Genomic DNA, 72,089 nt, shown 5'->3' on the forward strand with positions numbered 1-72,089 from the left:
TCCAGGGTCCTAGGAAGCTCTTTAGCCATCGTTTGCCCAGCAGCCATCTCACCCTGCAGCTCCCAGCTGGCAGCCCCCTCCCCACTGGAGCCCAGCAGGTGGGAGCCTGGTCAGTACCTGGAGGGGAGACTGCTGCTGGGAGAGGTGTTAGTGGGGCCAGCAGGGGACGCTCACCCTGCGGTCTGTGTGGGTCCTGATGCCCCAGTATAGTGATGGGGACACTAGACTGTAAACAGGCGCTGTCCTTCGGATGAGACGTCAAACCGAGGTCCTGACTCTCTGTGCTCATTAACAATCCCGGGGTGTTTCTGGAGAAGAGTAGGGGTGTTACCCCAGTGTCCTGGCCTGATTCCCCCCCTGGTCTTGACCCATCATGGCCTCCTTATCACCCCCCTCTCTGAACTGGCTCCATCCCTCTGCTCTCCTCCCCACTGAGAGCTGCTGTGTGCTGAGCGGACTGGAGCATCATCCAGGTGGGGGCTGCACACTGGGGGGGCTGGAGGGGATCCCCCTGACCTGGGAAGAGCTCTGAGTGGAGAGTCTAGACTTATTAATTATTATTATTATTATTCGTGCTGCACTGGGCTTCAGTCCTGGCAGTGAGAGTCAGTACAGATACTTATGACTGTATAATAATACACGATAGAAATGGAAAACAGGGTAGCGCTGTAGTCTCTTCGAAACGTTTTGAACTGCCAGAAGAAGTTTTCACAACCCGGACTCGTGAAGGTACAGGTCTTCTCCCATCGTCCGGAGCAAGGTGTATCGTGTCCTGGTGATTTCTCCCGTTTCGAATGGAGTTTAATGTCGCGTTTCTACTTTATGAGAGAGAGGCACTGAACATCCTGTGATGGACTGTTGTCCTGTCCAGGGTGTGTGTCCGTCCTGTGATGGACTGGTGGATCACAATATTAATTCTCCTCCTTGATTCCCTCCTTCATCGCCAGAGTGAAAGCGGGACACGGCAGAAAAAGCTCAGCCCTGCGGGTGGTGGTCCTCTCGGCCACATGGGGGCGCTGTGGCTCCACGGGGGGGGGTTATGTTCAAGTCCCGCTGGGAATCGCACCGACGCGGCGGAGTTCGTGAACGTCCCAGACACCAAGAAAACGAGAGAGAGATAAAAGGTCGTTTTCGGGGTTCAAGAAGCAACCCCGAGATTCAGCGAGTTTCCCCGCTGAGCTTACTCTGCCGAAAACATGCAGGTTTTATTTTTGTCCCGTGCCCCCCCTCACACAGGCCGTTTCTGTAGCATGAAGTTGTGTTTTTTTGCACAGTGGTTGGTGAGGGGCGAAATTTTATTTCTTTTTTTCCCACGGTCTGAAACAGAAACAGCCGGGTGGTGTTGTAGAGAGGTCAACGTGCCTAGTTTTCCTCATCTGCGAAGCCCGTTTTTTTTTGGGGGGGTCGTGAGGTCCCACGCAGCGCTCGGAAAAGAAAATGGCGTTTCTTTTCCCCGCAGGACGGGGGGGGGACCCGTGTTTTTTGGACGTGGCGTGGCCCGAAATTTCCGCCCTTGGGCGCTAGAGGGGGGTGGAGGTTGGTCTTTCTTTGATTTGGGGGTCTGGGGGGGGGGGGTGCTAATTTCACTGAACCAAACCCCACGGAAACCCGTGTCGGACGTGGGGGTGCTGAATGCGCCCTCGACGTGATTTTGTCTTTAAATTCAAGTGCAGCTTTTGTAACCCTTGGGCCGGAAACAGCTGGACCCGTTTCCCCTGCCTGTCCGAGGTGGCGACTACCGGGGTCGTACAGGGACACCCGGCTGGCCGCTGAGAGTTGGAAAAATAAAATGTCCACCTAAAAAAAAAAACAACCGCGAAAAATTTCGGCCATTTTTGTTTCGCGGCCGAGCCGTGACCGCGTTGGGGGCGACGTCACGATGGCGTCACAATGAGCCGCCTGACGTCACAGAGCGGCGGATTCTAGCGGGGGGCGGCGCCGGAGCCCCGTGAGCTCAGAGGAGTGAAGAGAGAGGAGGAGGAAAGGACTATATAGCGCTTTCTAAACACGTGTTTCTTCCAAAAAAGATTCGCGGGTTACTTCGACTTCAATCAAATAATAGTTTCAGCTTCAGATTCACTCTGAAGTATCCCCGTGAAATCGGTAAGTCAGTTAAAAATGCCGCTGTCGAGAAATAACAAAATAAGTTGAGAAATAAGTTGGTTTTTTTTCCCGTTACTCCACTCTTATGGGTGTGATCGTGCTGTAAAAAGATATTGAGAGGAGGTGCACCTCTACACAGAGAGTGGTGGGGGTGGGGAACAAGCTGCCCAGCCCTGTGGTTGAAGCCGATACCCTGGCTTCTCTCCAGACACAGCTGGGTGAGCTCCTCCAGTCAGGACAGGAGGGTCTACTGTACACAGAGGGGGGCGGGGGTGGGGAACAAAGCTGATACCCTGGCTTCTCTCCAGACGCAGCTGGGTGAGCTCCTCCAGTCAGGACAGGAGGCTCTTCTGTACACAGAGGGGGGCGGGGGTGGGGAACAAGCCGCCCAGCTGTGTGGCTCCGCCCCCTCCCCTCCCCTCTGTGACTCTGCTTGTCTCGGCAGGACGATGGACCAACAGAGATGCCGCACGGCCGTGCGCGGTCGCAGCAGGACCCGGGCCCGGCGAGGCGTCGTAAGTCCACCCCTCCCGCCCGCCGTCCAGCGTCCAGCATCCAGCCCTCCTCCGACTGGCCTCTCCGCCCCCAGCAGCGCTCGCTGTATTATAATAATAATAATAATAATAAACTTCACTGATAGAGCACCTTTCACACACATAGCAGTGCAAAGCGCTTGACAGACCAGGTCTCACGGTAACACCTCCAGACGAGGAGAGACACTTCCAGTGGTGATCTTGACTGAGGACACGCCTCGGCTCAAGAGACAGGGTCGCGGGTCCGAGGAAAACCAAGCTGCAGGTCCATTATGGCCTTCTGAGAGCACAGATTGCCTCTGAACGTCCCACACTCTTCCTGGACACACTGTAGAGACTCACCTGTCCAGACTCTTACTGGACACACTGTACACACTCACCTGTCCAGACTCTCACTGGACACACTGTAGAGACTCACCTGTCCAGACTCTTACTGGACACACTGTACACACTCACCTGTCCAGACTCTCACTGGACACACTGTAGAGACTCACCTGTCCAGACTCTTACTGGACACACTGTACACACTCACCTGTCCAGACTCTCACTGGACACACTGTAGAGACTCACCTGTCCAGACTCTTACTGGACACACTGTACACACTCACCTGTCCAGACTCTTACTGGACACACTGGTCAGACTCACCTGTCCAGACTCTCACTGGACACACTGTACACACTCACCTGTCCAGACTCTCACTGGACACACTGTAGAGACTCACCTGTCCAGACTCTTACTGGACACACTGTACACACTCACCTGTCCAGACTCATACTGGACACACTGGTCAGACTCACCTGTCCAGACTCTCACTGGACACACTGTACACACTCACCTGTCCAGACTCTCACTGGACACACTGTACACACTCACCTGTCCACACTCTCACTGGACACACTGTAGAGAGGGCCCAAGGCCCCTAGTCTCGACTCGATTGGGCTGGGCTATGTGGTCAGAGCTGTCTCGGAGATGGGCTGTTTGGCGTCTTCACAGGTCACACCGGTCAGGCCGATTCCGGACTGGCAGCGGGAGAGGTCCCGGCCCAAGTCCCGGTGCTTTTCCGTAAGTCTGACCCGGTCGCCTTCCGCGAGACTGGACCGGCCGCCCTGTGGTGGGCCCGGTGCCCCACATCTACCCTACAGCTCCCCCCACTGACCCCTAAACTCCCAATACCCTACAGCTCCCCAGACTGACCCCTAAACTCCCGATACCCTACAGCTCCCCACACTGACCCCTAAACTCCCGATACCCTACAGCTCCCCACACTGACCCCTAAACTCCCGATACCCTACAGCTCCCCAGACTGACCCCTAAACTCCCGATACCCTACAGCTCCCCACACTGACCCCTAAACTCCCGATACCCTACAGCTCCCCACACTGACCCCTAAACTCCCGATACCCTACAGCTCCCCCCACTGACCCCTAAACTCCCGATACCCTACAGCTCCCCACACTGACCCCTAAACTCCCGATACCCTACAGCTCCCCACTCTGACCCCCACAGTCCTGATGGCCGAGAGGTCTCTGCTTGCTGTAGTGATTGAGTGAGCTCTGTGGACCTGACCTCTGTCTTGTGTCCTCGTTTCCAGCGTCTCCTAGTGGTCCGGCATTTCACCAGAGCTGAAGGTGAGATCTGGGGAGGAGACAGGGCACCCCCTAACACCCCTGAGCTGGGTTACAGGGTAAGACAGCTTCTTACTGTTGGACACACCTGTCCACACTCTTACTGGACACACTGGACACACTCGCCTGTCCAGACTCTTACTGGACACACTGGACACACTCACCTGTCCAGACTCTTACTGGACACACTGTCCACTCTCACCTGTCCACACTCTCACTGGACACACTGTAGAGACTCACCTGTCCAGACTCTCACTGGACACACTGTACACACTCACCTGTCCGGACTCTTACTGGACACACTGGTCAGACTCACCTGTCCAAACTCTCAGTGGACACAATGTACACACTCACCTGTCCAGACTCTTACTGGACACACTGGACATACTCACCTGTCCAGGCGTAGTCTCTGCTCCTCATCCCCCCTGTGTTGTGTTTCCCCCTCTCCCCGCTGGACAGAATCCTGTGGTGTCTTCGTGCTTCCCCGAGCTCGTCCAGAAGCTGGAGAGGGCGGCCAAGCTGCAGCTGGAGCTCCCGGGGTCGCAGGCTCGTCCCGCTCGGGCTCGCCCGGCTCGTTCCGCTCGGTGTCCCCCCCCTCCTCACCCGAGAGCCCCCTCCGCTCCCCGCCCCTGGCCCCCCCCTCCGGCCCCCTCAGGCCCCTGACCGCCCCACCCCGCCGCCCCCCCTTCCTCCCCGCCATGCCCCTCGAGCCCCCCCTGCTGCCCGGGGCGGTGCCCCTGCCCCTGCCCCCGCCCGTCCTGCCCCCCATCGCCCGCCCGGCCCCGCCAGGCCCCGCCTGGGGCTCCCCGGTGCGGAGGGCAAGGAGAGAGGCTGAGATGTCTGACGAGGCAAGTGGGGCAGAGTCTGTCCGTCTGTCCGTCCATCTGTCTGTCCGTCCATCTGTCCTTCTGTCCGTCTATCCTTCAGTCTATCTGTCCTTCTGTCCATCTGTCTTTCTGTCCTTTTCTGTCTTTCTGTCCATCAGTCCATATGTCCTTTTCTCTGTCTCTGTCATCTGTCCATCTGAGCTTCTCTCTTTCTGTCTTTCTGTCCTTCTGTCTGAGTCTCTGTGTCTGTCCCTCTCTCCCTGTCTCTCTCCCTCTCTCTTTCTATGTCTCCCTGCTCTCTGTCTGTCCTGCGTTGTCCCAGCTGGGCCTGTCTCCCTGTGTCTCTCCATGTGTCTCCCTGCTCTCTGTCTGTCCTGCGTTGTCCGAGCTGGGTCTCTCTCCCTGTGTCTCTCTGTGTCTCCCTGCTCTCTGTCTGTCCTGCGTTGTCCCAGCTTGGCCTGTCTCCCTGTGTCTCTCCGTGTGTCTCCCTGCTCTCTGTCTGTCCTGCATTGTCCCAGCTGGGTCTCTCTCCCTGTGTCTCTTCGTGTGTCTCCCTGTCTGTCCCTCTGTCTGTCCTGCGTTGTCCCAGCTGGGCCTGTCTCCCCGGCTCTCTGCCTTCAGCTCTGTTCGCCGATTTCTCGCCAGCCCATCTCTCTCTCAGCCTGTCTCTTGACTTGCAGGAGGAAGAGGAGGTGGAGACAGCTCCTCCGGCAGGAGAGAGGAAGGAGGTCAGTGCTGGTCCCACCCTGCCTCCTGTCCTGTCTGTGGTGGAGTTTCGCCGTCTTGTCTGTCCCTGGGTCTCAGTGTCTCTCTCTCTTTCAGCCCTGTCTGTCAGTGTCTCTCTCAGCCTGCTGTCTGTCTGTCCCTGCCTCTCTGTCTCTCTCTCTTTCAGCCCTGTCTGTCAGTCTGTCTGTCCCTCGATCTCAGTGGCTCTCTCTCGGCCTGCTGTCTGTCTGTCCCTGCCTCTCTGTCTCTCTCTCTTTCAGCCCTGTCTGTCAGTGTCTCTCTCCTCCTCCTCTCTGTCCTGTGGTGTCCAGGCAGTGTGTCTCTCTCCTCCTCCTCTCTGTCCTGTGGTGTCCAGTGGGTCAGTATTAGTGGGCTACACCCAGGTTCACTCACTGCGAGTGTGATCTCAGCAGAGTCTCTGTGCTCTTGGGACACTTGACTCACCTGTCTCTCTCTTTCTCTCCCTGTGCTGTCCCTCTCCTGCCCCCTCTCTCCCTCCACGGACTCCAGCTGGAGGAGGTCCAATCACCACCTCCTGTGAGACAGAAGAAAAAGAAGGTGGGTAATGCTCTGATCCTCTCTTTACTCCTGTCCAGTGTCCAGTCAGTGTCCAGTCAGGGTGTCTGTATGAACCCCTCTCTCTCTCAGTGCAGTGTTCATGTCCTGGAGTGTCCAGTCAGTGTGTCTGTATGAACCCCTCTCTCTCAGCGCAGTGTTCATGTGCTGGAGTGTCCAGTCAGTCAGGGTGTCTGTGTGAACCCCTCTTTCTCTCAGTGCAGTGTTCATGTACTGGAGTGTCCAGTCAGTGTGTCTGTATGAACCCCTCTCTCTCTCAGTGCAGTGTTCATGTACTGGAGTGTCCAGTCAGTCAGGGTGTCTGTGTGAACCCCTCTCTCTCTCAGTGCAGTGTTCATGTACTGGAGTGTCCAGTCAGTGTGTCTGTATGAACCCGTCTCTCTCTCAGTGCAGTGTTCATGTCCTGGAGTGTCTAGTCAGTGTGTTTGTATGAACCCTCTCTCTCTCAGTGCAGTGTTCATGTCCTGGAGTGTCCAGTCCGACTCTTAACGTGACTCTCCTGTCTCTGCTTCAGAAGCTGCGTGTCGGTGGAGACAGATGATCAGGATGAGCCGATGGAGGCGGCGGAGACCGTGGGTCAGGAGAGGAAGAGCGAGGGAGAGGAGGAGCAGGCTGCCGGGAAGGACAAGAAGAAGAAGAGGAGGTGCAGGTGAGCAGACAGGGGGGCGCCGCCCGGTCGTGTCTGTGATTCAAGGAGGAGTCTCCTCTTGCAGTTTGATGTCATGGTGACGTCTGTGTCTGTGTCCCTCACACCTGCAATAACAATATTCTTTCCAGGTTCCTTTCCTGGTTCTGTGCCAGCTAAGATCTGGACTGGACTGGACTAGACTGGACTGGACTGGAGCCAAGGGACACCAGACTGGACTGGACCGAAGCCGAGGGACCCCAGTCTGTGCTGGACCGAAGCCGCGAGACCCCAGACTGTGCTTGACCGAAGCTGAGGGACCCCAGACTGTGCTGGACTGAAGCTGAGGGACCCCAGACTGGGCTGCACTGGAGCTGAGGGACACCAGACTGGACTGGACTGGAGCTGAGGGGCCCCAGTTTGTGCTGGACCGAAGCTGAGGGGCCCCAGACTGTGCTGGACCGAAGCTGAGGGACCCCAGACTGGACTGGACCGGAGCTGAGGGACACCAGACTAGACTGCACTGGAGCTGAGGGGCCCCAGACTGTGTTGGACCGAAGCTGAGGGACCCCAGACTGGACTGGACCAAAGCTGAGGGACCCCAGTCTGGACCGAAGCTGAGGGACCCCAGTCTGTGCTGGACCGAAGCTGAGGGACCCCAGACTGTGATGGACCGAAGCTGAGGGACCCCAGTCTTGACTGCACTGGAGCTGAGGGGCCTCAGACTGGACTGGACTAGAGCTGAGGGGCCCCAGACTGGACTGGACTGGAGCTGAGAGACACCAGACTGGATTGGACTGCAGCTGAGGGACACCAGACTGGTCTGGACTTTTGTAAAGCATCAATAAAGCATCAATTTTTTAAAAAAAATCTGTTTAGCTTTTGGTTTTTTCCCTCCCCCCCCCCCCCCCGGGTTGCTGCTGGGAGAGGTGTGAGTGGGGCCAGCAGGGGGCGCGCTCACCCTGTGGTCTGTGTGGGTCCTGATGCCCCAGTATAGTGAAGGGGGACACTGGACTGTAAACAGGCGCTGTCCTTCGGATGAGACGTCAAACCGAGGTCCTGACTCTCTGTGCTCATTAACAATCCCGGGGTGTCTCTGGAGAAGAGTAGGGGTGTTACCCCAGTGTCCTGGCCTGATTCCCCCCCTGGTCTTGACCCATCATGGCCTCCTAATCACCCCCCCTCTCTGAACTGGCTCCATCCCTCTGCTCTCCTCCCCACTGAGAGCTGCTGTGTGCTGAGCGGACTGGAGCATCATCCAGGTGGGGGCTGCACACTGGGGGGGCTGGAGGGGATCACCCTGACCTGGGAAGAGCTCTGAGGGGAGGGTCCATACTTATTAATTATTATTATTATTCGTGCTGCACTGGGCTTCAGTCCTGGTAGTGAGAGGGGGACTCTGTGATCAGGACAGATACTTATGACTGTATAATAATACACGATACAAATGGAAAACAGGGTAGCGCTGTAGTCCCTTCGAAACGTTTTGAACTGCCAGAAGAAGTTTTCACAACCCGGACTCGAGAAGGTACAGGTCTTCTCCCATCGTCCGGAGCAAGGTGAGAGGCCACCCCCTCGGGGAACAGTATCCCAGATGCACCCCCCGCCACCACCCAAAACGACACACACTTCTGTGACGATTGGGAGACCCCGGTTCGACCAGCCCCTGCGGTGGAGGAAACGACCCGCTGGAGAGAACACGCAGACTCTACACAGAAGGGTCACCTCGGCATTTATTCCAACAGCAAAACAACACCAGAGAGAAACGGTCTCCGAAAGAGAAGCGCACACCGGGAAAAACACGACGGGGTCATTACAAATGGGAATAGGAGTTCTTTTTTTCTTTTCCGGACGTCAGTTGTATCGTGTCCTGGTGATTTCTCCCGTTTCGAACGGAGTTTAATGTCGCGTTTCTACTTTATTAGAGAGAGGCACTGAACTTTGGGGAACGTGACATCCACCCAGTATTACTAGTAGGTTGATAAATATAAATGTTCTTTTTCCCCCCGTATGATACCTCACGAAATATAATGATGGCCAACTCCTTAAGTCGAAATTTAAACCCTTCTCACGCTACAAGACAGTCCGTCAACATTGCCGCGGCCCGAAGCGCGACCTTCGGTATGACGTTGGCGGAAAAGGGGGTAGGGTAAGTACGTCACAGCCGGGGGAAGCCCCTATCACGTGAGAGGGGTGCGGCGGGCGACGAGCCCCCGGGGGCGAACAGAAGTTGATTTGCGTGGGGTGTGGAAACACTACACGACCGGGCAAGCGAGCCGTTTTTTTTTTTGTTTTGTTTTTTCCAGAACATCAGAACAACCGCAGAGATGACCATCGATCCACCTCCAGACGTTTTGTTTTTTGTCCTCTTTGGCCCCCAAAATAAAAAAAAAACTGGGATCCATCGTGGCGTTGCCAAATTAAAACGTCAACCACTTTTCGGGCTTTCGTGCTGTCCATGATGAAACAGTCATGGTTGTGTAAGCATACGTTACGTCACAGACCGGCGGCGCTCGGACGTGAGGAGTGTCGTTACGTTTTTGAAACGGGCACGTCAGACAAGATCTCTGACAAGATCTCCGAAAAACCCAAACCTGTAAGATTCAATTTCAATTCAGTTTTTTATATAGCGCCTTTCACAACAAGAATGCCCCAAGGCCCCGAACAAAGGAGTTGTTCCACACCCCCGCCGCCCTCTGTGTACAGTAGAGCCCCCTGTACTGACTGGAGGAGCTCACCCAGCTGTGTCTGGAGAGAAGCCGGGGTATCGGCTTCAACCACAGGGCTGGGCGGCTTGTTCCCCACCCCCACCCCCTTCTGTGTACAGAAGAGCCTCCTGTCCTGACTCCAGTGAGTGAGTGAGTGTGTGTGTGTCCTGTGATGGACTGGTGTCCTGTCCAGGGTGTGTGAGTGTGTGTGTCTGTGTGTCCTGTGATGGACAGATGGTACCAAGCCTGGACACCCATGAGACACTGGCTTCCTCAGAAGACTCTCACGGAGGGCACACTGTCCCTAACCCAGGTCCAGAAGAAACTACAGTGATCTATAATTCCTGCACCTCGGAAGGGTTTATGACGTCTATGTCCGGCGCCCGCGCCCGTGGACCGGCGGTTTGGCGTCGCGCTCCGCAGCTCGAGCTTCGGTGCGAGGCAGGGCGGGAGGGAGTCGATGTGGCCTCGGCGCCATCTTTGCTGGTGAGTCAATTGTGAACGTTGCGGTACAATAAACCATCAATAAACCTTTTCCCACCCCGTCCAGTATTTCTGTCGCGGCCCACGTCCCTTACAATCGACAAACTATAAAAAAAACAGTAGCCCTTCGCAACATTACACGCCATTTTTTTTATTTTAAACGTCCGCTAGATACGCAGGTGGCTCGATACCTGTCTTATCCTCACCGGCGTCTTTATACCGGCAAGTGAATTTTATTTGGGGTCCCTCAGAATTGTGACAGAAATGTCAGTGAACCACAATAAAAAATGAAACTTTTTTTTAAAGGCGGTGAATGGATTTTCTGAGTAACCGTGTACCGACTAACGTAAGGAAAAAAAAGTTGTCTTTCCCTACGAAGACGTTTTGGTACAGGACTTTCTTTAAATATCGGTTGTGCATAGCGTTTTACAAAAAGTTGATGATGATCTTGGAGATAATTGCAAAGGAAAATTGAGATAACTACCAAAACATTACGTGTGAAACGACAGGACAGAACTTTGAACCCACAAAGAAACAAAGGTATGAAATATTGCCTCGTCATGGGGGGTTGATAATTGTAGTAAGTGTTCCTAATTTTCGTAAAGAAATGTATATTATGGGAGTCACACGTGAGATTTAGTGTATATACGTTTCATATTGTGCATATATACGGGGTTAAAAAGTGGAATGAGTATGATTATAAACTCGTGTGTCCTATAATCAGATAATTTTTGAACAAGCTTTGATTAGACAGGTGAAAAACAACATCAGATCCTTTTTTTTAATATATTCTCACGTCTGAATATCAGCTTCTCCCCTCTGGCCAACATTTCAGGGCTCCCAGGTGTAGATCCCAAATTGAAACAAATATTAATTTGTTACCCAGTTAGACAGTTAATAGAAGTGAGTGACCAGGGTAAATAAAGGTGGGTCAGTGTAAACTGTTTATTCTGGACCAGACTTCGTCATGTGTGATATGTCATGACTTCTTATATTAAGTTTTATCTTTATATTTAGTTCTACATGTGTAATAGATGCGATGTGTGTCCATAAAAAGGTTTCTCCAGGGGAAAATCAAGTTGGTTTTAAAACCGTGTTTCCTTTTTAGGGTACGTTTGCATTCCAAGTGTGGGGTTTTTGCCTTTTTATCATATTTTGGATGTGAATCCGTGGTATTTTTGCTGAGACAAGTTGCCTTTCTTATACGCGGAGGGATCTGCTCGTGAGATGTCCGCTTGGTCCATTTCTGAGCTCAGTATAAGGTGTAGAAAGCATGACTGTCATCATAACCCGCCTCTCACCCAGGTGTGGAATAATGTTGTGACTATTGCTTCAGCAATAACATGCTGATTGCATGTTTCTAGATGGGTATAACAGAGATCTCAACTACTGAGGGGCCTTATTAATAAAGTCTCCACAGCCGAAGCGCTGTGTCTCTTTTCAGCTGGCGATAAACCTTTCCTCGATCCTTTGCGGACTTGTAAAACTGTTCCTGATCAGAATAAAAAACGCTCACGCTAATACACAAGCACCCGTGTCTCGCCAAAGCTGACAAATAAACAGACGGACAAGCCGCACTGCACGTGTGAACAGGGGAATGAGCGAGCGAGCGGGGATAGGGCGCCTCCTGCGCTTAAAAGCTTACAGCACCTGGTATTCCCAGGCGGTTTCCCATCCAAGTACTAACCAGGCCCATCCCTGTTTAGCTTCCGAGATCAGACGAGATCAGGCGTGCTCAAGGGGGTGTGGCCGTAAACGAGAGCAAGGCTCGCTGGCACCCTTCTTATTGAGAGGACAGCTCCGTCACCTCTTTTACGACGCTGCTTTTTTTCCCTTGCGTTTTTCTCTTCTTCCCACGTTTTTTCTCTTCACTGCCTTCGTCCCCGCTCTATTTCACTTCAGCCTTTCACTCTTGCTTCCTTCCAATGAGGACGGAGCTGCGGGAGAAAGGGCGCTATAGAGGATCGCTGTGGAGAGCTGCTGCTGTGCTTTGACATCTGAGCTCTGTGGAAAACGATCTCAATACAATTCTGAAAAACGCGACTCTCCGAACGCCAGCCGAACAAGTCTCCACAGCCGAAGCGCTGTGTCTCTTTTCAGCTGGTGATAAACCTTTCCTCGATCCTTTGCGGACTTGTAAAACTGTTCCTGATCAGAATAAAAAACGCTCCCGCTAATACACAAGCACCCGTGTCTCGCCAAAGCTGACAAATAAACAGACGGACAAGCCGCACTGCACGTGTGAACAGGGGAATGAGCGAGCGAGCGGGGATAGGACGCCTCCTGCGCTTAAGAGCTTACAGCACCTGGTATTCCCAGGCGGTCTCCCATCCAAGTACTAACCAGGCCCATCCCTGTTTAGCTTCCGAGATCAGACGAGATCAGGCGTGCTCAAGGGGGTGTGGCCGTAAGCAAGAGCAAGGTTCGCTGGCACCCTTCTTATTGAGAGGACAGCTCCGTCACCTCTTTTATGATGCCGCCTTTTTATCCCTTGCGTTTTTCTCTTCTTCCCACGTTCTCTCTCTTCACTGCCTTCGTCCCTGCTCTATTTCACTTCAGCCTTTCACTCTTGCATCCTTCCAATGAGGACGGAGCTGCGGGAGAAAGGGCGCTATAGAGGATCGCTGTGGAGAGCTGCTGCTGTGCTTTGACATCTGAGCTCTGTGGAAAACGATCTCAATACAATTCTGAAAAACGCGACTCCCCGAATGCCAGCCGAACAAGTCTTGAAGTGGAAATCTAATAAGTAAATTGATTCTTAAAATGTAGAGAGCTTTGCAAAGAAATATATTGGGGGTTTTAGATAATATATTTAAAGGATGTAATTGCTGTGCTACAGTACGTGCAGAATTTTAGAAAACAGTGCGTCAACAAAGTACACTGTTTAGGTTACTTTAGAAGACAATGTACCAAAACAATATATGCTGTCTGGGTCGTTAGAATTAGCTGAAAGTAACTGATAAGCTTTGAATAACATATCTAGTGCTTCTTCTTTCGCTTTTTGATGTAATCTGTTTTCTTTTAGGGAAAGTGGAAGTTTTAGAAGGGACAAAGCGCTGAGCTTTTTTTACAGCGCAACGTCTTATGAAAACCCTGTACTGCTTGTAACAAATTGAGTCTCTGGTTGCTCCCAATATTGAAATAAAGACCTTACTCAGGTGAGAACTCTCTCTTGTGGCTTCCTTGATAGTTATATTTCCATGACACCGGTTTTAATGTCTGTAGATTGTATCTTATTTTTATTTTTTGTTTTGTTTCATGTTCATATTATGTGTTTTCACCCAGTTGACTCCAGTTAATAACAGTTCACCCAGTTAATAGCCACTTTTTATGCGCGAAAAACGGGTGATCTTTCTATCTCGTGATCAGCTTAGTATCTTTCTGTAACTTTTTTTCTTCTTAATTAAACGTTTAAAATACATGAATTTCATAAAGACAACACACGTTTCAAACAGAAAAAAATCATATTCTGTTCTCTTCCTGGTATGTATAACAGATCAGCAGGTCTTATTTTCCCAATTGCTTTTTTCCACTGTATTTATCATATTGGCAAGCCAATGTCCTCTCTTAGCTTGGTAATGTTACTTGTGGATGTGCTGCTGCGTTGCGTAGAAGCACATGTATCCATAGAAAGTGTATTATACTACTATTTGAGCTACAGTACATAAAAATAATTATATCGTTATTAATTTCTTTAGGTACGTGATTCCATATTATATTCCCTATTAATCAAATTCTAAAAGTATGCTTTTGTTTACTCCGATAACGAGCACATTCACAGAAAATGTTAATATCTTATGACTTCTCACAAAGTATATAAACTTAAGATGGTCAGAAGGAGCATGTAAAAACGTTTCCGAAACGTGGTAAAATCTTACTACATGTAAGACTTTGATGCTTAAAATGTTTAGGAAGAAAGTGGAATACTGGTGTGTATTTTTTCTTTAAACTACCAATACCAGCCATATACAGTTTACACTATATGTTTATGTTCCTAAATTAATATAGTTTATGGTGGTGTATCGTGGTTGTAGAGGTTTGATGGGTTTACTGAGACAATTATTAATTGTAGCAGTAATCACGAGGTTGTTCGTTGTGGCTTTTAGAAAATCAATTGTCAGAACAACTAACAACGCACACACACGGGTTCAATACACGAGATACATTTATTCATATAAATTGTGCACCAAACATATACTAGTCTGCCTGGATACGAGCGGCAGACCTTACTGTGAGGGTTATCAATATACAAGGTATATAATCTCAAAGAGATGCCAACACAAGGAGATACACAACAGAGAATATATGTCAATATATATCGTTCGGTTACCAAATCGCTAATCAGTGTTATTACCCACTGTTACTCTAAACTCGGAAGTAAATACATTACTCATGAATTAAATTGATAACAACTTGTGTTGAGGTACAATTGAATTCTCGAGACACAATGTAGAACATGGGGTTTACTTATCCACTGTGTATGGATTTGGAATCTCCCGGCACGAACACCAAACCAGCTGACAGGCTCTGTTGCAGCCTCTGTTCCAGCGGTTGTCCAATGGGCATTGTCCCGGCGTCCTCTGGCTTCCGGCCAACCAGTTGAGGTACAGCTCGGAGTAGGACGGGCGGTGTCAGAGCAAGAGGCTCCTTCTCGCTGCCTTTCCGCTGTGTTGCAGAGCCCCGAGAGGGAACCTGGAGTGCACACTTTGTGGGGGGCGGGGAACCGCGTTCGCGCTCTGCCCCCGGTCTCTTGCGCGAGTACTAAATCTCACGGCGCCAGCCAGCGGCCAGGAGACAAATACAATATCACGGGACAGGGGGGCCTCGTCATTGATTGTTACATATGAGACGGGGATTAGGAGGAGACCCCGACTGATTGGTAAAGGGGAACACTAACACCAGAGAGACACCCCCGGCGTCTCTTTTTGAGAGACGCCCTCGGATTTCTTAATGGCCAAGGAGGGTCAGGACCTCGGTTTTATGCCTCCCCCGAAGGACGGCGCCTGTTTGTACAGCAGAGTGTCGCCATCAGGATGCTGGGGCATAAGAAAGCCACACAGACCGCAGGGTGAGCGCTCCCTACTGGTCCCAGTCACACCTCTTGCAGGAGCAGCAGCAACCTGAGCTTTTCCGGGGGGAATCTCCCATCCGGGTGCCGGCTAGGCTCACACCTGCTGGGCTGCCGTGGGTGAGCCCAGTCGAGAGTCGCAGGGTTAGATCTAGTCACCGGGGAGAAACGATACAAGCGAAGGATTACTCGGCTCCCAGCACTTGAAAAGACCGACAAATGACTCATTCCCGCCGGAGCTGAATGTACCTGAATTCCCCCGCCCCGCTGTGTTTGCTGTATTGTCTTTGAAGCCGGCCCCCGAGACGAGACGGGCTGTTCCTGTGCCCCAATTAACACTTTACAGGTGCCATTCCCCGGCATTGTGGCCATTGTCGGTGGTCACACGCGATAAGATAAGGTGGAGGAGAGTGGGGCATGCCCAGCGCCAGACATTCAAGGAGGTCTGCAGATGTGTAGGAAACGGCGCGCTCGTTTTCTCATTTTGCCCACTCTTTTGAGTGTTAGTGTGGCGTGTGAGTGTGCGAAAGAGTGGGCCCAGCAGGAGGCGGTGGTGTGCGGGGCGAGGAGCAGGCCTAGGCTGCGCGCTTTGTGCTGTGGGTGCGGGCCGCTTGCAGGGGCTTGTACAGCTCATACTTACCTGGCAGGGGGGATACCTTGATCAGCCTGTAGGTGGAGTAGTTGGATTGTTTCTTGTTTTGTGGAAGCAGTGTTTGTTTTTCAGTTTTCGAAATGGCAACCTTTGGATCCCGCAAGAATGCTGTGCGTTTTGAGCTTTTGGATGACCTCTTCATGGACCGTATGCAGTTCAGCAGAAAAGTGATGCAGAAGGAACTTGGCTTTGAACCTCGGCACTTGGATTTCATCTTCGCTCTCCCAGGTCAGAAAGCATTTGAGGTTGTTTTTGCTACCTATTCTCTGTTTGAACAATGTGTGGATGTGTTTGAGGCAAAAAGAGGGAAAGTTCCTGCCCTTGAGAAGATCAACTTGCAGCCTCTGACACAGAGAGAGAGGAAAACGGTGCATGTTATTATGTTCTCGGAACTGGCAAAGACGGAGGACATTCACACCTGGCTTAACCAGTACTGCACCGTCCACCATGGAACTGAGGTTAGAGATGTTGACGGTATAAAAACAGGAGCAAGGAAATTCGAGGTTCGCTTGCTACCGGACAATGTAAATGGAGGCTTAAGGCACCTGCCCTCTACAATCCAGCTGGGCGCCTGCAATGGCTATGTTTTTTATGTGGGACAACCAAAGGTGTGTCGGCGCTGTGGTGCTGTGGGACACCTGGCATCATCCTGCACTGTGAAATGCTGCAAGACCTGTGGCAAACAGGAACATTTAGCCTCTGACTGTTCAATGCTGCCAAAGTGCAATTTATGTGGCTCGGAAGGACACGTTTTTAAGAACTGCCCTCACGCCTACGCCAATAAACTCAAAATGAGAAAGGATGAGGCAGTGCTTGTTTCAGCCAAACCGGCCCGAAAAGCCAAAGCAAACAACAAGTCAAACAAAGAACCCTTGTTGGACAAAGACTCTCAGCCTCCAGCCAGGATCAGTCCTGCTGTGGCTCCGGGGCCGGTGGAAGAGAAATCCACTATGCCCCCACAACCGCAGACTGCACCAGACAAGCACGAGGGTTTGAAAACCCCCGAGAACAGCGAGGACCCCTCCCCCACTCCTGCTCCTCAGAACGAGGGCCAGTGTGGGACCCCCCGGTGGAGCGGGTCCAGCGAGGATACCCAGGATTCAGCGGAGCTGCTTTTCTCAGACTCTGCAAGGGCTACAGATGTCCTCCTCTCCTCCATCCAGTCCATCACAGAGGATCTGCAGCAGCTGGTGGGTGAGGGGAAAGAGGAGACTGGTGCATCGGCTGCACCCCTTTCCCCTCAGTGCTCCCAGGAGCTGGACTTGAGGAAAAGAAAAAATGACTCTGTTTTCTCCCTGAGCGAGGAGGAAGGAGAGCATGGCGATGGGGACAGCTGGAACCCCTCCACCCCTCCCTCTACCCCCTTCCTTGAAATGGACTCCGTGAACGCTTTTACTGCTGCCACCCTGATGAAGGCTCATTCAGAGGATGGCTGGCAGGAAATTGGTAAGAAGAAAAAGAAAAAGAACAAGGTAACAGGTGAGACAGAAGAGAAATGTGTTTTGTAAAGACTGGTTCCACTTTCTTATGTAATATGGTTCTAAACATAATTTCTCTTAACACCAGAGGTATCAATGACAGAGTTAAATGCCAGTCTGTCTTTGATTACCTCCAGCAGAGAGAGGGAGATGTGTTGATGTTGCAGGAGTGTGCTTTAGCCTATCAAGAGAGGTATAAAAGCTTTGAAGATAGGTGGGATAAAGGGCCTTCTGTTTGGTCAGGGGACAATAACAACAGAGCCTCTGGTGTGGCCATTCTTTTCAAAGGATGGGCATTCAAATTGAAAAGTATTCAGAGGGTCATAGATGGCAGGTTGCTGTGTGTGGATGTGGAATGGGGGACCGTTAACCTGCGGCTAATCAATGTGTATTGCCCTACTGACGTGGGAGGAAGGGTGGAGCTACTCAAGGCACTCTCCCCCCTATTGTTATGTAGCACAGACGTGATAGTGGGAGGGGATTTTAATTGTATCTTAGAGCACACAGACAGGCAGTCTAGCTCTCCGATAAAATTGGATTCCAGCTCACTGGCCCTGCAAAACTTAGTTCAAGACTTTAAACTCTCAAACACATATAGATGTATATATCCCACAACAGCAGGATATACATGGTCAGGGAGGAATAGCAGCTCCAGAATTGACTATTGCTTTGTCTCAGAGAGAGTGAAAGTTGTTGGGGTCACTCTTCAGCCTGTCTTCTTCTCAGATCATCAGGCTTTAGGGTGCAGAGTGGAACTCCAGGGCGGGACTGTCTTTGGCCCAGGCCTCTGGAAACTCAACACAAAGCTGCTAGAGAACGAGGGGGTAGTATCCCGCTACAAGGAGAAACTATCACAGTGGCTGTCCTTGCAGTGTCTGTACGGGTCAGTAGGTGAGTGGTGGGAGGAGGTGAAGGTGAGGACAAAGGCCTTTTTCATGGCTGAGGGAAGGAAGGCTGCTGCCAGACGGAGAGGAGTGCTAGCCAGGAAACAGAGGCAGCTGCAGCGTCTCTACACAATGCTGCACAGTGGCTTTGATGTGCTTGAGGATATCACCCTTTTAAAAAAGGACATCCGGAGCATAGCCGAAGAAAGCAGTCGAGGAGTGCTGTTAAGAAGCAGAGTGCAGTTCTTGGAAGAAAATGACAAGTGTACTCGCTTCTTTTTCAGGAAAGTGGTAGGCTCCAAGTCTGTCATGGAAAGTGTAGTTGATGAGGAGGCTGAGTGCTATCCTCTCCTGCATCGAGGCCTTCTTGTCACGGACGTCCAAAGGGACTAACCGTGGGGAGCAGGAGGGCAGAAAAAGACCCATATGCGTAGCGGCGAGACGGGAAAAAGGCCCGGGCTCATTAGTGCAAAGAGTTCAGGAATGCCGTATAGATACCTGTGCCCTCAGGGAGCGGACGTGGGGCGCCCTGGTGCTAGGCGGGTCTCAGGACATCCGAACGTCAGTGCTGAGCGAGGACAGAGTGCAAGACCCGGAAATATATAGCCCAAGGGAAAGAGAGGGACAGGAAGGACAGCAGACCAGAAACTAGGGACAGGACAGAGAAGGACCGCCCTCTGGCTGCAGAGGGCGTGACACTTCTACTCAAGACTGTACAGCTCTACAGAGGTAAAGGATGAAGAAATTCATTTTTTTACCTCAAAGCTAGAAAACGTTTTGAGTGAAGAAGATAGGGAAGTACTTGAGGGGGATTTGACAGTAGAAGAGCTGAGAGGCTATGGAGAGCTTACAGAAGGGGAAAACTCCGGGTGCTGATAGGCTCCCTAAAGGGGCGTCTGCTTTTACTACTTGCACGAATGAAGGCAAAAAAAAGCCAATTGATGTGAACGAACGGCGCTTTACAGAGGAGTACTGCCTGACTGGATGGTTGATGAACGACAGAGGCCACTCCAAGCTCTTCTCGGTTTTCTTCAATGACTTACTAAGGATCTTCTTCACATTCGCCCATGCAGGCGAAGCCAGTTACACCAAAGCAAACGCAGGAAAGTGCAATTCAAGCAGAGACCAGGAGGGACTTGTTTACACCGAGAGTGGTCGGAGAATGGAACAATGCGCCCAGCCCTGTTGCTGGAGCCAATTCTTGATGAGATCTTGGGCTCACTAAGAAGCCCCCGCTGGATGCTAATCTTTCTGTTGTTCTTGCAGGTCCTGCGCTGCTTTTGAGCAGACAGAGCTCGTCCTGGTCTGTCGGCACAGCCCAATTGCAAATGATCGGCTCCACGTACAGAAGGAACGTGCGTTTGGTACAAGAGTGCATGAAGGCACCGGAAACACATTGGGAACAAATGACCGGTCGCTCAAGCCTCTGTGAAGTACAGGAGCGTACAAAACGAGGCTGTTTCCACCCGGTCTCAAACCGGGAACATTTCGCGGGTTAGGCGAACGTGATAGCCGCTACACTACGGAAACCTGCAGGGACCGCTGCTGGTGTCTCGCTTGCGTTTCGGGCTAAGAAAGGGAAGCGTCACTTTAGGCAGGGGGCGCTGGAGAGAGGAACAAAGGGCGCGATGAAACAAAATGCCGAAACCCGGGATCTTTAGAACTTCAGTCTAACGCTCTCCCAGCTGAGCTATTTCGGCAGTGCAGAGAGCACACAGCCACCTGCTCCAGCCTTCCTGTGTTGCGGCATGAGCGCACCAAGAGGAGCGGGAGAGTGTTGCAGGAACGTCACTCAGAACGAAAGCCACCCAGCTGCGCCCTCTGAGCTCTGTCCAGCGCATCTTCCTCGCATGGACTCCTGCCTGCGACGGGCAGGAAACAATTAGCAAGAACAGAACGACACCCCATGGGTGTCTCATGACCACACCTTAGGTTGTGACACGTACAGGTGTGAGGGGTTGCCGGGCTACTTTGAAGCAGAGCTTGGGCGGAGGGGGGGCGGGAAAGCAGACAAAGAGGTGACACCTCAAGGTCTGCACGATCACAGCTCTCCCCCGCCCCAGGCTTCCGCTCGATAAGCTACTGGACAAACCCGCCCCTCCTCACACAGACCGTGGAAAAGCCCCCGAGTGGGAGGGCTCTCTCTTCCTCCCAGGAGCTCTTGGACACAACGCACAGACAGGGCGCGGGGAGCCGCCGCCTGCAAACACGGCTCCAGGCAGGACTCCACTCCGCAGGAGCCGCAGAGCAGAGGAGATGGGGGCAGCTTAGCTCCTGTGCAGAGACCTAAGCTGTTGTTGCTGCGGACGCTGTCTTTTCTGCACTCGGGGTAGGAGTGAATGTTGAGTTGCCCTGGGTTCGATTCCCAGACGGGGAGTAGCTTTTCTTTCACCTCCTTAGAGAAAGGACTGCCTTTCACTTCTCTGTTTTCTTTATACAGCGTCGTGCACCTTTTCATTGCTCTCGCTTTCAGACCCTACGCAACGGCACACGACTCGACATCAGGAAGCACATTGAAGTAAAAGCAGGAAGCGCTGCGACATGCACTGTGCAGATCCCGCCACACTAAGAGGTGAGTGGGTCTGTTCGATGCACAAAGAACGCTTTGATAAGCGTCAAAGGCAAGTCATTCCGAGTTGATCGTTTGTGTTTTCCGTTCAGACACGAAATGCTGAAATGATCTCTCGGCTCCTCGGTTGTCATTTCTTCTCCGTAAAGGAATCACAGCACGCGTCGGCTTCCAGCACGGTTGGTCGGGACACGATGCCGGGGGTCGGAGAGAGTGATGTCTTCCTCGTTAGTATAGGACGTGTCACCTTTCCCCACCTGTCACGCGGGAGACCGGGGTACATCAGGACGCGCATTCAAGTGAAAGCAGGACTGCGACATGCACTGTGCAGATCCCGCCACACTAAGAGGTGAGTGGGTCTGTTCGATCACAGCGCTAGGCGAATCCCCAATCCCCTTTTGTGCGTGGCGACAAAAGAAGTCTGTTTCTGCCCGGTTTCGAACAGGGACCATTCGCGTGTGAGGCAAACGTGATAACCAAAACACTACGGAAACAGTGGTAAGATGTGCCCAGCGGCCCAGTGCTGAGCTTCGCCAATGCGATTCAGCTGCTTCCAGTGCCTTTATTGGAGTGCGCTGATGGACCGTGCTCTCTCTCCAGAGACCAGCACGCCTGTCATGGACGGAGCAGGAAAGGCGGCGCCACATTCTACAGCCCTCTCCACGCAATCGACGAAATCGGGCTACTGAAGTGGAGAAAATCGCCTCTCCAGAAAGTGCAAATATCATCTTGGAGACTATAAATCCTATTGCCGAAGGTCAGCCCTGTCTACCAGAGTAACCCTCCCACCTCCTGCAGCGATGATCAGCTCGTCTCACACGCGAGAAGTTTCGGCTGGAAACAAGCGCCCCCTCTTCTCGCACGTTTTAATGCGTCTCCTTCGTACACGGTGCTGATCTTTTGGATAGCAGGAGGCAAAACTGACACGTTCCCATACCGGGAGTCGAACCCGGGCCGCCTGGGTGAAAACCAGGAATCCTGACCGCTAGACTATATGGGAGCACGCAAGCCTGCTGTTCCGGGCATCATGCAAGCAAACTACATAAATATGAGAACACACGCAAGAGAGTTGTCGCTCAGAGTGTCGAAGGGTAGATGTATACTGGGGCTCAGTTGAAATACAACGTCAGGACTTTCCCGAATTCTGTCACACGAAGAGAGCACAGCCTTTTCCGCCCTGTCTTGTGTGTATCAGTAACTCGACGTGATCGTATAGTGGTCAGTACTTTGCGTTGTGGCCGCAACAACCCCGGTTTGAATCCGGGTCATGGCAGACTAGGGGCGTCTGCTTTTACTACTTGCACGAATGAAGGCAAAAAAAAGCCAATTGATGTGAACGAACGGCGCTTTACAGAGGAGTACTGCCTGACTGGATCGTTGATGAACGACAGAGGCCACTCCGACCTCTTCTCTTTTTTCTTCAATGACTTACTAAGGATCTTCTTCACATTCGCCCATGCAGGGGAAGCCAGTTACACCAAAGCAAACACAGGAAAGTGCAATTCAAGCAGAGACCAGGAGGGACTTGTTTACACCGAGAGTGGTCGGAGAATGGAACAATGCGCCCAGCCCTGTTGCTGGAGCCGATTCTTGATGAGATCTTGGGCTCACTAAGAAGCCCCCGCTGGATGCTAATATTTCTGTTGTTCTTGCAGGTCCTGCGCTGCTTTTGAGCCGACAGAGCTCGTCCTGGTCTGTCGGCACAGCCCAATTGCAAATGATCGGCTCCAGTTACAGAAGAAACGTGCGTTTGGTACTGTTGTAACAGAAGGAATAAGGTTCTTGATCCCAAGATGAAGTAAAACAGATGAGTTTATTGCATGCAAGGAACAATATAGCCGAAGTCTTGTTTCCCGCAAGAAACAACAAAACCGAAGTATTGTTCGATGTGCCGATACAAACTTTTAGGTTATATAGTCCTTGCTTGCTGCTTCAGACGTCATTCGATGTTATGGTAAGGGGGGGGGGTCATGATATTTGGCCAGTTAAGAGGCCCTTGTTCGCATCTGGAATCCTTATCAGTTAACCCCCTTTCCTGCCATAAACCCCTGTTGCTTAGAAGTCTAATTTTCAGGCAGAACTGACTTAAGTTAACCCTTTTTACATCTTATCTCTTACTTCATTCCCCCCTTATAAAATATGGCATACGTCAGGACTGCCTATTTTTACACATACAATGTCAGGGCAGATCTTTCCTTTTTAGATGTACAGGCATGCATTACCATGACATTGTGCGTTCCACGGTTACAACAAGATGTTATTGATGTTTTTGTACAAGTGATAGTTACAATTATACATATAAAACAACCCTAATCCTACAAATACATAAAGTCCTACTCCAGGACCCAAACACAGACCTCAGCCATGTGGAGATCTATCGTCAGGATCTTGGAACAGCAATATTGACCCAACTCCGATTATAATTTTTTGGCTGACAGATATGCCAACACCCGGAATGTATTGATACCATATCCCCAGTAATGCTCCTCAGGCCTAACAAGCACACTGTTGGTCTTAGGAAGCATCAGACACAGAAACGGTAACAACATCCTTCTTTCTGTTCACTCAGTCTCTGGTGCCGTGGGTCGGTGCAAGTGCGATGCGCGGATCCAGCGATCTCATCCTGTCATTCAGATGGCACAATCAGTAGTTGGTGGCACTTGATATGGTCCCTCCCAGCAGGATTGCAACGTCTGGCAGGGTATCTCTTCTTCACCTACACCCACTCGCCAGGTATACGGTCGTGTCTCCCCTCTACTGGAGGTCCCCAAGCGTCCGGCATCTGTTCACGAGCCCTGTGCACCGCTTCAGTTAACAAACCTACAATACTTTAATAGAGAGTTAGTTAATTCATCAGTGCGTTAGCCAAACTTGGCCTCCAGGGAGTTTCTTTGGGTGCCCGTGATGATCTCAAATGGGCTCAGTCTCACAGTTCTGTTTGCTCCAGCCCGCAAACCGCACAGGACTGCAGGTAGACCATCTACCCACGGTGTTCCTTCAGTTGATATTTCCTTAGTTGGTCTTTCAGACTGTGGGTGATGGGAGCAATGTGACTTCTAACTTACCCCTAGTGAGGCAATTACAGCCTGGCACACCTTCCCAGTGTAGTATGCCCCTAGATCAGTATCCAAGGGGCAGGGCAGTCCGTACCACGGGATCATCTTTGTCATACACTTGGGTATGTGCCAGCCCACATCCCATCATTATACAACCCCACATTCTTTACACATTTGTTCTAACCACTATTAAACATCTATTAAAGCCCTCAACCTGAATTCTCCCCTTTCCCCAGTAGAGGTTTCACAGGGGTCTCAGACTCCCGCTCTCCCTGTGGCGCTCGTCTGGCATCTGCATCTGCATGGTTGTTACCTTGAGTTACTGGAATTCTTTATTTATTGTGTTATTTACACCTTACTCAAGCTGCTTCTGTCAGCAGCTGTAAAACTACAAATCAGTTCAGAAACAAGCCCAGTATTCTTAACTGGAGTCCCTGCCGTTGTGAGAGAATCCTATTTCTCCATAGCCATTCAGAATTGTGGCCTACATGCAACAAATACATACAGATGCAGCCATTCAAAGTGAGTGGTACAGACACGTACCAGAGGTAATTGGCTGCGGTGTCGCGCATCATGACGCAAGATGACGCGGGGTACCGCGGTACGTGATTGGATGACCGACAGGGGCACTTGTGGTCCGTTGGTCTGTCGTAGAAAGATTTACAGTACAGTAAACGTCTTTACTGTGCCCGTTGTAGATATTGAATTTTACCACTGAAGGGAAATCTTAGTAGCTGAGCATAAAAAGAACAGGAGCATACTGTAACGCGTGTGAAGACCATAAACGATATTAATTTTGGAACATAAACATACAGTACTGTATATGACTGGTCTTGGTACTTTAAAGTAAAAAATACACACCAGTATTCCATTTCTCCCTAAACATTTTAAGCATCGAAGTCTTTAACTAAAGAGATACCGGAGTCAACAAGCATACTTTTAGAATTTGATTAATAGGGAATATAATATGGAATCGCGTATCTAAAGAATTTAATAACGGTATGATTATATTCGTGTACTGCGACAGGGCTGTGTAGGGCTGTTTTGCCTCCCTGTTCATGCGACTTCCCCTGTAGCCTACTGGTCTACGTGCCTGACCAACAACTCACAGATTGGGTGTTCAAATCCAGCTGGTGCTGGACTTTTCTTTTAAAAAACATTTCTTCGAAAAAATAGAATAGCGATATTATGGACAATCAATTGACTTTTATATTTCAAAATATCACAACATGATTGATTTTAAGTCATTTTTGATAACAATGAATAGTCACCTTCTTCCCTTCTGACAACGGTCCCTGCTTCTGCTTCCTGCTTCTATTGTGTGTGTGTGTGCAATAGAATACATTTTTATAGAGAAATGGAGGCTGGACAGTATGCGTTACAATATAAACATTTATATTGATTTAAATCGTGTTCTGATTTAAATCGTAAACGCGTGTTTAATTATATGTGTTTTTTAATCATAATCAGGCTAATGCAACATAAATTGATACAGTATCTTTGTCTTCTAAGTATCTTAATAAACTTTCAGCATAAAAGTGGCATCTCAAAGCAATACAGTAGATCGAAAAACAGTTAAAAGGGACCAAAGTAAATACCAGACAAACACAAACGCGTTTTTAATAAAATGCTTTTATTCATTCAGCAGAGAGTGAGAGGGACATCCAGCAGAGAGAGACACACACACCGGTTTCCATTGACAAAATTGTTTTTTTTTTCAATTCTTCTTGTCTAACAGGAATGTTTTGTTTGTGGACAGACTGTTAAACTAGAGGAATCGGAGATTCTCAACCCTCTCAACATTATCGACAGACAATGTACAGTGTGTACTATTCTTGTGTTACGGTACATTAATATAAATCTTTATTGATTTCTTTAGATACGCGATTCCATATTATATTCCCTTTTAATCAAATTCTAAAAGTATGCTTGTTGACTCCGGTATCACATTAGTTAAAGACTTCGATGCTTAAAATGTTTAGGGAGAAATGGAATACTGGTGTGTATTTTTTCTTTAAAGTACCAAGACCAGCCATATACTCTATATTTATGTTCCAAAATTAATATCGTTTATGGCCTTCACACGTGTTACAGTATGCTCCTATTCTTTTTATGCTCAGCTACTAAGATTTCCCTTCAGTGGTAAAATTCAATATCTACAACGGGCACAGTAAAGGCGTTTACTGTAAGTCTTTCTACAACAGACCAACGGACCACGAGTGCCCCTGTCGGTCAACCAATCACGTACCGCGGTACCCCGCGTCATCCTGCGTCACGATGCGCGACGCTGTAGCCAATTACCTCTGGTACGTGTCTGTACCGCGCACTTTGAATGGCTGCATCTGTACATCCCTCTTAAATCCCAGAAACACAGAAACTCTGGGGTGTTTCTGTGAGTCAGTACTGGGTTTCTCTGTTCGAGGTTACAAGCAGAAACAATAAAAGCGCTGAAAGCAGGAAGTTATTTCTGCTCGTAGGCATAAACGTGTAAAAATACATTTTCTGATTCCTAAAACCTCATAAAATCCATGTAAGTCTCCCTTTTGTTCCCAATGCATATAACTGAATATAAACCAGTCAAGTTCAGGTACTTTTCTGATGTACAGTATATGAATACACTAGTTCTGGCGCAGCTGTTACAACAAAGATACTTACGAACTTTTTTTTCATACGAGCTCTTGCCGTTTTTAAATTGAATATTTTTTTCATTTCGGTAAATCACACCAAACACCAGCAACACTCATCGTAAGCATCTGACCAATCACATTCCTGAATGTTAAACCCATTAAGTACTTATTTTTAACTTGTTTTAATTATTTTTTAAAAACAATTACACTCCTGTTTTAAGTATTCTTGCCATTTTTAGCATATTGTAAGTGGATTTTTTGCAAACATTTTATTTTTTAAATCATATGAAACACAATCAACCCATTGTAACTTCACATTGATAATTCCTGAGCTTTATAACTGTGTATTATTTCTTTTTACCTTGTTTTAATATTTCTTTTATTATTTTTGCATTTTACAGAGCTTTTTAATATATTGTGAGCATTTTAGTGTCATTTTAAAATAGGACTATCAATGCTCCTGACTTTTAAACCTGTATTTATTCTGACATTATTCTCTCCACCTGCAGATGAGGGAGGTATTTGATTTTAAATTTGTTGATTTGGGGGGAAAATATACATTCATTTCCTTGTATGTATCACCAGTGGTAAGCTTGGCATTTTTGGATGAATTGCAATCTGTACTGCAAGGCCTTCAGACTGTTATAGAAATGACTGTAGATTTAAATGACACATTTGATAAATCAGACAGGAACAGCATAACATCTAAAATGGCAGAACCCTCTAAAGTACTGAAAAATTTCCGGCACATTCATAATAAATACAATTTATTTAATTTAAAGCATAAAATTTGCTTTAAAAAGAAAACCACAATTTGTACGATATCATATTTCAATATCGACGTTCAGATGAAGAATTTGAGGATTTGAATATCAATGGAGAGTACATTGATTTTGGGACAATGTTTGCATCTGAATAATCCTTCCTCCTGGAAAGAAGGAAAAAAAAAGTTTTGAGTCTCAGTCTTCAGGATCCCCCCCAAAAAACGTGCAAATTTGTTTCCGATGTATTTTGGATAAAGATATAACTCTCATAGAAGATACATTTTATCAGTTGAATGCAGTCGATACTTTCAACTTTTTATATGATGATAGGACCTACATTTAGGGCTCAGTACTGATAACACTGCTGCTATTGATGGAGTAGAAATAACTGATGTACTGGCAGTTTTTTTTTCTGAGGCAAGAAGTCCTAGAACACCTCCTAAAAATGTTAAGATTCAGAGCAAGAAATATTTTTCCACCTCACCTAATGCTATTGCATTAACGAGGCTGAAGTTGGCTTCTTATTCGCCAGCTGCTGCTTTGCGTTTTTCGTTCCATCTTAAATGCTGCTGCTGTGATGTTATGTCGTCTTTCGCCTGTAGATGGCTCTCTACAGTCATTTTTAAAAATACTTATCCGGATGTATTACTGGACATTTCCTCGGTAAAGGGGAATATGTAAGTAGAGACTGTCCAAATTGCATTTTTGTATGAAACACATTTCAGAAACACAACTCACAATAAAACAAACTGGCATGTTATACCACGAGTAAATAAGACAAAGGCAAAACGTAAATTCACTTTCTGCATTTTTTCCACGACCTTGCCTTCTGATCATAAAAAGTCTCAAACTCTTGCATTTTACAAGAAATTTTAATATAGCAGTTTTAAATGGAACATTTAGAACATGGCATATGAGACTATATGATTAACTGAGGATGAGCAGAGGGTGATCGAACCTACCTCCTGGTTATAAAAATGTCTAAAAATTCTGACACAGATGTGTGAGAGACAATGGAAAAGACTATCAAAATCCTGAACTTCAGGACATTGTACTGTACCGTTTTTTAAATACGACCCTCTGAGCATGGCATGTGAGAAAATGGCATGTGAGAATGCATTGGGAAAAGGTGAATGCAATTTCTGCTGAATTGCTATGGCCCACCCTCCTGATTACAAACTCGTCTCACAATTCTGACACTGAGGTGTGAGACACAATGTAACAGACACTATTAAATTGTGAAGTACAAGAGATTATACTGTTACATTTTTTTTATATTGACCCTCTGGCATGTGAGGACTTGTAGTCAACAAAATAGCACACATTCTGCCAATTTGCTTTGTCCCTCCTTCCTCGTTACCAAAACATCTTAGTATACCGACACTAAGGTGAATGTCTCTAAATCCAGAATTAAGTTGTCAAAGTATATCGGAGTCAACCGATACTGATCAGGTTCTGCTGATGCTGAGCCCGCAGCCTTCACCATAAGGTCCAATTCCTCAAGCCTGCTGACCTTATATGTCCATCCCTTCTCGTCAAAATTCGTATTTTCACAGGGTACCTTTCAGAAATTGCAGTATAGAATGAAAAAAACTCCAATAGATATCGGCCACTGTTGGCGATTTTCCTTTAAGATAGATAGATAATACTTTATTAATCCCGTAGGGAAATTGACAAATGATTCTCCAGAAATTTTACCGAGTGTATCACTTTCACTGAGACCAAGAAGTGTTAAGCTGTACGTGAGTCTTTGTGGTTTGGTTGTTAACCAAAAGGGTGGTGGTTTGAGACCTCCCAGGGACACTATGAGCCTTTTAATGAACACACCCTCTTCACTTCATTTCTCCATGGCCGGTCTTGTACCGCAATCAAATACAGAGCCCGTAGGGGGCAGTAGGCCCGCATATATAGCTCACTGTGTATATAATGAAGAAGCGAAGGTTAGTTTCTCATCTGCATGTTGCAGAGCCTTACACAACTCGTACCAACAGTTGGGGTTTGATCCCTGCATGGGCTATTAGTTTAAAAAGACCATTGTAAATGACGTGTAACAGATTTATCCAGCTGGCTTTTATGTTTCATACTAAATTGCTATCTTGAAACCAAAATAATTAGAAATATGGAACACAACTGTTGTTCCCCATGAAGGAAAGCTGTTTTACACTGACGTCACTCCTTTTTATTTAATCCAGATTTTAAAAACAACTCCGTCCTATCAAAGGAAAATGTTACACAAAAGTTGGAAAGCACACTCTGAATCCATCTGTGTATTTGATTTACGCAAACCGTTCAAGGCTGCCTATGTTAATCGTAAGTGTATAGATGAAACATTTAATATATTGATCAGTTTAAATCAAAATGCTTTACTACTACAAGAGAGAAGTATAGTATGGAGGATGCGACAAATGTGTGATTTCTTGGAAGAAAACTACTTTTCTTTGCGTTCGAAATTAAGTGAAACAGTTGACACACAAACCCTTTGTCTTTTTTAAAGAGATTATATCTTTAAACAGACAAATGTATAAAATGTGTTTTTTTTTACCTAGAGATTTTGGACAGGGGCGATGTATTACTAGTAGAGGCTGCTGACTAATTAACACTGTACTGTCTGGAGATCAGCTCCATTTGCAATAAAAAAAACGTGCGTAACAAAGCTGGAGAGCAGCTGAACTTGTGCTCAGTAGTCAGTATGGTGCTGAGGGTTCAATACTGGCGTTGTTGTATTAGCACGAGCTGCACAGGCTCTGAATCAGACCATTTCAATTAGTCTGATCAGTGCAGGACAAGTCAATGTAGAATTATTGCTTTGTCTGTCTCTTGTTTGTATATAAATGAATGTCTCTGACAACTTAATGTTAGTTTTTAATTTAGTTTTAGTTTTACGATGTAAGTCATGCGTTGATATATGACATGTCTCATTCCTGATTCAGCTCATGCTCCATAGGAGAGAAGAGATTCCTCCTGTTTCTCGTACAACCATATCAGAACAGAAGCCCATGTCACCCAGCTCTGATTCAAGATCGAGTTGCATCTTCAACATTTTCTTTTTGTTTCTGATCATAATTTTCTTTAGTTATGATCAATATTGAACTTTTTCTAAATAAAACAAAACTAATCAAACATGCAGGCAGATTTTTGAAAAGTATTAGGAGTTGACAGGGCCCTCCTTTGGAATAGTCGTCAGAAAATGTGAGAAAAGGAAAGTTACGTAAACTCTCACACACAGCATTAAAGACTGGAATCTGATCATAAAAAAACTAGCTGTCTCCCCGTTGGTAATCAAACCCCGGTTTCCCGCGTGACAGGCAGGGACACAAACAACTTTACTTACTAGAAGCACTTGCTAGCTATTAGGAGGCATTTACTCTTAAATATGTTACTGTTTTGGATTTCGACTTTAATTTTCCCGATACCAGTTTTTTACAAAAGTAAAGGCACACGGCACATGTGTGGCACATCACGTCCGAGTTTAGTGACAACTACTTCAGAGATTGTAAGATGGGTAGTTTCAGATCACTTTTTTTTAAAGGTTCAAGCAAACCCGAATACCTTTGCAAGAGACATTTCAGAATCCCAGTCAAATCCAGTACGATTGCTGGATCCCTCGAATTCGACTGAACTATAGCACAGATCTGCAGTCCACCATTAGAATACTGTGGGTGTGTTGTATAAGCCATTCCGCCCAAAATAGTTCTAAAACAGGAGATGCATCCTCGTTTAGGAAGGTGGTATAAAGTGAAATGGTCTGGGAAGAGTCCTACGTTTGAACAGTTCAAAATAGACGTAAAGGGGTATTTACGGACTCTTTCGAAATGTAAGAACAAGCTGTGCGGACCTTATCTTTATTTACCTTGTGTAATCGTTTTTCATAAAGTGTAATTGTATTATAGCATGTGCCCCTGACGATTTTCTTGATACCTTATATGTGCTCTTATTTGTATTGTATGTAGTTTTGTTGTTCAAATAAAACGTAAAAGACACAACTTTCCGGATGCGGCTGCTGTAAAAATAAAATGACATCAAGGGTGCTGTACGCAGAGGTCTGAAACCTGCTCCACAGAAGACCTTTATCCAGAGGTGTTAAAGAAGTCGAGAACTCGCCATGAGAGCGGAAGCATCTCAGAAAAAGCAGGTGCAGTCGGTTCCACGGTCATAACGCCACTAAGCCGGGTGACGAGCAAAACCCACCCGGCTTCCTTCGGGCAAGTAATGAGACAAAGAGACAGCACACAGCGGGTAGCGTGGCCGAGCGGTCTAAGGCGCTGGATTAAGGCTCCAGTCTCTTTGGGGGCGTGGGTTCGAATCCCACCACTGCCAGGTGCTTCTGTCGAGACCCCCTTTCAGCTGGCTTCAGACGAAAGGGAGGGAACTACTTTTTGGCAGTCTCTCGAGAAACTAAGCAAAGTGTTTAAAGATACTTTCTCAGCTTGACATCAAGGCACAAAACAAAAACCTTCTTGCGTCCTCTCAACCCAAAAGCGCTTTGCCACTTTTTGCGTTATGCAGGGAACGACGTCTGCCCAGATCACTTTTGTGTCAATGCAAATCGTAGTGTGCCCTCCGTTTTAATGTTGGCTGTGCTGGCGTGCTGCTTCTGTCTGTGAAACTTGAATGTTCTGCTTCTTCACACCGAATCGTCGGCGGGGGTTGAGTTTGTTAAATCTTTGTGCATAGCGCTCTTTTGGAAGTACTTTGTCCAAGTTCAAAAGCGATCGTGGGATTTACTTCATGCGTGCAAAAAGCATGCCTCGCACGACAGATTTAAATGGGGAATGGAGCCTGCTTCTTGCTGTTTTTCCTGTGGTTGCAGTTACAAAGTTGATCGTGCTTTCACATTCTGTTAACAGTATTCACTGGCTGAGCTTTATCAGTTGGTTCATAAAGGAATCTCTGCTTCGGTTCCAGAAAAGTCATCTGTAGTGTGTTTTTTTCCGTGCCCATGCCAGTCTTTTAAAGCTGGTACAGATGCAGCCATTCAAAGTGCGCGGTACAGACACCGCGGTACAGATACCGCAGGTATGATGACACGGGGTACCGCGGTGCGTGATTGGTTGACCGACAGGGGCACTCTTGGTCCGTTGGTCTGTCGTAGAAAGACTTACTGTAAACGTCTTTAGTGTGCCCGTTGTAGATATTGAATTTTACCACTGAAGGGAAATCTTAGTAGCTGAGCATAAAAAGAATAGGAGCATACTGTAACGCGTGTGAAGGCCATAAACGATATTAATTTTGGAACGTAAACATACAGTATATAGCTGGTCTTGGTACTTTAAAGAAAAAAATACACACCGGTATTCCATTTCTCCCTAAACATTGTAAGCTTCGAAGTCTTTAACTAACGTGATACCGGAGTCAACAAGCATACTTTTAGAATTTGATTAAAAGGGAATATAATATGGAATCGCGTATCTAAAGAATTTAATAACGGTATGATTATATCCGTGTACTGCGGCAGGGCTGTGTAGGGCTGTTTCGCCTGCCTGGTCACGCGAGCTGTCTTGTAGCCTACTGGTCTAGGTCCGTGACTACCAACTGGCAGGTTGTGTGTTTGAATCCAGCTGGTGCTGGACTTTTCATTTTTATTTATTTATTTTTTAATCGCGTAACATAAACATATTACCGTATGCAAACTGTACTGTATACAGTATGTATATGTATATTTAATGTCTTAACTGTGCCCGTTTAATTGAATTAAAAAAAATATTTAGCACGAACATTAAGCTGTTTACATCTTCCGCCTGAGAACAGTCACCCGTTGCTACCCAACGCAGAATGGTGATTGGCTGACACTATCTGACACCCCTCTGATTGGAGAAAAAAGACGTGCTGGTCTGCTATACACACTGTGCCAGGAAGAGGATTTCTTTCTATTCAAAACGTGTATTTTAAAAGTTTAAGAAGTAAAAACCTTACAGCATACACAGATTTCTAAACTGATCAGGATCGTTATCTTTGTCTTATGCATAATAATGTTCACCGCTCTGTCCAGCAAATTAATAATAAACTTTATTTTATATAGCGTTTTAGACGAATAAGTAATTAGATTGCTCATAAACCTAATCACTTGCTTTTTCTTTTTATTTAGGCTCAGATTTCAACTATAGATCGTATTATTAATAACCATAATAACAACCAACCAACAAAAACAACCATATAAACATAATGGTGGTGCTGGACCTTCCAGTTTTATTTATTTATTTTTTAATCGCGTAACATAAACATATTACCGTATGCAAACTGTACTGTATACAATATGTATATGTATATTTAATGTCTTAACTGTGCCCGTTTAAGTATTGAATATTCATATCTAATTTTACCACTGAAGGGAAATCTTAACATAAACATACGGTATATGGCTGGTCTCGGTACTTTAAAGAAAAAAATACACACCGGTATTCCATTTCTCCCTAAACATTGTAAGCTTCGAAGTCTTTAACTAACGTGATACCGGAGTCAACAAGCATACTTTTAGAATTTGATTAAAAGGGAATATAATATGGAATCGCGTATCTCAAGAATTTAAAGACCAGACAATCGCAAACTCGTTTTCAATAAAATTATTTTATTCATTCAGCAGTTTGTGAGAGGGACATCCAGTAGGGAGAGACACACACACCGGTTTTCATTGACAAAATTGTTTTTTTTTCAATTCCTCTTGTCTAACAGGAATGTTTTGTTTGTGGACAGACTGTTAGACAAGAGGAAAAGACCGCCTCCTCCTACGAAGCATTTCGTTGATCCGATCACGAATTCTTTTCCAGTCGTACGCAGCAAGGGTTGAGAATCTCCGATTCACCATCGTACTAATGGTTTCCCGGAGACTGCAAGGCAAGGCACTTTTGCCTCTGGACCCATCGAAATTTACAGACGTGGTCCACCCCCAGTAAATTTCAAAAGTCACAAGATTTCGAAACACGAGGGCGGCGTAGCGGTCGGCTCTTGCTTTCCCGTCTATGCCGATGCACTGCAAGTACAACCCCCCCTCCATCTCCTGGGTGATGGGTAGCAGTTGGACATCTGGGAGAATTATTCGTCCCACTGGCATCTGTGAATTCCGCTGTGCTTCCTGGGGGGAGATAGCCGGCGGGGACAGCATCAACAGATTCCTGCGCGGTGGTGAACTGAGAGGCCGGATTGGAGTGTCCTGAGGCGGTGTGTGCTCTGCGGGGGGCAGAGCTTCCGCCAGGCATTGCAGCCTGTGCGGCGGGGAGAGGCACTTTTCGGGAGACAGCTGCTCAACTGTTTGACTGCTGGAACTCTAGCCTCCCAATCCTCCCCAGTAATGCATCTTAATGCTCCCGCTGCTGCCGAAATGTCTCCATACAGGTGCTGCTTCTACAGGTTGGCACCCTGGCCAGTGGCCGAGAGCAGAGACCCACGGCTTGTGGCAAAATAACATAATTCATGTAAGAAATAAAGTCACACAGTAGTATTCATCAGTCGCGGAACAGAAGTCAAAATAAACTTTTCTTTTTTTCCGTCTTACCGCTTTCTTTTTTACTGTCCTGGTGGTAGATCGTTTCGCCCGTGCGGTGTTTTCTTGAAGAACAGGCTACAAAGAAATAATTATAATTTAATTTAAAATTCAAAACGGCAATAATACCTTGTAATATGCGCTGTAATCGCGTATTTCAGATGAAGTCTGCTGTATTTGCTTACCCTTCGCTCTTTGGAAGCTGGGGCGGCAGAAGCACCCTGTCTCTTCCCGTAAAACGCCTAGGTCTCCATACTGTACTATGGTCGCTGTAGTGCAGGTTCGCAGTTTTTTTTTTGTGATGGGAGCTCACCCAATCCCTTGGTGTCTTTTATGCGTCACACATACTGTATTTCAGCGCCATATATTTCATGGATATTATGGAATATAATGGATGGATATCTTAGTTATCTTTCTAGTTCACAGGTTTGCATGCATAATTTAATTTTGAAAGCCACTGAGACATCAGGTACTACTGTTGTATTTATGAAAAAGAAACAAAACAAAAAACATACTAACAACAGTGCCATCCTACTCCTTAGTTAATACATTTTATTATTCATAAACAGTTAACATTGTTAGCAAAATATTTTGAATTATATTTAACCCTATTTTTTCTTTAGTTTTGTATTTAACTTATTTTATGATAGTCAGACTTAATGTATATTTGAACAATGAAAATATATTTTTACAAGATTTTACATTAAGCACTTAAAATTAATATGGTTAATAATAGTAAACTGTAACATGCTGTAACAAGATCAGTTAAACTGCGAAGAAAATGCTTTCAGAGAAAATGTTTCAGGTGTGAAGAACATAGATCAATGCAATTTCAACCAAACCTGTTCCCACACACCCCGCCCCCACTACCATTAGAATATACACAAACATTTTAGCGTTTCATTCTGAGCAGAAGACCCTCACACCTGAAGAGTGCTGGCTGTGACGAATTAAACCGGTTATACAGGTTTCAATCACAGACCATGTGACATGGGACTCAGTAAACTACAGTAACACCGTATTTGATAACGCTTTAAAAACGCTATAAAATAATGTGACTTGGCACAGAACAAGTCACATCAAGTCAATTTAAACACAAGCTGTCTTTAGCCCTCTAAGCTGGTTCATACAGAAATGTAGAGATCCAGGCTCAGAACACACAGCTTCATTAGCGAATACATATGCAGGACAACTAGAGAAGACGTTTTACAGAGGATGGATTTTTAGAAACATCCCATCAGACATCCCATCATATTCACAACGTGAAATCTAGAAAATAATATTACGTAACCAAAATCCGCAATTTGGAAACAGAACCTGTGTAATTGTTGATAGATGATGTACTCGTAACATTTTTTCAAGACGAACTACAACATTTAAAAAATGACTTGTATGTACTTGATATCTCTAATCAATCCACGGGTCCCAGCACAAAACGAAAGTAAAACGCATACCGTTTCGCGCTTCTTATTAGTTGCTCAAAAGTAATTTGACCGTATGAAATGCATAATATAAACCTAGAAACATATACGTGAGCAGTACTTAAGCACTGTAGTATCGGTGTTAAGACATACCTCTCAAATACTGTAAATCAAGTTAAAAATATCTCAAGACCGATTCTGGTTGTAATGAAACCATGCAAGGGAGTTTTTATGTCCGTTGCAGTTCTTTTGCAACATGAATATAATTATATCGTTATTAATTTCTTGAGATACGCGATTCCATATTATATTCCCTTTTAATCAAATTCTAAAAGTATGCTTGTTGACTCCGGTATCACGTTAGTTAAAGACTTCGAAGCTTACAATGTTTAGGGAGAAATGGAATACCGGTGTGTATTTTTTTCTTTAAAGTACCGAGACCAGCCATATACCGTATGTTTATGTTAAGATTTCCCTTCAGTGGTAAAATTAGATATGAATATTCAATACTTAAACGGGCACAGTTAAGACATTAAATATACATATACATATTGTATACAGTACAGTTTGCATACGGTAATATGTTTATGTTACGCGATTAAAAAATAAATAAATAAAACTGGAAGGTCCAGCACCACCATTATGTTTATATGGTTGTTTTTGTTGGTTGGTTGTTATTATGGTTATTAATAATACGATCTATAGTTGAAATCTGAGCCTAAATAAAAAGAAAAAGTAAGTGATTAGGTTTATGAGCAATCTAATTACTTATTCGTTTAAAACGCTATATAAAATAAAGTTTATTATTAATTTGCTGGACAGAGCGGTGAACATTATTATGCATAAGACAAAGATAACGATCCTGATCAGTTTAGAAATCTGTGTACGCTGTAAGGTTTTTACTTCTTAAACTTTTAAAATACACGTTTTGAATAGAAAGAAATCCTCTTCCTGGCACAGTGTGTATAGCAGACCAGCACGTCTTTTTTCTCCAATCAGAGGGGTGTCAGATAGTGTCAGCCAATCACCATTCTGCGTTGGGTAGCAACGGGTGACTGTTCTCAGGCGGAAGATGTAAACAGCTTAATGTTCGTGTTAAATAATTTTTTTAATTCAATTAAACGGGCACAGTTAAGACATTAAATATACATATACATACTGTATACAGTACAGTTTGCATACGGTAATATGTTTATGTTACGCGATTAAAAAATAAATAAATAAAAATGAAAAGTCCAGCACCAGCTGTAATCAAACACACAACCTGCCAGGTGGTAGTCACACACCTAGACCAGTAGGCTACAAGACAGCTCACGTGATCAGGCAGGTGAAACAGCCCTACACAGCCCTGCCGCAGTACACGGATATAATCATACCGTTATTAAATTCTTTAGATACGCGATTCCATATTATATTCCCTTTTAATCAAATTCTAAAAGTATGCTTGTTGACTCCGGTATCACGTTAGTTAAAGACTTCGAAGCTTACAATGTTTAGGGAGAAATGGAATACCAGTGTGTATTTTTCCTTGTGATATTTTAAGCTCTAGTTGAATGATAGGTGTCGCATTTTAAATCATTTTCGTAGCTAGAAATTATGAAACGCCCTGTTAAAAGCAAGGAAGTTTTTATGCCCGTTGAAGTAAAACAAAATGCCTGACAAAGTATGGCTTGGACAGATTCCAAGTGCTTGTACAAATGTGCTAAAGAAATTATACTTTGAGTATACAGCTTGTCCAAAGTCATCCATTATTAATACTATTAGTAATATCTTCAGTAAAGGCTTTGATGCATAAATATTTCTGATAAAGGTAGGTTGTGTACTTTTGTCCAACTGAGCAATCTTGCTTTCATAAAATATACCAACATTTTAATGACTGATGATTAACATGCTGTAATACACAGTTCAAAATTAAAGGCTCAAATGCTGTACATGAGAGGTTAAGCTCCCCCTGGCGGTTTTACAAGGCGACGCCGGATAGTTAGTCACGTGACACACGTGAAATGCGTGATACCGCGTGATGCCGTGACACGCCCACCGGGGTATGCCGTGAAATACCTCACCCATTTTGAATGGCTGCATCTGTAGTAATGGCGGCGAAGTTCATTTTTTATCCTCTTTAAAAGAATAAGGACGGGCTGGGGCGAGCTCCATTTACCACTCTTTCAGCTAACCACCGAACTCGCGAACTGATTACACTGCAGAGCCACAGGCGCCTCACTTTTCTCCATTCTCTGGGTAAGGGTGAAAAAAAAACTTTGCTGGTATTAGCTGGCCTGCTGGGAGTACCTCTTCTTCACTGATAAGCACGATTTGTGTTTCATCTTTCGCAAGCTGTATAGATTTCTTTCAAAACAAGTTGTTCCAGAAAGGAAACGAACACTTGCATTCACCTGAATTAAAAGGCATGGTATTTGCCCGTAAGGATAAATTCTGTACAGTAAGACAGGAAGAAAGGCACCGCTGGGAATCGGACCCAGGATCTCTTGTTTACTAGATAGGCACTTTAGCCAACTATTCACAGTGCCAGCAAAGTGCTGTCCTTTGACAGCCACTTGGACACTTCTCAACTGTGGGAAGTTCCATAGTTAATGATCAAATTCACTTGCATCCTAATCAAAAGAAATATTAAGAAACTTTTTCTGATACCAGTTTCATAGTGACTTTGTAGGTGACATGTTCTTTATGAGAATAATGTTTTGTATGCGATCAATAACAGCACCAGAAAAAAATACCGGAAAGAAATGATCTGTCACTAAGGAAATTCATTAAATGAAGCCAAGACATAATCAGAAAATCTATATCAAGGAAATGTTAATCACTTTACATGTTCTTTAGCGTTTATATATATACATACTGATAGACTGTCACGATTATAGTCCCCCCTCCTTAAGGGTGCTCCAGCCCTTTCACTTGTCTTTATTCTGTGCACCTGCTCCCTATCCCCAGCCCACCTTAAAAGCCAGGTGCTGACGCTCATCCGGGCTCTGCTCTGATTTCCATATCGTGCGAGTCCGGGACCAGGAAGCGCCTGGTCCCGTTAAGGTTTTAACCTCTGTTCCCGTTCCTGTTCCCCGTCCGCCGGTTCCGACCCGGCCTTCGTGGTTTTTAATCCTTCTTCTGATGGATCTCCTGGTTTTGGACTTACCCTTGTGTTTTGGATTTTCCCTAAGGAGTACTCTCGGATTGTTCGCCTCGGCCACACCTCCCCCGTGCACCAGCGCACCTTGGACACGCCCCCTTGTCTTCAGCCCCGTTTTCCTGCATGACGTTTCCCTAGTGTCTCCCCACTCCGTCGGACTGTCCTCCGCATAGGGTCCGGAAAGAACTGTTCGTTACATAGACATTCAAGGCATTCTAGTCGCTGTACTCTAAATGAAATCACAGTACAGTACAGGACATGCAGTGAGGAGCTCACGCAACGAATACTCTTGAACGCAACAAAAGTAATGGCACACGGCACATCACGTCCGAGTTTAGTGACAACTACCTCAGAGATTGAAAGCTGGGTAGTTTCAGATCACTTTCGATCTTAGTATCGAAGTGCCGTCTCCAACATAACCGATCCACAGAAGAACTGTATCCAGAGGTGTTAAAGAAGTCGAGATCTCACCATGAGAGGGGAAGCATCTCAGGAAAAGCAGGTGCAGTCGGTTCCATAGTCATAGCGCCACTGTCGGACAAGAGCAAAAGCCACCCGGCTTCCTCCGGGAAAGTAATGAGACAAAGAGACAGGGCATAGTGGGTTGTGTGGCTGAGTGGTCTAAGGTGCTGGATTAAGGCTCCAGTCTCGTTGGAGGTGTGGGTTTGAATCCCACCGCTGCTAGAAGTTTTTGTGTTACAACCACCAAGTGGAGCAATGTGTTAAAAGCTACTTTATCAGCTTAACATCAAAGCAGGGAGAAAAAAGTGTTTCTTCTTCTCAACACAAATTCTTGTTTCCACCTTCAGCAGGGAAGTTTGTCTACCAAGATCACTTTTGAGTCAGTGCAAATCACAATGCGCCCTCAATTTTAATGTCGGTTGTGCTCCTTTTATCTGTGAAACGTTAATGTTCTGCATTTTCAAGTCGAGTCATCCTCAGGGGTAGAGTTGATTAAGTCTTTCCGCATAGCGCTCCATCAGAAATAACTTGTCTAAGTTCCAAAGAGATTGTGGGTTTCACTTCAAGCAATCACAAAGCATACCTCACATGTCAGATCTAAATGGGGAATTTGTTGGTTACAAAGCTGAACGTTTTTCCATGTTCTGCTAGAGTATCCACTTGCTTGCCTTTATCAGCTGTCTTGGAAAGATAAGCTGTGCTTCGTCTCAGGAAAAATCATTAGTACTGTCATTTTATTCTGTGCATATGGCCGATATTTAAAGTATATAAAAATCACGAGTTCATAGATTTATCCAAATATCAACGGCACCTTGTAAACCTGTGATAAGAATTCCTTCAATCCAATAGTTTCACTCCAGGGAAAAGGCAGGGAAACATAGAGAATTCTTATTTAAAGACAACATCCGTATTGGATTGCATGTCAGCAGGCATCACTCAGAATTCCTAATATGATTTTGAATTCAGTTTTGCAGTTCTTTAGTGTTTTACTACTTTCAGAGAGTCCTTTATTGACCTTGCTGAAGCAAAGAAGCAACATAATCACAAATGTGACCAGTTTTTCTGCTGTTTCTGGTTAATAATGATTATTATTTTGTATTTTGATTAGTATTTTTCGTAGCGTTCTTCCTCAGCTTTTAAGTTATTTGGTAAGCAAGAACCACTGAGAACGAGTCTGAATCAATCAAGAACATATACGGTACTGCTGTCCTGTGTACAACTGCTTCGTCCTAATTGAGCTTTTCAGTGTTGAAGAAGACGTTTCCAATTTCGATTGCTGGTTTCAGAGGATGTGCTACAAGATCACAGATTCATTTGAAAAGATTTGGAGATGTATTGGCTGGGATTCAAACCTGGCTCAATTGCATGAAGGCACCTATACTCAGCAACGAGAGGAAAGGAGAAGGGGCCAGAGGTAGTGTGGCTGAATTGTCTAATATGCTGGATTGTAGGCTCCACTCTCTCAGGGGCGTGGGTTTAAATCCCACTACTGCCTAATGTTTTAAGACCTTACTTCCTGAGATTTGTAATATGGTCAGTAAAAGCACTTTATGTAAGTATCTCTTATGTCAGCGCTACAAGTCACTTACTGCTCCACAGGTCTGGGGTTCAATCCCTGGCATCTTCAGGTGTTTTATATTACTGTACTCACATCGCAATCTTCTGTTGAGTGAGAACTCTTTGCTCGTATTCATAGAGAGCCAGGTTTACCTTTTGAATCTCACCCGGGATTTCCTGAGAGATCATTCAGCGAGCGAGTCCTCCCTCTGGACACGGGACTGAGCTGAAAGCTGCACGAATTCCTCACTGCGCGTCCTCTACTGTTACAGGTGGTCCAGAGTTAATGTGCAGCACAGTGACATGAACACCTTGAACTTTTTCTGTATGTGAAGGAAAATGCAAAAGAGCATGTAAAGTATTGATCACATAAAATATCCATGGTACAACTCGAGAAAAAACTGAAGCACAAAACAACGACTTTTGATGATTACAAGAGATTCAAGAAACACAACCGTCCACAGATGGGTTCGGAATCTGAACGCATAAGTCAAAAGAACAAAAGCGAAGTAAACTCTCTTCATTGTCTTATAGTTTATGTAATAAAACAATGTTTTTCGTTCTTTATAATTTCTTACTGTTGATAGACGATTTATTGACTTTTAACAGAATCACAACTACAAACATTTGGGGTTCAACTGTTATTCACATACTCCAACAAAGAGAAATGTTAGTGTCTTCCAGTGTGTGAGACAATTTCTAAAAAAATTAAAAAATAAGTTATAGAAATTAAATTGTTCTACTTTTTAGGCTTGCATAGTCTTATTCATATTTCAGTTAAGCCTTTTCTTCTGTAGTAATTTCATTTGATATTAAAATTAGTCCTGATTTACAAGAATTTTGTAATAAGTTTCAATTTAGGAAAATCGTGCCCAAAAGCTACCAAAACTGGTAATGTTCACATAATGTGTAATGCCAAAGCAGCAGTTGGGGTGGGAAACAAAAGGCATTTCTTGGTATGAATCCTAAAACTTCATAGATGGCGTTCTAGGACTTCTCGCTTCAGATAAAGCTGTTAATACATCATAGATTTCTACTCAATCAATATCTGCAGTGTTATCACTACCGAACGCTAAATATAGATCCAGGCAATAATTCATGAGTTGTTCGTTAGAAAATTGTTTATGGTTTTTCTTTTAACAAATTTTCAATACCAGACAAAAAGTCGAAAGTTTCAATTTCATGCAACTGATGAAATCTCTCTTCGATGGAAGTTATAAGTACAGTACATCCAAAATACTGTGGAATCAATCAGATTTACATGTTTCTTGTGGATCCAGAAGATCATTTTGAGACTCAAAACATGCCTGTCTTTTCTTTTTTCGAGGACGAAGAAGTAGCAGCAGTAGTAGAAATTATGGCAAGAACGTGTTTAGAGTTCAGCACTTCTCATTTCTAATGCAGAGCCATCGAAAAGCACCGCCAGTGATAAAAGAAATTGGAGAATTGGTCTGTTCATGGTGCCTACACGCTTTGAATTGCTGGCATTTTCTGCAAGCGTTCCTTTTTGAGGGTTCATGAAATTCCTCACATTTGAGCCAACACTAAAATATTTCATTCGGGGTCGCCTAATTCATAGTGCAAACCGAATCTACAGGGGAATGCTGTGGCACATGAAGCCGTTTGTTATTCTGTTGTGAGGTGTGAGGGGCGGAATGCAAATCGAGTTGGTGAATAGAAAATGAAACAGGAGTCACTTCTTGAGCTACGAATTCCAAAAAGTATGAAAACCTGTGCATTTTAACAGTGCAGAATACTCACAAATTGCACTGAGTTGCTTGCTTTCTTCTGCTGCTTTTATATTTCAGTCATTCACTGTCAGCTAGCACTGGAACAATTCAAGAGAGGTAAAAACGGAAGCTGTCAGGGGTGGGATTTGATCCCACGCCTCCAGTTGGAGACCAGAACACCCAAGCCAGCTGGAAAGAAACATCTCCTTGAGTCTGGCGCCTTAGACCACTCGGCCACCCTGACAAGCAAAAGCAAGTGGTGTGCTGAATGCACCAGTAGTTGACTAAACTGAGTTTCTTCCCTGAAATTATTTGCTTGCGAAGACCCAAGTTGCCTTGAATGGATCTTGGAAATCAAATATACGGATGGATTGTTATTCGGTTGTGAGTTTTGAGGGGCGTATTATAAATTGAGTTGGTGAAAAGGCGCTTTTTGTTAGTCTGTCGGGAGGCTGCACAAGGTGTTTAGAGGGAGAACTTCTAAAAGGCAGGCTCTCTATGTTTAACATCAAGAAAGATTTTTTTTTCTCAATGGAAATGCTCTTTGGCGCTTTCAGCTTTATGTAGGGAAGAACGTCTGCCGAGACCACTTTTGAGCCAGTGCAAATGGTAATGTGCCACCAAGTACATTTAATATTGGCTGTGGTAGCGAGCTGCTTTTGTTTGTGAAGCTTTTACTTCTTTAAGCTGAATCATCGGCAGGAGTAGCTTATTAAATCGTTGCTCATTGCGCTCCATCAGAAATACCTTGTCCATGTTCAAAAGAGATCAGGGGATTTACTTCATGCTTTCACATGGCATACCTTACACGAAAGATTTAAATGGGGAATTGATTGTGCTTCTTGAAGTTGTTCCTGTGGTTGCCTTGGTTACAATGGTGAACGTTCTTCCACGTTCTGCTAGAGTATCCACTGGGTGGGCTTTATCAATTGGCTCGGATAGGTCATCAGTGCTCCGTCTCCAGAAAAATAATCAGCACTGTCTTTTTTCTGTGCGCATGACCGTCTTTTAAAACATATAAAATCACGAGTTCATTGATTTCTCCAAATAACAACAATACATTTTAACCCTTCAATCCAATAGTTTTACTCCAAGTAAAAAGCAGCGCAATATATAGAGAGATGACATTCAAAGATTTCAACGTTCTTATTGGATTGCCTGTATGCAGATATCGCTCAGAATTGCTAATATGATTTTAATTCAGTTTTTCTCTACTACTTTCAGAGTCTTTTATTGACCTTGCTGAAGCAGAGAAGTGACATAATCACAAATGCAACCAGTTGTGAAGCTGTTTCTGGTTAATAATGATTAATGCGAAAAAAAAAACAGCTCCTTGCATTAAGAGTCCTACCTCTGGATTCCTCTGAAAGCTGCGCGAATTACTCACTGCGTGTCCTGTACTGTGTAGCACAGTGACAAGAACGCCTTGAGTTTTTTTCCGTATGTGAAGGAAAATGCAAAAGAGCATGAAAAGTATTGATGGTATAAAATATCCATTGTACAACTGGAGAAAGAACTGAAGGACAAAACAATGACATTTGATGATTGCAAGAGAAACACAACCGTCCGAACATGGGCTTGGATCCTGACCGCTTGCGTTAAAAGACAAAGCAAAGGATATAACCTGTAAATGTCTTCATGTCTTACAGTTTATGAAATATGACAATTTCTTACTTTCTTGATAATTTCTTACTATTGATAGATGCTTTTTTTAATTTTAACAGAATCACAATTACAAAAAAATGGGGTTAAACTGTTATTCACATACTCTAACGAAGAGAAACGTTAGTGTCTTCCGGTGTGTGAGCCCATCTCTCAAAAAATAAAAAAATAAGTTCTATAAATTGAATTGTTCTATTTTTCAGGCTTGCATAGTCTTATTCATATTTCAGTTAAGCCTTTTCCTCTGTAGTAATTTCATTTGATATTAAAATTAGTCCTGATTTACAATTTTTGGACATGGTTCATCTTAAAGAATTTTGTAATAAGTTTCAGTTTAGGAAAATCGTGCCCAGAAGCTACCAAAACTGGTAATGTTCACATAATGTGTAATGCAAAAGCAGCAGTTGGGGTGGGAAACAAAAGGCATTTCTTGGTATGAATCCTTAAACTTCATAGATGGCGTTCTAGGACTTCTCGCTTCAGATAAAGCTGTCAATACATCATAGATTTCTACTCAATCAATATCAGCAGTGTTATCACTACCGAACGCTAAATATAGATCCTGGCAATAATTCATGAGTTGTTTGTTAGAAAATTGTTTATGGTTTTTTTTAAACATATTTTCAATACCAGACAAAAAGTCGAAAGTTTCAATTTCATGCAACTGATGAAATCTCTCTTCGATGGAAGTTATAAGTACAGTACATCCAAAATACTGCGGAATCAATCAAATGTACATGTTTCTTGTGGATCCAGAAGATCATTTTGAGACTCAAAACATGCCTGTCTTTTCTTTTTTCGAGGACGAAGGAGTAGCAGCAGGAGTAGCAGTAATGGCAAGAACGTGTTTAGAGTTCAGCACTTCTCATTTCTAATGCAGAGCCATCGACTCGGAAAGCACCGCCCGCGATAAAAGAAATTGCAGAATTGGTCTGTTCATGCTGCCTACACGCTTTGAATTGCTGGCATTTTCTGCAAGCGTTTGAAGTGGAAATCTAATAAGTAAATTGATTCTTAAAATGTAGAGAGTTTAGAAAAAAATATATTGGTGCTTTTAGAAAATATATTTCAAGGATGTAATTGCTGTGCTACAGTACGTGCAGAATTTTAGAAAACAGTGCGTCAACAAAGTACACTGTTTAGGTTACTTTAGAAGACAAAGTACCAAAACAATATATGCTGTCTGGGTCGTTAGAATTAGCTGAAAGTAAATTTAGCTAAAAGTAAATTTAGCTAAAAACAGCTAAATAATTTAATTTGTGTTTTTAGGTTAGTTATCTAATGACAGTTTTTTTTTGTAAATTGTGAAGTTTTAATAAGAATGCTTTATTGTTTTTGACTACATTCGGAATCTGAAATTATTATCAAATCCAATTATATAAGTATAAGTAATACAAATTAAATATTTAATTACATGTTATCATACAAATTAAATATTTAAAAATTAATTCGTAATCACAGGACTCAAGTTTAGATTTTTGAGCAGTTGCTCAGGACAACATCACAATAAATGTATCTGTGCCTATATGTTAAACCTGTTGAATTCAATTAAATTCAACTGTATTGTCATTAAACTTACACAGGTGCAAGGTATAATGAAAAGTGTTTCTCATTAGTCACTCAGGTGCATTATATAAATAGGACAGAAGATAAGACAATAGACAGTAACACAATAGCAAAAACAGTAACATGTAATAACATAACATAAATAACATGTAATCAAGTAATCAAAACTGTGCAAAATTCCGCAAACAGAGAAAATATTACAGGACAAAAACAGTGCAAGGTAATTCTTGGAAAAGTGCAAAAATAGTATGGTTAAAAATAGTATGGTTAATTAATAAATATTAAATATTATTACGACCGGTACAGTTTTACTGGGCTGTCTGGTATTTTTGAAAAATGTTGTTCTTTAATATAATTTAATCTGATGATCATGTGTTAAGTTTAGATGTTGGCAGGTAAAGGCTAGAAAATCATTGTCAACAATTCACATACAGACAATGGGAATATACACCTCACACACATTTCAGCACAACATGTGAAGTACCTGTCAGCCTCTGACCACTGTTGTGACCACAGGTCCCACTAACACAGAAACACTGGTCCCAGGACTTGGAAGCCACAGAGTTAGTACAGTGTCCAGTACAGTGACCACAGTCTCCTGGAACCCAGGACCAGCCATCTGAGGTTCTATAGTCATTACAGCCACTGCCAGCCGTAGTGACCACAGTATGCAGAAGCGCTTTTCTGTTTAATTTAAAACTCAGCTTTATGGATATCCCTTAAAATTATAATTGATGCTATAAATAAGGGAGCTTATATAATTAAAAATAATTATAAATAATAACAAGAATTTCACCTCTACAATTAATCATAATATTAATTCAGCTTATATGAATTTTTAAACTATTTTCTATTAATGCTGTATTAATAGTTTTATATGCAGTTATACACTATTACACACAACACAGACTAAGGATAGTGTTTTTTAAGTACTAACATATAATTATTATAACTATTAATATTGTAGATATTTAGCAACCTTATCAAAAATGATATACAACTTGACAATCCCTTATCTATTACCTTATCTATTACCACAATAATAAAATACAAAATTTTAGCTGTAATTTTGGTGTGCTAGGACTTGTGGAAATTTTCCCATTTGCAAACAAATAGGAATACAAATGTTTTAACAATAATACAACATCTTCAAAATATTTACCAGGGGTTGTTTATTTCATTGTGCTCAATTCTGCCCTCTCTAACAGGTATAATAACACACTAGTGTATTAACAGAGATCAGTGTGTTTTTAAACACTGTTGTATTGATCGGACTGATATTTAATTTTACACACTGATGAATTAATGTGTTATTAAACACTGGAGTATTTTTAGACTAATATTTTAAATGAGATAAGTGTGTTATTTAATACTAGAGTATTATTGAGACTCCAGTATTATTACCATTGACACATTTTGTATTTGCTGTATTATTAAAGTAACACTAATAATAATAACATTATAACATTATGGAAATGTTATTAAAAAATAGAGTATTTTGAGAGAAGGTGACAATTTTAGTGCAAAGAACTATTACAGACAGGTGATCAGAGATAAAAGTATATTTAAGGCCCGTTTTCCGATTAACAAATAATATTAGTAACTATTGCAGGTGAATGTGCTAATACAAATAGGAGTACTGAAGGTAAATGTATTAAAATATTTTTGATCCATGGTTATTTTTGAGAATGATTACAGTAGTTTTAGATACTATGGTAATTATATTACAGAAGGATCTAACATTGTAACATGATTGAGGACAAGACATATAGTTGTGTTTATTTGTTATAACAGTCACATTCAGGTGGTAGGTATTTGTATTACAGTGTGTTGTAGTTTTCTGACCTGAATCCATACTGGGTGCTTTTAGACAACAATGTCCAGTTTCAGAGTCCTGAGGCAAATCTTGTAGTTTTTTCAACTTTAAACAAAAGTTTGGGATCTGTTCAGACTAGAGTTTTATTTGAGAAATGTGTCTATTATGTTGGAAGAAATGTGTATTTGACCCGGAAGTCCTTCATTTTGAAGAGAGAAAGGTTTAATTATTTTTTCCATGTTTATTCTGCATTTGACTGATACTTCACAGCTAAATGAATTGTTGTTTGTAAGTCTTAGATAACTAATGATAGGGATAATCTTTCTTACATTATGGAATTTGAAAAAAAAGATTAATAAAAACAACCTGTGCACTGTGATTCTAGAATATATTATTAAGTGCAACTATTCAATTCAATCTGTGAATTATGTACTAAGAGGTAAAAGCTAAAACACATTGTTCACATATTTATCATGTAAGCATAGCAAAAAATATATGAATAAAAAGTAGTATTTAAATGAATTGTAGCATATAGTGTGTAATGGAAAAAAATATTTCACACTCCAAACTGAAGGTGATTGAAAATGTAATCAAAAAGAACAAATCTAGTTACTGTAAATGTGCCCTGGACAGTAAGTATACACACTTCACGTACAGTCTGGGCTGGGACTGACTCAACAGCAACATTCCCTTGAGTGCTCACCCTGTCATTCAGACTGGGTCAGGACGTCTTTCAATTAAACCTTCAGTCTTTCATTCAGGCTCCCAGTCACACTAATCACCTCTTTATTTGAAACTGTTCAGAACACCGAATCTCCATCATTAGAGCTAAACCTTGTGAACCTAGCGATCACATTACTCTCATAGTCAAGTTTATCACTTGGTTATTTTAATTTCTCACTACTCCTGCTCTTCGATCCTGAAATATTTTCTGTGTTTTAATTCTTTCCTTTTCCTCACTGACTCTCCAGCATTTGTTTTCTTTATTTCAGCTGGGAGACAGGTGTCCCTCTTTATTTTTTCATTCTGCTCACCTTTTTCATTCAGCCCAGCAACCTGCATTCGATCTGTTACTCCCTGATCATTCAAACTCTGAAAGAGCTCAAAGTCCCGTGCCTGGGTTTCAATTATATCTCCTGCTGCAGATTTTCCATCTTTCTGCAGCGTTACACTTCACATATTTCAGCACAAGTTGTGAAGCATCCATCTATTAAGAAAATATTTTTATTGATTCTGTTTTGGATTTTATAACTTATTTTCAAAGTAGACCATTAAAAAGACTTATCAGTGTTTAAATCAGTGTCTGATACAGACATTTGGTCAGTGTGCACTGCTAAGTACATGTGGGGCCTGAGACCCAGATACACCAGATACACCAAACCTGGTTTCAGTCATTCAGCCTTCTGACACCACAGCCACTGTCCACTGTACTGACCACAGCTTCCAGAAACCCAGAACACCATCATTACAGTCACTGTCCACTATACTGACCACAGCTCCCAGAAACACAGGAACACACTCATTACAGGCACTGTCCACAGTCCTGACCACATTTTCCAGAAACACAGAAACACCGTAATTACAGCTACTGACCACTGTACTGACCACAGCTTCCAGAAACACAGGAACACCGTAATTACAGCTACTGACCACTATACTGACCACAGCTTCCAGAAACACAGGAACACCATCATTACAGCCACTGTCCACTATACTGACCACAGCTTCTAGAAACTGAAGAACATAGTCTTTACAGCCATTGTCCACTCTACTGACCACAGCTTCCTGAAACACAGGAAGACCATCATTACAGCCAACTGACCACTATACAGACCACATTTTCTAGAAACACAGGAACACCATCATTACAGCCACTGTCCACTGTACTAACCACAGCTTTTAGAAACACATGAGTACAGTCTTTACAGCCACTGTCCACTGTAGTAACCACAGCAGAACAGCCCTCTGCAGTCACACAGTGATATGGACAGAGAGATATATAACAGGATCTGGACACAGGTGTGTGGAGGGAGAGGTAAGATGGCTGCTGGTGGACTTCCTGTCACTCCACTGTCTCTTGTTCCCCATGGGAGAGACTAGCAAACCAATCAAACAGGTAAAACAAAATAAAAATTCCAGATGTGCTTCTAAAATGTCTTAGTATAAAAATATCCTGTAGACGTGGTGATAGGGATTGTTTCTCTCTCTCTGCAGGCAGTGCTGATGTGAGGCTGGTGAATGGTGCCAGTCCCTGTGAGGGGACAGTGGAAATGTATCATGGTGGAGAGTGGGGGACAGTAATTCACTATGGTTGGGATCTCAATGATGCTACAGTGGTGTGCAGACAGCTGGGCTGTGGATCTGCTGTTTCAGCACCAGGAGGAGCTCACTTTGGACCAGGGTCTGGATCAGTCCTGCTGAATCAGGTCAACTGCAAGGGGTCAGAGGCTGTGCTGAGGGACTGTGGAAAACAAGAAGTGAAAAAGATTAGCTATTATCAGGATCATGACTGTGATGCTGGAGTGATCTGTTCAGGTAAGAGACACAGACTCTCTCCAGTCTCAAGCACTGAGGATAATTAAAACTCCTGCACCAATCTAGAGTCCTTCATCGTTTGTCCATCCTCCCATTGCTGCTGCTCCTGTCCTGCTGAGAGCTGTAACAGCACTCATCCCTGTCACTGTGTGTCTTTTCTCCTTCAGGATTGTATTTCCTGCAGTGTGTTGAAAAGATATTGAAAACTGTCTGAAACCCCCAACCCCACCTGTATGATTACTGTTAGGTTTTACAATTGACCAATAAAGAGGCCAAAGGACAGTGTTTGATCATAAGGCTGTAAATCTACAAATAAATTTACAGTATGTGACCGATAGATCAGTATAAACAAATTTATTCTTGGTCTTGATTTGAAAACTACTGTTTGTCTTCCTTGTAATTCACCAGCATCATTTTCACTTACAGTTCTGCTGTGTCTCTAATTGTGTCTCTAATTCAGATTCAAAGAGCTGTATTGATCAAAGAATTACAGCATTGACATTGAACATCAGTTGCTTTTCTCTGACATATTTACAAACATTACAACAACTACAACATTCTCTGAGATTGAGTGAAACAAATTAGTTACAACAATATCTAAAAACTATAGAAATAAAAACTATAGAATAAAAACAGTATGACTGATATGTATTCTCAAAATTTAATCTATTACAAAGTAGAGGAGATCTCTCAGCTTCCTGGTCCATTTGGTAGTCAGTATTGATCCAAGGATCTCATCCACTGTTTCTTCAAGAAAGCTGGGATATCTGGGTAACCTGTTCCATATTCCTACAATCCTTTAGCAAAGGTGCCCTCAGTTCTTAGTGTACATATGTAACCTTTTTAAATACATAATGAATACAATCACATTCTTAGAAACTAACTAAAAAATCTGATGTAACATCTCAGAAAATGTCCTTCTCCCTCTGTTCCATGTCTTCCAGGGTTCAGGTTTCAGAAAAGAAAAACGCTTTGTAAGTTAGTGTCAAACCCAGAAGCCAGCTGCTGTAAACAGGCAGGTCTTTGGATGAACACAAATACAGCCTTCATTTCCAAAGTAGTGTTTCATTATTTACAGAACAATAAAAACAACCCAAAAACAAAAAAAAAACTAAAGCTAAACATTTGAATGAGCATCTTCACATGAACTAATACAACAGGCAGTTAAGCTGCTTACCAGCTCTTTAATATCTTTCTCAAAAGTGATCAGTCCCTTCCTTCTGCTCCCATCTCATCAGGGTGAACTGCTTCCTGCTTTTAAATGTCAGCTTACAGGCGACTGAGGATGGCAGATCAATCTTCATGGGTTTGACAGAAATCACAATCTTGTCTTGTCTCCACATGCTCATCCCTTTACAAATTAGAAAATAATATGTAGGCACTGTACCTGAAATAAGGTCACATATGCACACGTCTGTAGCCAATATATACTATAAATACATGAAGAATAATACTGTTTCTATTAATCTTAATAGAAGTGAGCTTTGGTAATTGAGCCTATACTTCCTAAGGGTCTGTTTCTCTTTACTGTCTTACCCTCAGCTAGTGTGTGTTGTCATATTGTCCAGAGTGTCTGTCAGTGCCCAGGTCAGACAGTCCTGCTCCAGCAGTGCCAGACTGTGACAGTCCTGGTCTTGTCCAGAGTGTGTGTCAGTGCCCAGGTCAGACAGTCCTGCTCCAGCAGTGCCAGGCTGTGACAGTCCTGGTCTTGCCCAGTGTGTGTGTCAGTGCCCAGGTCAGACAGTCCTGCTCCAGCAGTGCCAGGCTGTGACAGTCCTGGTCTTGTCCAGAGTGTGTGTCAGTGCCCAGGTCAGACAGTCCTGCTCCAGCAGTGCCAGGCTGTGACAGTCCTGGTCTTGTCCAGAGTGTGTGTCAGTGCCCAGGTCAGACAGTCCTGTTTCAGCAGTGCCAGGCTGTGACAGTCCTGGACTTGTCCAGAGTATCTGTCAGTGCCCAGGTCAGACAGTCCTGCTCCAGCAGTGCCAGGCTATGACAGTCCTGGACTTGTCCAGAGTATCTGTCAGTGCCCAGGTCAGACAGTCCTGCTCCAGCAGTGCCAGGCTGTGACAGTCCTGGTCTTGTCCAGAGTGTGTGTCAGTGCCCAGGTCAGACAGTCCTGTTTCAGCAGTGCCAGGCTGTGACAGTCCTGGACTTGTCCAGAGTATCTGTCAGTGCCCAGGTCAGACAGTCCTGCTCCAGCAGTGCCAGGCTATGACAGTCCTGGACTTGTCCAGAGTATCTGTCAGTGCCCAGGTCAGACAGTCCTGCTCCAGCAGTGCCAGGCTGTGACAGTCCTGGTCTTGTCCAGAGTGTGTGTCAGTGCCCAGGTCAGACAGTCCTGTTTCAGCAGTGCCAGGCAATGGGGAATCTTTTCTTTGAGTATATGACATGCCATTCTGCTTCTGTGAATTTGGTGATATGGATCAGTTTTTTTTTCTTCTGTATTTATTAAGTCTACATCCCTAGCTACACTGGGAATCATGAATTGTAAGAAGCAGTTCGAAAATGGATGGATGGATTTGTGATCAGTTTTTATTTTTAGTTATTCTACAGTCAAATGTGTTCCACAGGTGGCATCTTCAGCACTGTGGTTATTGCTATGAACATGTGGAACAGCTGGAATGAGGGTGATAGTTTGATTTGTAGTATTACACAAACTGATTAATTTAGTGTCTCTGATTTTCATATCTTGTATTTGCCCCAGCGTAAAGGTAATGATGCACTGAACACCTTCTTTGGAGGCACATGTTAGAGCACAGAGGTGGAGATTGATGATTTAGAGTCTTTGATCTTAATAGAGTTTAACATTCATCTACAATTATTAGATGTACATGTATCTACATTATTTCTGGAGGAAAACAATCAATTTTACATTCAGTAAAAACATTCAGCCCTAAAAGATTTTTTGGTTTAACTATCTGATGTTGACCTTTCAGATTGTCTTCTGACTCTCCTCTCTTTCATTTCATTTTTATTTATATCCTATTATCTACTTTTTTATCTATATCTATCCTATTATCTATATTCTTATTGAAAGCACTCTGCATTATTGTACAATTGATTGTAATAGTGTATGTATTTCTAAAATGTAATTTTCTACGCCAAATTGTAGGTGTAAATCTGTTTATGAATGGAACAATAAGAAGTCAAGATTTAAATTGAGAATCTATCATATTTATTTTTTCACATGAAGTTGGTTTATTTTCATAGGGTAGTAAGTTTAATTCTCACAGGCACCAGGTTCAGTGGCAGTGAGCAATGAGCTGCACTATGAGAGATTACCTGCTCAGACTGACAGCCTGTAGTTCTCTATTGCAGGTTTTGTGAGGCTGGTGAACGGACACAGTCTCTGCTCTGGGAGAGTTGAGGTGAATCTCAAGAACACCTGGACCTCAGTGTGCGACTCTGACTTTGACTGGCAGGATGCAGAGGTTGTCTGTCGGGAGCTGGACTGTGGGGCTCCTTCGGTGATACACAGAGGCGCTCATTTCCAACAGGGCCAGGGTCCAGTCGGGTCAGAGCAGTTCCAGTGTACAGGACAAGAGTCCAAGCTACGGCACTGCCCCACTGCAGCCAGGCCAGAGCAGAGCTGCTCCCAGAGCAGAGCTGTGGGTCTCACTTGCACAGGTAAGATAAGATCACTTAACTAAAGGCAAGGTTGTTGTCATTTGTGAGTATTGTAGTATTTGTGAGTATTTGTGGGTATTGCAGAGGCAGTGTATGAGACTTGTGTAGGACTAGTGTAGCACTGATGTTGGACAGTCCCTGTGTCCCTGGAGGTCACATCTTAATTAATATCAGCTGTGGACCTCCAGTTGGCCTATATATAGGTAAATGAGAGATCTAGTGAGACATGAGGAGCAAAATAGATTACCAGTGTCCAGGAAAATTATTTGATTGAGACTTTGTTTTTGTTTTTATTTTTATTCATGTCTTGGATTTGTTAATTTTAGTTGTTTTGAGTCAGATTAGGACAGGGAGTTAGCCGAAGACTTTTCTTTTTGTGTTTGTTGTGTTTTCAGGTTCACAGCTAGTTACTTTTTTAAATTTTTCTTACTGATAGGACCTCGCATATAACTGTGATATTATTTAACTAACGTTGTATCTGAGATTGTCAAATAAACTAGTACTCTGGTTTGTTTTTTCAAAAACAGGCACAAGTGCTGTTTGTTTTTGGTTTTTTTTGCGGCTCATTGTTAGCCACAACGGGCACACCTGCACACTCTCTAAGTTTTGGGAAGGCTAGGTGGGAGCATAACACAACGCTCTTCTTCAGGTCTAAGGCTGGGGTTGTAGTGATGAAAAATAAAAGTGAAAGCCTTCAGCTTGGAGGCTGATGATCGGGCAGTATTTGTTCTGCGTCTTCTTCTCCTGGTTGTCCTTCCTGGTTTCATCAGGCCTGGAGCAGGGAGCACATTGTCTCCTGTGAGCTTCACATCACTATCTTAGGTGCTGGGAAAGCTTGGCAAAAATAAAAAGTAACACATCTTGAAGAAGCCTTAACATGGCATCACAATATTTGTTCTTAGTCAAAGCTTTCTGTTGGTCTCTCGGTCACTGAGAGCTGGATGTTACAGTTTTTTCATCTTATTGATTTTTTTTTTATTGTTGTATTTCATGTGCCCTGTTATGGTGTCATGCTGATGAAGTTCTCTCTTATCTGCAGGATACACAGGGTTCAGGCTGGCGAACGGCTCGGACTCCTGCTCTGGACGAGTGGAGCTGCAGTACGACAGTAAATGGGGGACAGTGTGTGATCAGTGCTGGGACCTCACAGATGCCAGTGTTCTCTGCCAGCAGCTGGGCTGTGGGGAGGCTGTAGCAACACCAGGACAGGCCTGGTTTGGACAGGGCAGTGGACCAGTATGGGCTGATGTGTTTGATTGCAGGGGGAATGAGAGCCGTCTCTCAAACTGCTCTGTCTCCTCATGGGGGAGAGCAGTGTGCTCTCATGGACAGGACGCAGGAGTCATCTGCTCTGGTGAGAATGCAACCATCAAACCAATTTACATCTTGATAATTAAACATGTTAACTACTAAAAATATATGAACTCGGGACATGCAGCCATTACATGCAGAATGTAAATGTGATTTTGACACATTGCTGGTGCTCCACTTCCATCAATCTTGAACTTGAACTTGAACTTTATTGCCATATGTAACCGGTACTGGTACAATGGAATTCTTACTTACAGAAAGTCTCTCGATTGTAAAACAAGTGTAAAAAAACAAACATGCAGGCAGTTTGAATGTAAACAATACAGACGTGTAAACAATGACTGGAGACGTACAATAAATAAATTACAATGAGGTAGATGGTGATGGTGTGGGTGTGGTCCGAGGGGGATGGCTAAATGTGTTCGCCAGTCTCACTGCTTGTGGATTGAAGCTATTGAAGAATCTAGTGGTAAGTGTCCGTATGCTCTTATATCTCTTGCCTGAGGGCAGTGGGGTGAAGAGCTCATGCCCTGGGTGGTGACTGTCCTCTGTGATGGCCAGAATTCTACCACGGCAGCGGTCCTCATAGAGCTGTTTAATCTCGGTGAGACTGCAGCCGATGATCTTCTGGGCCATATTGACCATTCTCTGCAGTGCCTTTCTTTCTCGCGAAGAGGTGTTGCCATACCACACGGTGATCCCGTTGGTGAGGACGCTCTCGATAGTGCAGCGGTAGAAGTTCACCAACACATGTATTGGCATCCCCCATCGCATCCCCCAATCTGTTGGATCCTAGTGAAAAATTGTCTTTTAAATTGAAATTCCAACCGTTTTCTAACAGCTTCATCCAATTTAGGGTCATGGGGGAGTTGGAGTTGGAGCCTACCCAAGCAAACAACAGGAGAAAGTGATACCAGTCCATCACAGTGCACACACAGACACAAACACACACCGATACCTGGGGCAGTTATCCCAAAATCTAAATAACCTGTCAGAATGTTTCTGGACTGTGGTAGGAAATCCACGTGAACATGGGAAGAACATGTAGGTCATTAGTGCTGTGAGGCAAGCAATGTTAACTACTGCACCACAATGCCATCCAATAAATGAAACATGATGTCCAAACATTTTGTTGAAAAACTGTTAATAATGAACATTGGGTGGAGTGGTGGCTCTGCGGCTAAGGATCTGTGCTTATGGCTGAAAGGTTGCTGGTTCAAATCCTGTGACTGGCAGAGGAATCCTACTCTGTTGGGCTCCTGAGCAAGGCCTGTAACCTCAACTGCTCCAGGGGTGCTGTACAATGGCAGATCCTATGCTCTCTCCCTGTCTGTGTGTGTCTCATGGAGAGCAAGCGGGATATGTGAAAAGATAATTCCTAATGCAAGGAATTGTTTAGGGTTAATAAAGTGATATTATTATTATTTAAAAACAATGCTTCTTGAGGTTGAACACATGGATGTGTCATGTTAATTTTACCAAAAGATAACGATGAAATCAGTCAGGTATGAACAAATTTTCCATCCTTTCACCTGGACAAAACAAATTCTCCATCTCCGTGGGCTGGTTTTATGGTACTGATATCTGACTGACAATAAAACGTGATGTTCATTTATTTTTTAGATTCATCCTTGTCAGCTCTAGATGGTGGAGTCCAGCTGTCAGGAGGAGAGAGTCACTGTGATGGCCGGGTGGAGGTTCACTACAACAGCACCTGGGGGACACTCCTCCAGCACTCCTGGGGCTACAGAGAGGCCTCTGTGGTCTGCAGACAGCTGGGCTGTGGCTCAGTGGTGCAAATATACAACTCCTCTCTGTATGAGACAGGCGACAGTGCTGTGTGTCTAACAGGTATTCAGTGCTCTGTAGTACAAGTCTATAACTCCTCTCTGTATGGGACAGTGACAGCACTGTGTGTCTGACAGGTATTCAGTGCTCCGGGGACGAGTCTCACCTGGTGAACTGCAGTTCTCCACAGACAGTTAGCTGCAACACTGGACAGGATGTTGCCCAGCTCTGCTCAGGTAGGAGCCATTCAAAGTATTTTTGACTGTTATCATATGCAGATTGATATGTATATCATAAAAGACAAACCCTAAAAGATTTGTCACAAAATATAACAGCTGGACCTGTTAAGAGTTAAAATATTGTATGAAGTGATATTTGTTCCTATTTTAAGTCTTTTGTCCATTAATATAGACTGATAATAGAGCTGGGATAAATGTTTCCTGAAACTTGAGCATGTCTGTAGAAGAAGCTCTGTATATTGTTCGATCCAATCATCCCTTTCTGTAGAGATGCAGTGTTTTGTCATCAGGTTAATGCACTGCTGACCACAGATGTGAGGCCTGTGCTTCTAATTCATTAAGATCTCCTTTCTTGCAGTTGTGAGCAACAGAGATGAAAACTGAGAATATTTGCATGACAAGTCAATACATTAATAAAGAACAATGAAACTCTACAGCCTAAGGAAACAAACATTTTATCTATTCATTTTTTTGAAAGAATGATTGGTGGGCATTACCAGAACATATGGATGTAGATGCACTTACTACATCATAAGCATTGAAAAGTACTGGTTTATTAGGTCCATAAAAACAATCTTTTAGTGTTATTAATGATATATAATGTTTTATCTTGAATGGGCTGGATTTCCATTGATATAACAAGAAAATAAACATTAAAACATTCAGAATCTGTCACGCCCGACATCCCTCCCTAGAGGGCGCTTCACTGCTCCCATTATTGTTCGTGTGATTAAGCTCTCCAGGTGTACCCTTTTAGTGTTATTATTTAAGACCAGCTCTTCCAGTCCTCGGGGCTCATCATTAGGGTAAGATGTTGCGAGGCCCGCCTAGCACCAGGACACCCTACGCCCGTCTCCTGAGGGCATAGGCCTCATCCCCGACACCTCCCGCTTCCTGAGCCCGGGGGCTGGAGGATCTCGCCCCGTCACCCTTGGACCTCCATGTTTTGTTTGTCCGTGTGCTCCCCCCTCCCGGGGATTTTAACTTTGTTGCGTCCCAGGATGGATTTCTAGTTGATGGACTCTCGGACTGTGCTTTGACCTGCCTTTGGACCCGTTTGGATTTGGATGCCGTTTTGTCTTCCTCGTACACTGTCTCACGGACTGTCACTATTATTTTGTGCACTATTAAACCCCTGTGTGTTCCTTTTTACCACGCCTCCTGTTTTCTCCAGCTCTTACCGCATCGCATAGGGTCTTCTACAAGATCTGACATGGATTTCAGTCCGTGTTCGTGACATAATCTTAACAAATCCATAGGAGATGGAGTCTCAGGTTGTCACAGAATCCAGGGGAAATTTCCACCTGGAAGAAAGTGCCCTTAAACATCTTGGGGTGCAATATCTTGTGAAGTATAGACAGTAGAGGCCTGGACCAGGGCTTGGATTGAAGATAAACCCTTGGATATTAAACCTGAATCATCACATTTCTCATATGTCTTAGTGACATAGGCAGTGCTAGAGAGGCTATATACAGATGCAGCCATTCAAAATGCGCGGACGATACCGCATTATTTTCCGGTATGCTGTACGCAGTCTACCGCAAGTTACCGGTAAATACCGCAAGTTACCGGTAAATACCGCTAGCAAAATAATAGTATCCGGAATTTCCGCAAGGTGGAGCTAATAAAGCTCAACCTCTCATGTTTGAGCTGTAACCATCAAAGTCTTTAACGAAGATATTAATAATAGTATTAATAATAAATGACCTTGGACAAGCTGTAAACTCAAAGTATTGCCCTGGTCCACATTCTTTTTTTCATTGACCGTCTTTGTAAAAGTAACACCACAGCATTTCGCAATCACGCATTTTTTTCCAATCATGCAAAGTACAGTAATTTTCTAGAATCGATTCACCATGCCTTTCACTTGATCATAAAAGAGATTGATTTAGGAACATAAACATATTACCGTATGCAAACTGTACTGTATACAGTATGTATATGTATATTTAATGTCTTAACTGTGCCCGTTTAAGTATTGAATATTCATATCTAATTTTACCACTGAAGGGAAATCTTAGTAGCTGAGCATAAAAAGAATAGGAGCATACTGCAACGCGTGTGAAGGCCATAAACGATATTAATTTTGGAACATAAACATACAGTATATGGCTGGTCTCGGTACTTTAAAGAAAACATACACGAAACATGGTTTCATTATGACCAGAATCTGTCTTGAGATATTTTTAACTTGATTTACAGTATTTGAGAGGTATGTCTTAACACAGATACTACAGTGCTTAAGTACTACTCACGTATATGTTTCTAGGTTTATATTATGCATTTTATACGGTCAAATTACTTTTGAGCAACTAATAAGAAGCGCGAAACGGTATGCGTTTTAGTTTCGTTTCGTGCTGGGACCCGTGGATTGATTAGAGATATCAAGTACATACAAGTCATTTTTTAAATGTTGTAGTTCGTCTTGAAAAAATGTTACGAGTACATCATCTATCAACAATTACACAGGTTCTGTTTCCATATTGCGGATTTTGGTTACGTAATATTATTTTCTAGATTTCACGTTGTGAATATATGATTTGGGCAAACAGAGCCGCAAAGAAGTACATTATGGGTGGTTGTTTTTTTTTTACAGTTTTATCTAGAACAAGCGATGCTTAAACCTTTGTCTGATTCTTGTGAAACTATCCACACGACAGTTACAGTACCTAGGAGTTGACTTCAGTGATGTCACTGATGGGATGTTTCTAAAAATCCATCCTCTGTAAAACGTCTTCTCTAGTTGTCCTGCATATGTATTCGCTCATGAAGCTGTGTGTTCTGAGCCTGGATCTCTACATTTGTGTATGAACCAGCTTAGAGGGCTAAAGACAGCTTGTGTTTAATTGAGTGTAAGGCAATTTATGCTTCTAAAGTCATGGTCAGCATTTTTGTACTGTGCTGTAAACTTGTTCTGTGCCAAGTCACATTATTTTATAGCGTTTTTATAGCGTTATCAAATCCGGTGGCGCGGTGTTAGTTTCCTGACTCCCATGTCACATGGTCTCTGATTAGAACCTGTAATACCGGTTTAATTCGTCACAGCCAGCACTCCGGTTGTAAAGTAGAAGCAGGCGAGATTTCCAGCGAAAAACACCTCCCCCTTCTTCAGGTGTGAGGGTCTTCTGCTCAGAATGAAACGCTAAAATGTAATGTAGGCTCTGAATGGGTTCAATTGTGATTTGGGCTTGATTAAGGTCGCTGCCTTTCATCTAAAACCCTACTTGAATCCTTCTAAACTAAAAATCAGTGTTAGTGAGTTCTAAATAAAGAGGTATCCAGGTAACAGTGAAACGGGCGGACAGTCTGGGGAGATCGCCCGTTTTCCATGTAAATAGTTCCCTGGTTCCGCACCCCTTGGTGTTTCTCTCGCTCTCTCTCGGGTCACCTGATCATTAGCTCGAAAGATTTGAGTGCTTTGTGTATATTCTAATGGTAGTGGGGGCAGGGTGTGTGGGAACAGGTTTGGTTGAAATTGCATTGGAGATCTATGTTCTTCACACCTGAAACATTTTCTCTGAAAGCATTTTCTTCGCTGTTTAACCGATCTTGTTACAGCATGTTACAGTTTACTATTATTAACCATATTAATTTTAAGTGCTTAATGTGAAATCTTGTAAAAATATATTTTCATTGTTCAAATATACATTAAGTCTGACTATCATATAATAAGTTAAATACAAAACTAAAGAAAAAATAGGGTTAAATATAATTCAAAATATTTTGCTAACAATGTTAACTGTTTATGAATAATAAAATGTATTAGCTAAGGAGTAGGATGGCACAGTTGTTAGTATGTTTTTTGTTTTGTTTCTTTTTCATAAATACAACAGTAGTACCTGATGTCTCAGTGGCTTTCAAAATTAAATTATGCATGCAAACCTGTGAACTAGAAAGATAACTAAGATATCCATCTATTTATAATGGTGGCAAAGTGGTTAGCATTGCTATCTTGCAGCACTGGGGTCCTAGGTTCAATTCCTGCCATCCTGTGTGTGTGGGGTTTACATGTTCTCTCTGGGTTACATGGTTTTTCTCCATATGTGTGATATGACTCCCTCTCGCACTCCAAAACATACTGGTAAGTTAATTGGTTTATGGGAAAACTGGCCCTGGTGTGTGTGTGTTTGTGTCTGTCTGTCCTGTGATGGACTGGCGCTATGTCCAGGGTGTATTCTGCCTTGTGTCCGTTGCTTACTGGGATAGGCTCCAAATCCTCTGTACTGGATAAAGAGATTAGAGATGGAAGTAAAGGCACTATGTGGATGGAACTATACACAGTGTTAGAAACCCACTATGAAATGGCAGCATCTCACTGAGAATAAAATATTTTATACTGCTGGCTTAAGGAAACAGCCTTTCCACCTCTCTTGCACATCAGTATCCATACCTAGTTATTTAAACAAATTGCCTCTAATTATAAACATCTTAATATGCTGGCTCTGTGGATCCGCATCAGCTATGTTTGCCCATTCCTTCAATTCATGTGCATCCAACACACAGTTCAATGCCAGCAACTACACATAATCTAAAATACAATCCTTATTTCAGTATCTATGTAAACATATAGTCTGTTAACTTCATCATCTTCATCAAAAGTATGCCTAACCCCATTAGGAAGTGTTCTTGTTATAAGTGTATTCCTCAGCTTTCCCCAAACTATCTTCTTCTTGCCAACATCTCTAGTCTTTTATCCTGCAATAACTCAGCCAACACTTAAATCTCCAAAAGCTGCTTGTGTTAATTTCTTTAAATCACAAATATCATGTGTAAATACTGGCCATGTAATACTCTGCATTGTGGAATAATAGTTTATTTTAAAGGGAACTAGAGAAACTAAGAACTAGAGAAATCAAGAAAGGCTTTTTTTCTAGAATTAATAAATGCACATCCTGTTCACTGGGGAAATTAAATCCACACTGAGCAATCTTCAATATGTTCAGAATATGACAGCAAGAATCCTATCAGGGATGCATTACACCTGTTTTCAAGTCCTTGCACTGGTTACCTATCAGATTTCGAGTCAACTTCAAAATCCTTATCCTCCTTATATACTGTCCTACAACTGGTATTATTGATCTCCGAATTATTGTACTTGACATGACTTCATTCAGCCTTTCCTGAACGTCTATGACAGGCAGAGAGAGTGCTGTTTCTGGTGCGATCTTTTACAGCTGACATTTCACTGTTTTAAACGAACAAGAAATTAGATTGCTCATAAATCACTTATTCTATATAAACACAGCGTAATTGCCCTCCGAAAATCTTCTTTTTCTTGTTCGTTTTAGAGACCTTGATCGAAACTGATTTTAGATGTCAGAAAGGATTTATTTTCTCTGTATTTCCTACATTGCTTTGTCGAGATTTTAACTTTATATCTAACTTTATATCTAGGCTCAGATTTCAACTATAAATCGTACAGTAATTAATAGCAGTAAATACTGATGTTTATACATAAAAAAGTCATGCCTTGGAGTATAGACCCCCAAAGGAATGCCATAGACTCAAACTGCAAAATAAACACATACAGAAAGAAAGTATTTGTATTGTAATTGCAAATCCTGGTACTGTATGAGTGATTGGTATGACTTTCCTCATTACAAATCTCTTATTAGAATTTAAATTTCTCTGTAACTCCAGGTCAGAACAGAGAAAATGTAACTGCCTTAAGGAGTTTACGATTATGAAAAATAGAAGGATAAGCATGATACGTATGTCTTCTGTCATTTTCTAAGTCATGTTACTGAGCACCAAATCTTATTGAGAATATGAATCCATTTAAGGTTTATACCATTAAAGTAACGGTTTATTCCATGCTGAAAATGTTTGTACCAGACTTTTTTGAGGCCTGTTTAATTGTGTCTGAAGTCTGATGTTGTAAATTTTATTGTTAAAAAGATCCATGAAAATGTCACTACTAAAGTTAGCTGGTACTGTTGGTACTGTAAGTGGCAAGTAGAGCTCATATTTTAGATTTTGTGTAGTTGCTAGCGTTGAACTGTGTGTTGGATGCACATGAATGAAGCGACGGACACAAGGCAGAATACACCCTGGACATAGCGCCAGTCCATCACAGGACAGACACAAACACACACACACCAGGGCCAGTTTAAATCTAACCTCAGAACCTTTTTTTCAGAAGACTTAGTGTCTGTATCTGCTTCATTTTCTAATTTTGGTAGCACCTCTACCTGCTTGTCTTTCTTATATGCATTTACTTTGTAATCTGTGGTCCTTTTATCTGTTTTTACATCTACTGTATTGCTTTGAGATGCCACCTTTAATGGTGATATATCAAATAAAGTTTTTTATTATTGTTATAGGGAAACATGATCAGATTGTCCCTGGTTCAGAAAAAAAAGATCTAAAGTATACTAGTTTGTCACTCTTCTAATTCCCTTTGCTAAATGACTTTTCATACTAATCTGATCAATCTAACTGCCAGTTTTCTGTGCTTTCTCTATCCTGCTAGATTTGAAATTATTCTGAAAATTTTCATCTTGAAATAACTCATTTCTAAATACCTTTTTCACTGTTAACATCTTGCAGCAACTCTGCGACAAAATATACACTCTGACAGTTCATCCTGCTACCAACATTAAATAAAACAAATCTTAAGATTTCTATATTTATGTCTTTATTTAGTGGTTTCATTAGTGACAAAGGCTAAACTTTCTTGGAAAAATGTCTTTTATGTGTTGCGGAAAAAACTGACTTGCTTTAACAAAATATGTTTACAAATCCTTTCACCTGGCATTTTCGTAGTTAGAAATTATGGAACGCTCTATTAAAAGCAAGGGAGTTTTTATGTCCGTTGCAGTTCTTTTGCAACATGAATATAATTATATCGTTATTAATTTCTTGAGATACGCGATTCCATATTATATTCCCTTTTAATCAAATTCTAAAAGTATGCTTGTTGACTCCGGTATCGCGGTAGTTAAAGACTTCGATGCTTAAAATGTTTAGGGAGAAATGGAATACTGGTGTGTATGTTTTCTTTAAAGTACCGATACCAGCCATATACTGTATGTTTAAGTTCCAAAATTAATATCGTTTATGGACTTCACACGCGTTGCAGTATGCTCCTATTCTTTTTATGCTCAGGCACAAAGTAAAAGGGGATGCTTCATATTGCTTGACTAATTTTAAAAACTAAGTTAGAAATGCAGACGCTCCCTCGGTGCGCTGCTCTGGTGCGCCGGCTCTTACACAGTGCCTGTCTGCCGTAAGCGTTACAATATACATACCCAACACTGCTTGTACCCATCTGTCATGCAAATAAAACACCTTGAATTGAATTGAATTGAGGGGAGAGGGGGGGAATACTAAAGCCAATACTGGCTCAATACCCTCGATGGGCTTTGACGTGCTAATGCGTTGGTTTAAGAGTCCGGGTGTGGCAGGCTTCCAATGTCAACTCGACTCGATTGGAAGACAATGAACGTATTTTGTGATATTTAGAAATATAAATTTGTTTGGTGCGAGTGAGGTTTTATTTAATCTCTGACCAAGGGAAACGTTTCATTTTTTCAAAGAAATGTTTGTTAAAAAATAAAGTCATAGTTCTATGGGATTCAATCACAGACCATGTGACATGGGAGTCACGAAACTACTGTAACACACAGCGCCACCGGATTTAATAACGCAATAAAAACGCTATAAAATAATGTGACTAGGCACAGAAAAAGTTTACAGCACAGTACGATAATAAATGCTGACCATGACTTTAGAAGCATAAATTACCTTACACTCAATTTAAACACAAGCTGTCTTTCTGTATGAACCTCTAAGCTGGTTCATACAGAAAATGTAGAAATGCATTAGCCTGATTATGATTAAAAAACACATAATTAAACACGCGTTTGCGATTTAAATCAGAACACGATTTAAATCAATATAAATGTTTATATTGTAACGCATACTGTCCAGCCTCCATTTCTCTATAAAAATTTACTCTGTTGCACACACACACACAATAGAAGGAGGAACCGCTGTCAGAAGGGAAGATATGTTCAAAATATCGCAAATATCGATCATGTTGCGATATTTTGAAATATAAAAGTCAATTGATTGTCCATAATATCGCTATTCTATTTTTTCGAAGAAATGTTTGTTAAAAGAAAAGTCCAGCACCAGCTGAATTTGAACACACAACCTACCAGTTGCTAGTCACGCACCTAGACCAGTCGGCTACAACACAGCTCGCATGAACAGGTAGGCGAAACAGCCCTACACAGCCCTGTCGCAGCACACGAATACCATTATTAAATTCCTTAGATACGCGATTCCATATTATATTCCCTTTTAATCAAATTCTAAAAGTATGCTTGTTGACTCCGGTATCACGTTAGTTAAAGACTTCAAAGCTTAAAATGTTTAGGGAGAAATGGAATACTGGTGTGTATTTTTTTCTTTAAAGTACCAAGACCAGCTATATACTGTATGTTTATGTTCCAAAATTAATATCGTTTATGGCCTTCACACGCGTTACAGTATGCTCCTATTCTTTTTATGCTCAGCTACTAAGATTTCCCTTCAGTGGTAAAATTCAATATCTACAACGGGCACAGCAAAGACGTTTACTGTAAGTCTTTCTACGACAGACCAACGGACCACGAGTGCCCCTGTTGGTCAACCAATCACTTACTGCGGTGCCACGCGTCATCTTGCGTCATACTGAGCGACGTCACCTGCGGTACGTGTCTGTGACGCGCACTTTGAATGGCTGCATCTGTATAGGATTTAAGCAGTAAAAAAGAAGACTTCTTACAAACTGATTGCTAGAATCTGATTGATCTGCACTTGACTGACATGCAGGCAATGAAGATTAAACAAAAACTTGTTTTTTGCTCAGCATTGCCCCAAACAGCAATGATATCTCTCTAAGCCTCAGAATGGTCAGAATTCATTGACTTATAGCTATTTCTATTCGGGTTTTCTACAGACACTTAGTTTGAAGACAGGGTAAAAATCCATAGTTTACCCCTTGTTATATAAAACATTTTTCCCTTATAACTCTATAATCTGAAATCCTCTATGATGCATAAACAGGCTAACCAGAGAATTACCCTGCATCCTAAATGAACAGAATATGTTCTCACTAATATAATGCCGAAAAGTGAATGAAAATCTACTTTCTATTCTAAACCTCCAACTAGGAGAGAATGCCTTTAGCCTGAGGATTGCACAATAAAGGAAACCTGAAAATGTTTTAATGTTCTTAAATTACAAGACTGCAAGGTCTCTTAAACAAGGTTCCATTATTTAACTAGAATTTTATCTCCAGTTCTTCTTGTCTGACATGCCTCCTCTCTCTTCCTTCCTTCAGTTACCTCTCTCTTCTTTCTCTTTGTTTATATTTTATCCTGTGAATTTAGTCTGATGACAACTCTAATAAGGAGGTAATTCGAGTAAACCAAAAGATTCACTTTGTTCCTCTGTGCTTACCAGTTCTGCAGATATGTAAACTAATATTTTTGAGACTCCTAACTTTTTTTAAGAGTCAACATTAGCTTGAATGACACCACTCCAGCCATAATGATATATATGTCTCTTTCCTAGCCCAGCACTCCCTCAGGCTAGATGAGGTAGGAGGTAATTGTATCAGCAATGTTTATAGAAATTCACACCTGAAGAAGGCTCCACGGCCGAAACGTTGTGTTTTTTTTCTTCTTTTTTTCAGCATGGAATAAGCCTATTGTTCCTTTGCAGCCTACGCATGCTGATGCAGCTACCCACCTGAACTACTATGTTTATAGGAATGTGTCTTTATCATTTGGTCCTGCCTCTCTCCTAGCCCAGCGCTCCTTAAGGCTGGTTGGAGCAGGAGGCGATTGTGCTGGGAGGCTGGAGGTTTATCACAATGGCTCCTGGGGGACAGTCTGCGATGACTCCTGGGACCTGGCAGACTCTCAGGTGGTGTGCAGGCAGCTCCGGTGTGGGACGGCCCTCAGTGCCCCAGTGCCAGCCTCCTTCAGCCAGGGAACTGGACCCATCTGGCTGGACGAGGTGGGCTGTATGGGGAACGAGTCGTCTCTGTGGGAGTGTCCTTCAGCAGGGTGGGGACAGCATGACTGTGGACACAAGGAGGATGTGAGAATCCTGTGTTCAGGTAAACGAACGAAAAAAAAATCATCCATATTCTCGAATTCCACAACGTGGATATGGTTTGCATTTGGAGTGCTTAAATATATCCTACTGAGGAAAATTCAGTTCAATACAGTTTAGTTTTATTTGTATTTTTTCAATGGACATTGTCACAAAGCAGCTTTACAGATTTCCAGGCCTGAACCAAGGCTCGAAAGGGGGAGCCTATCCTCCTCTGTTAATTAAAATGAACAGACATGGTGAAAAAGATAGTATTTTTATTTCAGTAATGTGTAGTGAGGTCCAGCAGTGTCTGGAATGTTCAGTAGTTTCCTTTGGTTGAAATTTCTCTGAGAAGTTGAGTTCGACAGGTAGAAGGAGCTGGATTCTGGGCCTGGCTTCCTAACACTCCACCTCAGAATAGACAAGAAATAAAGTATTAGTGAATGACAACGAAAACAGAAATTGGTAGGTTGCGTGGCTTGTTTTTCCTTAATATTTATCCAAAGGCTAGACTGAACAAATATGTTTTTAACCCAGATTTGAACGCTGGGAGTGCGTCTTAATTCCACACATCTGCGGGGAGGCTATTCCAGAATTGGGGAGCTCTATGAGAAAATGCTCTGTTGCCAGCTGTGACTTTTTTAATTCCAGGAACAACTAGGTAACCTGCTCCTTGTGATTGAAGTGTACGAGAGGGATTATAAGGGACTAAAAGATCACTCAAATATTTTGGGCCAAGATCACGCAAAGCTTTGTAAAAAGAGACTAAGATATAGTTATGATACAGCTGGGAATGCTGTAGAACCACACAGTCCTGTCACCTTCATATCATCTGTGTTATTGTACAGCTGTCCTTGTTTCATTACGTGAGTCAGTTATAACTGGATTAGTACGGGAAATGAGACTGGTTGCTGTTCACATTGTTTGCTTGTAGTTTCTTACCAGTTCAGAATGAAATGCTGTCTTGTCAGGGTTTGTTTCCTTTGACTTTCCTTGCTGTCTTGATAGATCATACTCTCCTGAGGCTATCTGCAGGCTGTTCAGGACAGGCAGAGGTTTACTACAATGGCACCTGGGGCAGCATCTGTGCCAACAGCATGACAGACACTACAGCTGCAGTGATCTGTAAACAGCTGGGCTGTGGAGACAAGGGCACCACTAGAGAGACAAACTCCAGGCTGAGCCCTGATCCCAAATGGCTGGACTTTGTCTCCTGCCGCAAACACGACTCCACCCTGTGGCAGTGTCCCTCCTCCCCCTGGGGCCAGAATGACTGCACAGACCGAGAAGTGGCTAATATCACCTGCTCAGGTACAGAGGGAAGAGTAATGCTCTGTAAATTAGTGTTCTGCCATATTTAGAACAGACAAAAGCTTTAAACTGAATTCTTATTAATTTATATCCAAACATGTATAAAAATGAAAGCAATGTCATTGTTATTTATTTTATAATAATAATGTTTTTATATGATTATTAATCTTTGAAGGTCCTAGAAAAGAAGCTGACAGAAGCACTCCAGCCCCTCAGGAAGAGCAGCCTCAGCTGTACTGCGCAGGTGAGTTCAGTGTGTAAAACACTCAGAGACACCGCAGCCCTGAGCTGAGGAACAGTAACCATACAGCTCTCTTCTAGAGCCACTCAGTACCTCACTGATCTCTACTACAGTCACTGAGCTAAATACACTCAGTAACCTCTCTGCTCTCATCTACAGTCACAGATCTGATGACACTCAGTAACCCTTCTGTTGACTTTCAGTCCCACTGGCTCTGCGCCTGGCTGGAGGCACTAACTGCTCTGGCCGGGTGGAGCTGCGGTATGAGGGCCCCTGGGGGACAGTCTGTGACGACTCCTGGGACCTGCAGGATGCCCAGGTGGTCTGCAGACAGCTGGGCTGTGGGGACGCAGTGAGTGCAGCAGTAGAGGCCTCATTCGGACCAGGGAGTGGCGCCATCTGGCTGGACGAGGTGAACTGCAGGGGCAGTGAGGTTCACCTGTGGGACTGCTGTCACTCTGGACTGAATTAGAGTGACTGTCGACACAAGGAGGATGCAGGGGTTACCTGTACAGGTGAGGAGAGTCTTAGAACTGTAGATGAACAAAGTAGGAGATTGATGGAGAAGATACACTGTTACACATATTCTATCACTGCTTAATATCTTAAGATCATCAGTCACAAGATCGGGATGTTGTGTAGCCCTGTGTGTGTGAACAGCACTAGACTTTAATTCTGAGCAAGACACCATTCATCCTGCAATCCTACATTTGACCTCAAGGAACACATGTAAAGATTTTTATTTTATTAAGACCACTCTGGATTCAGCTTGCTATAAAACCAAAGACAAAATAATGACAGTTCTCGTATCTCTTTTACAGGTTTGTCAGAGCCAACATCCAGTCCAGCAACAGCTACAGGTGAACAGAAATCCTCCTTGTCAGTGATAACTCCTGTCTTTCTGTCTCTTCAGATTCCCAGTGTAGCTGTAATGTCTCCTCTCCTCTCTCAGGGTGAAGATCAGTGTTTTCAGATTCCCATTGTAGATCTAGTGCCTCTCTTTCCTCTACGCACCTGATCCTGAACCATCATAGCCCCATATGGGAAATGGGGGAGGACAGAACATTCCATCTGTCAAAGCGTACATGAGCCCAAGAGCACCTCTCCTGATCCCTGTTCATCCATTGTCTCCCCCTTTCTCAGGCAGAACCAGGACAACACCCCAGACACAGCTGCTGGGAGGTCTATCTGCCTCGCCCCTGGTCCTCCTGCTGCTGGGGGCTCTGCTCTTCGTGGTGCTGGCTCTGTTAGTGGGGCAGCTGATCCAGAACAGGAAGCTGAGGAAAGGTAGGGAGGGAACTCTCCATCCACATAGTGACCTCTAGTGGTCAGTTCTGTCACTCACATGGAACTGATATTTATATAATTACCGTGAGGAATAAACCTGGTAGAGAAAACCATTTGAAGTTTAAAAAAGATTATCAACAATTACAGATGGAGATATCAGGAAATTTGCAAATCCAGAAGCATAACATTTATGTGCTCAAATGTCCAAAGAAGGTTTAGTAGTCAATGTTTGATCTTGTACTCTGCTCCCTGCATGTTAACCCTGAGTGTCTGTTTCCTCACACAGCCCTATCTAAGGGAGCACTCGCCCCTTATCATGATGCCATCTATGAGAAAATAGAGTATAAACTGGCCAGAGAGGGAACCTACAGTGCCCCCAGGAGACGTGAGTGGAGAGAGTCTTCAGGTGTGATTGATCTCCACCCTCTGAGGAAGATCTGAGGACTTAAAAATTGTAGAAAATCTAACCATCCTGGTTTCTGACTGGTTTTCTCAAGAGGTGTGTTAAGGTAGATAAAGAAAATGATCACATCACTATCCCTGGGCTGCCTTATAAAAAAAAGTATTTTTTAGTTTTAAACCTGTAGAGTTTACTTTCTCAACTGGTGTCAAACTAAGTGAAGAAAATCAACACAGCACGATTCTGGATCTGCCTTATAGACACAAACTCACATCCTGGCTTCTCTTCCAGTAGAGGACAGTGTGGTTGCTGTCTGACTGCAGGTAATATTGATCTGTTCTCCTGTTCACAGGGAGATTCCTCTCTGATGAGCTGCCCTCTGGATACGATGATGTGGAGGACAGTGAGGGAGACCCAGTACCAGGTGAGGGGAGGTGGAGTCAGGGGGCTCAGTGTGGGAGTGGGTGGTCTTCAGTCCAGTACTCACTCTCACCTCAAACCAGGATGCCATTTAGAGAACTTATGTAGAAAATACTGAATTATACAAATAGAACCACATGTGTTTGATACCTTATAAAGCCAGCTCTTCAGTGTTGCCTCACACTAGCCTTATCTCGGCAGATCACAGATGCTGAGCAAAACTATAGCTGGTCAATACTGGGGTAGTAAACAAGGTGCTGCTCTAATTGGTTTTGATAGAAAAGGAGACTGGGGAACAGCATGCTGTAAAAACTGCCTTTCAGATCAGATAAATCAGCGACCCTAGAGTTATGGCTTAACTATACTCCACAAAACATTTAAAATCACACTACAGTAACTTTGCAGCTCTATGGTCAAAGTAAGTCTGAGTCCGGAAGTGTAAATTCTCTGTCTCTCTGTGTGGTTCAGGAGACTCGATACCCTCTCTGAAAGAAGAGATCCCAGAGTACTATGATGATGCAGTAACTGTAGCTCAGAGCCCAGATGCATTGTCAGGTGGGTTACTTCAGTCCAGTCAAATGGGGGAAACTCTGCACCAATCTCAGTGAGTCTGACTCTCTCTTTGATCTCAGCCTCTGAATATGGAGTCTGTGTTATCCTTCACCAGTCACATGAGTCTGACTCTCTCTCTGTGATCTCA

At 43.6% G+C, this 72,089-nt stretch overlaps 4 non-coding genes and 1 pseudogene across 4 annotated transcripts; 1 reads left to right on the forward strand and 4 right to left on the reverse strand.

Annotated features, from left to right (window-relative positions):
* Positions 1 to 11,845: 11,845 nt before the first annotated feature.
* On the reverse strand, positions 11,846 to 11,964 carry LOC148825742 (5S ribosomal RNA; annotated as a pseudogene).
* A 537-nt stretch (positions 11,965 to 12,501) lies between these two features.
* On the reverse strand, positions 12,502 to 12,620 carry LOC148825743 (5S ribosomal RNA). The gene has a single exon (XR_016093362.1). It is a non-coding gene; the product is annotated as a 5S ribosomal RNA (ribosomal RNA).
* A 9,166-nt stretch (positions 12,621 to 21,786) lies between these two features.
* On the reverse strand, positions 21,787 to 21,858 carry trnae-uuc (transfer RNA glutamic acid (anticodon UUC)). The gene has a single exon. It is a non-coding gene; the product is annotated as a tRNA-Glu (tRNA).
* A 9,682-nt stretch (positions 21,859 to 31,540) lies between these two features.
* On the forward strand, positions 31,541 to 31,622 carry trnal-aag (transfer RNA leucine (anticodon AAG)). The gene has a single exon. It is a non-coding gene; the product is annotated as a tRNA-Leu (tRNA).
* An 11,603-nt stretch (positions 31,623 to 43,225) lies between these two features.
* On the reverse strand, positions 43,226 to 43,338 carry trnal-caa (transfer RNA leucine (anticodon CAA)). The gene is made up of 2 exons: positions 43,301 to 43,338; positions 43,226 to 43,271 (listed from the first exon to the last, which is right to left on the reverse strand). It is a non-coding gene; the product is annotated as a tRNA-Leu (tRNA).
* Between the last annotated feature and the right edge of the window lie 28,751 nt (positions 43,339 to 72,089).

The sequence above is a fragment of the Atractosteus spatula genome, chromosome 10 (assembly GCF_055471065.1).
Source record: "Atractosteus spatula isolate fAtrSpa1 chromosome 10, fAtrSpa1.hap1, whole genome shotgun sequence".
Taxonomy (NCBI): Eukaryota; Metazoa; Chordata; class Actinopteri; order Semionotiformes; family Lepisosteidae; genus Atractosteus; species Atractosteus spatula.